A 66,246-nucleotide genomic window follows, 5' to 3' on the forward strand; every position below is an offset into this window, starting at 1 on the left:
GGCTGTTTTGGGTTGGATAATTAAAAACCATCTTAAACTTTGAATTGGAGGTTTATATTCTGGAAAAATGATATTTCTTATGAATATGTTAACACATAAAAATTTCATGATTTAATTCAAAGTATAAGTATTTTTAGAAAAATGGTCATTAAATGATATTTTTGTAACAAAAATGATTAACTTCATAAGTTTCACTAAAACTTGACCTATGACCTGTGATTTCGAATACAAACTAAGGTATTTACAGTTCATAGTCTTATAGAGGAACTCGATCCAAGGAGATGGCAAGTTGAATCAACGTAAACGGAGTTGTAACGAAGAAACTATGACCAAAACGAGATCGGATATCTAAGACTAGTTTAGCTACGAAAATAATTGGAGAAAATTAAATAAATCACATCTTTCTAAAATAACATGATATTTTATATATATGTACTCATAATTTAATTTTATATGGTTCAGGATCACCCGTAAACAATACGAGAAGATTAATCATAAGATCCCATGATTGTACGCAACACGTCATTTGACAACACCGGTACTTTATGTACGCAACACGTCATTTGACAACACCGGTACCGTGGGTCAAGATTAATCTCGACCAATACATATACGATAGGGGTTTTATTTATTTCGTTGGGGGTTTATTAAACACCTAAAAATGAACCATTAAAATTGAATTACTAACATCGGACTGCTAACTACGGACTAAGGAATTATTAAAAGTATTAAAAGTATATATATGTGACGATTGTTTAAAAAGAAAAGGTATTGATATATTATATATGGATAGGTTCGTGATATCAATCGGAGACCAAGTCGAAATTATATATCTTCAAGGCAAAAGTGAGTATATAGTCCCACTTTTAAACTCTAAATATTTTGGGATGAGAATACATGTATTTTATGTTTTACGATATGGACACAAGTAACTGAAAAATATATTCTACGTTGAGTTGTACCACTGGCATACTTCCCTGTAGCTTGGTAACTACTATTTACATCGGTATTGTAAACGCGAATCCTGTTGATAGATCTATCGGGCCTGACAACCCCAACCGGACTGGACGACCAGTATTCAACGGTTGCACAGTACTTCGTTTCGTGACTACACTTGGTACGGTGTAGTAAGATTTCATAATAAAGGGAATATGCGACGTGATTAAATGTTAAGTATGGTTACCAAGTGCTCAACCACTTAGAATATTTTTATTGAAATGTTTACATATGAAATCTTGTGGTCTATATTTATATCGCTGCCGGTATTAAACCTATATCTCACCAACTTTATGTTGACATTTTAAAGCATGTTATTCTCAGGTATGAATTAAGTCTTCCGCTGTGCATTAGCTCATACTAAGGATACTACTCGGGACCATTTAAGCCATGATTCAAAAACGTTGCATTCGAGTCATTGAAGTTCACTAGAGACTATTAATAAGTAAATGGTGGTTTAGGACATTTGGATATTATGAAATATTAGGCGATCATGTCAACAATCGATGTAATATTAGATTGTTTTTTTTAGAATAAATGCAACGTTTGTAAAATGTTTCATATAGAGGTCAAGTACCTCGCGATGTAATCATATGTTATTGTATTCGTCCCTATGGATTGGGTCGGGTCGTCTCATGTGGTATCAGAGCGTTGGTCTTAGCGAACCAGGCCTTGCATTAGTGTGTCTAACTGGTAGTTGTTAGGATGCATTAGTGAGTCTGGACTTTGACCGTATCTACATGTCAAAAGTTTTGCTTATCATTTCTAGTCGGAAATCATCTGTTTATCATCCTTAGGAAACTGCCTGCTTATCATTCTTAAGTCTAGACACGTCTTACTGCATTTAAGTGCATCGATAGTGTATAGACAAAATTCATATCTTAGCGTATCTGTTACTATAGACATTGCTTGACGTATTTCAAAAATTCTCCGTAATTCACGGGATTTTGGTATTATATATACATATGTAAATTATGTATTGAGGAGTACCAAACCCAATTTCTATAATCTATTCCATACCAAAAATTCATTTCTCCGACTATACAAGATGGATTCTTCATCCAGTTCGAATTCCTCCGACTTCGATAGCTACGCCGATATGGATTTCCATTCGAGCCCCGAGAACAGCGTCACCGGAATGGATCAACCAATTTCCCATCATCTATTCTGGATGAATTGGGGATGGGTTCGTAATATACTAAATCTCTGGAGGCAAGAAGAAGGTGATCCATTCCATCCACCAAATTGTCCTCTTAACGATGAACCTGAAGCACTTACCGGCGAACCTATTCGAAACACCATTTTCTCGCTCATTTCTAGAGTATCTCGTCATGACTACATACTATCCCATATTTCGAATCTTGTTCATTCGCTCGTTCCAACCGTCAATCATCCCGGTATAATAGAAGAAGTCAACGAGCTTCGCGCTCGGGTAGTGGCTTTAGAAAATACGGTGCGAAGGTTACAAACACCAGTAAAAGCACCAGCAGCATAATCTGTACCACCATCATCAACGCCGACAGTACTCTTGTCACTCCCAAAATCTCAACCTCACAAACTGTATCTCGGATATCAACATCACATACCTCAAAAACCTCATCGGAACTTCGAGTATGATCTTTGTTCTATATATTGTTCCACATTGATTATCATCGTTCTATGTATTGTTCTACATCATTTGTTTTCGTTCTACATAGCGATTATGTAATCTTTAATCTTTTAAAGATTATGTACTCCAATTCTAACCGAAAAATCAAATGAGTTTAATATCTTATTGACTCATTAAATTCATAATTACATCCGAAGAAAATATATATGCAAGTATATTTTCATAAAGATTGTAATTAAAAATTCTTTCGTACAAACTGTTAATGATGAAAAATATTTTAACGGGTAGGTAGTACCCGTGGAATATTTGGATTTCATATTAATAAGTTACACTGTACATTTTTCGAATCTGATTCAACGGTCATTTGTTATTCTACTTACAACCATGGATATACGTATCCGTTCACCCCAGAATAACCATTTCCATTTAAATTTCATATTTGGATTTTTACCTATCCGAATCCAACAAGTGGCATAAAGAAGAAACATTGGACAAATTAAAAATTGGTTAGAAACTATGATGAACATTGTTAAGATTCCACGCTAACTGTTTTGGCTAACTGTTCCCAGCTAACTGATTAACATTTAATTTATCGCAATTTACATTCTCGCAATTTTATTTATTGTTATTTAATTTCCGCACTTTATGCATTTTAAATAACGGGACGCGTATGCAAGGTTTCGACTTATCATATCGACCCATCTATATATATATTTCGGAACAACTGTAGACACTCTATATGTGAAGATGGGGGTTGGCTATACAGGGTTGGAGTTGATTCCAAAATATATATATGGTTTGAGTTGTGATCGACACTGAGACCGGTACACGGGTCACGATACCTATAAATTAACTCGGATATTATATATTTAATTTATATACGAATTTATTGAACCATTGGACAATCGGACTTTTGGACTGCTAACTTTGGACAATTAAAATGAAATAAAATGTTGATTATAACATATGAAACTAAAAAAAAATCTTCAAGTTTGCCACTTGATTTCATCCTAAACCTCATTTGTACTTCGACAATTATAATCCTCGTTCAAATCTTTTCATGATTCTTGAAAACACCTCGATCGAGAAGTTGAACCAGCCGCACCTCGTCTACGGAAGAAAGATTTATGCATATAGTTATACACCTGAAACTTTTGAAACCGAAGTTATCGTTAAAACTTATCCGCGTCAAATTCCTTATCATTCATTGGCAAAAACAACCTTACATTTCTCTTTTCAATATAAGTCGATTTTGTCAAAGCTCCACTTTGATTTCTCAGTAGGACTACTCTTATTATAACCTCGATATATATACCTTGTCCTTTCACCGTTGTTACCGGAGAACCTTTCATATTCCATGACATCATGTACCAGCAGCTTGTCATCTTTTTGGCGGAATCCGCAATTAGTATTTTAAAAATCTCGCAAAACTTCTCAGTCATACCTATAACGTCTATTCCTAAGGATTTCATACTCCGAAGGTGAAGTTTCTGAAAAACACCCTGAATTATGAAGTAGTTCTTTAAATGCTGATGAAGCAGCGAAAATTGTAAACGATTTTAAACAGTCAAAAGTTTGATGATGAAGCACAGTGGTTGATAAAACTCAGAAAAAGAGAAGAGTTGAAACTGGAAAACGGTTTGAGCAAAGTATGAAAGAGGTTGTGGATAAATCACAAGAACTGAATCTGCTTTCAAAGGATTCAAACGATTCAGTGCCTGCTGAAACCATTAGTAAAAACCCCACCCCTTATTTTAAACCTTTCCCGATGATATTCTTCATCATCATCTTATCTTAGATATTATAAGATATCTTCATATCTTCCGTTATTATATTCTCCATATTTCTGGAGATATTTTCACAACTATTCTTATCTGAGAATATTTATTTCTCCGTAATATCTGCGTTACAACATAAAAGAAACTGTGTTAGTTTCTAAGTTCTAAAACCTTCAAGTTTAAAATAGGAATGTTCTGAAGCAGTGTTGGGAACTGATGCATGAATTAGTATAATATAATGAAACTTGATCAACTTCATTATATTACAGTAAGTCATGTTAAGTTTCTAATGAAATGTGATGATTCACAGTACCATCATCATGTGCCATGTTACACGGCTCTTACATTCTATCCAATTCTCAAACATAATAGGAACATGTCATCCTGACAGTTCTATCTTTTTCGGGGTATTCTGGTAATTTGACAAATCAAAATTGTTCTATTACCATTTCTTTCTTAGAGCATTAGCTATACTCATTTCGAATCTCATATCTACAAATTCCGGACCATTACTCGCTTGACTCGAAGTCGGGAAGAGAAAATGAAAGTATGAAGCTTTGAAAAATAATGAAGAATACAAAGGCCGAAAATCACCCAGGATTTACAAACCGTGTATATCAATACGTATTGCAACGTAAAGACACGGGAGAATTAAAAACATTATAATTCCGAGGAAAGGATAGAAGTAAATAGATTCTTCTGGCGATAAATGAAAGAGAAGAATGAAAGATATGAAAGTTAGAAGTATAACAAGAATTAGAACGGGATGGAGCATTTAAAAGAATACTTTAAGGTATGAGTTGAAGGAGAAAGGATAGAAGATGTGAGTTGTGGAAATAAGGAAGAGAAGGAAGTGGATTTATAGCAAAATATTCGACAAAGAAATCGAAACAGATTGCCGCACTAAATCAAAGAAGATCTTGATCGCCAAAGAACCAAATCTTATTATGTAAGATATTCCATAAATTCCGGAAATCAATTCTAATCACGTTATCGGTTAAAACAATTCCATATTCACCCATTTCATTCTTTTGTGATAGCTTCACTCGTGCGCTTCACATGATCGAACCGTTTTATCCGTATCTTCCAATAATGATAAAACTCTATTATTACCTCATATTCGTCATGAAAACATTCCTATTGTTAATTATGACAACCTCTACCAAATTTCGGGACGAAATTTATTTAACGGGTAGGTAATGTAACGACCCGGATTTTTCCGCTCGTTTTACACTTATAAGATTAATATTTACATAATTTAAACCTTACCAACATGATAAGCAATCCAAATTGTTGAAACTTATGTTTTTGAAAAGAGTTTTACACAACGTTTGACTGTCTAGTTTGACCGATGATATCACGAACTATATAACATATGATAATTATACGTTTGTGTATATATATGTATATATACATATTTAACATGATCTAAGGATGTTTTAATATCTCATTTTGTATTAATAACAATAAGTTATAAGTATATTTTGAAACTACTAACTTAAGTTTTCAAAACGATAACCATACGTAACGTTATTTGACATAAATACTTATGACCTATAATGTTTATACATATATCGTATAAGTAATGTATTTAATCACTTTTTAAGGACTTAAATACATAAAACAATATAAGTGTATTCACAAAAGATAGCTATATTTGAATTCTCATTCCATTTTTCACAAGATTTCTATACGTATATCTAGAGTATATGTACTCGTATCATACCTAGCTTCTATACGTATTTACTATTGGTATATACACATCAAATCACCACCAACCAGCCCTTGTTCATGCCCTATGTATAAGGTAACTACTTTTGTTATCTAGTATGACAATTTCACATGATTAAAAGATCTTTTCACAAAATTACAAACTTATACACCTTTTACACCACCATTTATACTCCATCCATTTTCAATTTTTGATTCATTTTTACCTCAAACCTCTAGCTAAAAACACACACACTTTTAAGAGCCTTAAACTCCATAACCATTCAGCTAATATCCATGAAGATCTAGCCATAAAAACATCACTTAAACACCATAAGAAAAACCTTACAAAAACACTTCAAGAATCCTTCCCAAGAACACAAGTTTACTTCCAATATTTCATCCAATTCCATCACCCTTTTGGTTCTAAGTTTTTACTCCTCTTTTACAGCAACCTTGTCCAAGTAACTTGAGGTAGTAACCTTGTTCATAATTCTATTTGATTCATATATATATAGCTATCTTATTTTGTGGTATAAAATTTTAACAACAAGAACATAGTTTGAATATTTTCAAACTTGTTTGCAAACTAAATAGATCCTTCTAACTTAACTTTTAAAATACTTCAAGACCTGTAATATAACTTAAATATATGCTAATTTAACAAGGTATAACTTGGTTTTTCAAAGAACACCTTAAAAACTATTTTTACGACGTCGGAGTGCAACCGGGGGCTGTTTTGGGTTGGATAATTAAAAACCATCTTAAACTTTGAATTGGAGGTTTATATTCTGGAAAAATGATATTTCTTATGAATATGTTAACACATAAAAATTTCATGATTTAATTCAAAGTATAAGTATTTTTAGAAAAATGGTCATTAAATGATATTTTTGTAACAAAAATGATTAACTTCATAAGTTTCACTAAAATTTGACCTATGACCTGTGATTTTGAATACAAACTAAGGTATTTACAGTTCATAGTCTTATAGAGGAACTCGATCCAAGGAGATGGCAAGTTGAATCAACGTAAACGGAGTTGTAACGAAGAAACTATGACCAAAACGAGATCGGATATCTAAGACTAGTTTAGCTACGAAAATAATTGGAGAAAATTAAATAAATCACATCTTTCTAAAATAACATGATATTTTATATATATGTACTCATAATTTAATTTTATATGGTTCAGGATCACCCGTAAACAATACGAGAAGATTAATCATAAGATCCCATGATTGTACGCAACACGTCATTTGACAACACCGGTACTTTATGTACGCAACACGTCATTTGACAACACCGGTACCGTGGGTCAAGATTAATCTCGACCAATACATATACGATAGGGGTTTTATTTATTTCGTTGGGGGTTTATTAAACACCTAAAAATGAACCATTAAAATTGAATTACTAACATCGGACTGCTAACTACGGACTAAGGAATTATTAAAAGTATTAAAAGTATATATATGTGACGATTGTTTAAAAAGAAAAGGTATTGATATATTATATATGGATAGATTCGTGATATCAATCGGAGACCAAGTCGAAATTATATATCTTCAAGGCAAAAGTGAGTATATAGTCCCACTTTTAAACTCTAAATATTTTGGGATGAGAATACATGTATTTTATGTTTTACGATATGGACACAAGTAACTGAAAAATATATTCTACGTTGAGTTGTACCACTGGCATACTTCCCTGTAGCTTGGTAACTACTATTTACATCGGTATTGTAAACGCGAATCCTGTTGATAGATCTATCGGGCCTGACAACCCCAACCGGACTGGACGACCAGTATTCAACGGTTGCACAGTACTTCGTTTCGTGACTACACTTGGTACGGTGTAGTAAGATTTCATAATAAAGGGAATATGCGACGTGATTAAATGTTAAGTATGGTTACCAAGTGCTCAACCACTTAGAATATTTTTATTGAAATGTTTACATATGAAATCTTGTGGTCTATATTTATATCGCTGCCGGTATTAAACCTATATCTCACCAACTTTATGTTGACATTTTAAAGCATGTTATTCTCAGGTATGAATTAAGTCTTCCGCTGTGCATTAGCTCATACTAAGGATACTACTCGGGACCATTTAAGCCATGATTCAAAAACGTTGCATTCGAGTCATTGAAGTTCACTAGAGACTATTAATAAGTAAATGGTGGTTTAGGACATTTGGATATTATGAAATATTAGGCGATCATGTCAACAATCGATGTAATATTAGATTGTTTTTTTTTAGAATAAATGCAACGTTTGTAAAATGTTTCATATAGAGGTCAAGTAACTCGCGATGTAATCATATGTTATTGTATTCGTCCCTATGGATTGGGTCGGGTCGTCTCATCTTGTAAAATTAGGGAGATGATTTTTGATATGAATTAGATTATAGAATTTAGTTTGGTATTCTTCAATACATAATTTACATATGTATATATATTACCAAATTCCATAAATCACGGAGAAATTTTCGGAAGATGTCAGGAAAAGTTTACAGTAACAGATACGCTACGATATGAATTTTGTCTATACGCTATTCATGCAATCAATGCAGTAAAACGTGTCTAGACTAGGAATGATAAGCAGGTAATTTCTGACAAAAAATGATAAGTAAAACTTTTGACATGCAGACACGATCGAAGTCCAGACTTACTAATGCATCCTAACAACTATCAGTTAGACACACTCATGCAAGACCTGGTTCACTAGGACCAACGCTCTGATACCAACTGTGACGATTGCTTCAAATCCATATGGATGAACACATCATTCATCGATTTCATTGCGAGGTATTTGACCTCTATATGATACGTTTTGTAAACATTGCATTCTTTTAAAAAGGCACACCATAAATGAATATTTAAATCAAAGGTTTTCGACATCTGATGATATCTACATATAGACAATCACCGTAAATAATAGTTTACAATGGTACTTCAGTAGACAATGCAGTCAAAATAAGATACATGGTGATGATTTGGTGAATGCAACGTTTCCTTGAAAAATATGCCATGTAAGACTTCATGCACATAGCTTGTCTAACATATAAGCAAACAGCGGAAGACTTCTAGGGAACCTGAGAATAAACATGCTAACAAGTGTCAACACAAAGGTTGGTGAGTTCATAGTTTTAAAGCTGTGCATATTTTGTACATAAAGGTGGATCACAAGATTTTAGTTGTTTCATCCAGAAACGTTTATCAAAATATTCTACGAAATTGAGCACCCTGGTAACTAAACTTAACGTATATATAATTTATACCCTTTGTATAATCATCTTAATAATACACGCAAACCAATGTGTACGCTTCTCAAATAGCATACGTCCGTTAAAAGGCTAGTGCTCTAGCTCGGACGGGGATATCAAGCCCTATGTATCCATATACAACTATTCGCACCTACCAGTTCTTATAACCGGTAGTTACTAGTTACCAAAGCTAAGGGATTTTCGGTTCAAATTCGGTGTAGAATTTAGTATGTACTTGTATCCATTGCGTTTAAAATAAAGTGCATTTATTCTCAGCTCAAAAATATATATTGCAAAAACATTTAAAAATGGAGCAAATGAAACTCACCTTAGCAGTACATAAAGTTGTTCACCGAAATGTGATCGAAATTCGGAATACCAAATAGCCGTAGATCTCAACCTAGAGAGCATATGTTCGTCAATAAATGTCTACCAAGCTAGGTTTGGTCATAGTATATCATAATCCTAATGCTCGAGATCGACATACAAAAGTTATCCAAAGTCGTTTCAAAAAGTCAATTTTGACAGTTGTTTAACAAAATGAGACGTACCTTATATAAGGATTCATTTACTCGGTTGGTAATATTCAAAAATCCAATTTATCAATCTCGTAAACAAGTTGTTTAAATCTTAATTGCAAATTCAAAAGCAATTTCAATTAACGTCAATCATAATTCAGTTGATCATATCTTTTAATCCGTTCATCGAAACTATTCGATATCTAAATGAAAAGTCATTGATTTTTCGTCAGCTTTCTAAAAACATGCATATCATATACCTTTTACCAGTAATATATGTATTTAATTCGTGATTCATCATAAACTGTTTAATGACGAAATTTAGCATACAAGCATGTATAAATATATATACTCGAGCACTAGACATGGATACACAATTAATATATAAAAGATAAAATATGAGTGCTTACGTATCAATATTGAGATTCAATATTGTAGGAAAGTACGTAGACGCAACGGAGATGATAGACACTAGGTTTGATTCACAAATATACCCATGAACATTACCTATAACCTCCATAGCTATAACTCATATTTTCCTTAGCTCAATCCGCTTGAAAACCCATTTTAAAAGTGACACGCTCATGACTTCGTCGTAGTATTTTATGTATAATACTACTAATTAAAAATAATAAGATTAATAATAATAATATTAATCTTAATGATAATAATAATAATAATATAAATATAAATATATATACGAGTGTAATATGTATGTGTGCAAAACTGGAACGAATTCGACTGAATTTATAGATGTGGCCTGATTTCCAACCCCATGCGATCGCATGGTTTTTGGGCATCGCATGGCCCTCTGACCCAGCTCACAAACTTTTGTTTTCTTGCTTGTCGACATATTTATTTATTAATATATAATATATATATAATTTATATTAATTAAATATATATGATATTATATTCTCATGCATAGTTGACTTGAAATTTTCGTTCCGATGTCTCGTACATTGTCACTCGACTTATGCCCCGGTTCCGGTTTCTCGAACGCATTTTCGTATGCTTAGAAAACTATCACTTTACGTTTCGTGGCTCGTACCTTTGTCAAAATATAGTCTTAAATTATCAACAAACTATACCACTCAAAGTATATCTTAATCTTTCGATTGTTTTGGTCATTTACTTCTATAAATCATTGTCTCGTTATTTATTAATATAATAGTATTTATCAAACGTTTCATAACCAAGTTAATATCTATTTTCAATATTTATAAACACGTCTTAAAATACATATCGCAATTTAGTCATATATCTAATTCTAACAGTTAATATTCCTTATTATTGTATGTCTCCAAATTAAGTTATTTAAACAAACACTTTACCATTTATTTCGAATATCGTTAAAAATGAACGATTTCCCAAATCAACGTGGACCTCACAACAGAGACTCGTAATAATATCATAATCTTTAAGGGACTCAATAAATATCTTTTAATTCAATCGTTTGGCATAATCTTTTAACTCCGCAGTTAAATATATCAATCAGATAATCAAACCAATAAGGTTAATGCATAGTATCGTTTTCATAACACTTTGTTACGTTTTCAAGTTATAGTATATATATGTATCTATTTACATATATTTGTTCGCGAATCGTTGAGAACAATCGAAGGGTATTTGAATAGTTCAAGAATTTTAGGATTCAACTTCATAGACTTTGCTTATCGTGTCGGAAACGTTAAAGATTAAGTTTAAATTTGGTCAGAAATTTCCGGGTCATCACATTTGGCTCCCACTTGATTCCCGGTTCCTTTGAAGACTTACATTATGGTTCGAGATTTTTTGCTCATTTTATTTGGTACGCTATTCAAAACTATATTTAGCTACTTAGTTCATATTTGACTGCTTGAGGATTGGGAAGTTAATTTCGGGGGAATGCAAGTGGGAGGTATGGGTGATATTTACTCCAAAATCGTGCCCATGCTAGATGATGGTTTGTTGGTTATTCGTTTAGTTCTACATACATGTTTGAAGAAGTTATCATATGGTAGAAGATTATTTTCGAGTTTAATTGCTTGAGGACAAGCAAAACTCTAGTGTGGGGTTGTTTGATATCGCATATTTAATACGCGTTTTCCATAGCGATATCGGACACATTTTGGTCCTTTTAGATACGATTTGGTGTTATTTCAATTAGTGTTATGAAAGTTTGAGTTCTAAGACCAAGGAGATGAAATTTGAAGTTATTTGATGGTTTTAGTGATTTTCTATGAAAACGAGTGAAAGAGATTGGTTCGATTCGAGTTTCGATGAATTTAATGAGTTTTCAGCTCCGGAATCAGCAAAAGGGGCCTGGAGCGCCGCTCAGATATGTGGAGCGCCACTCCAGTAGGCAGGAAATTAAGTTCGAGAGTTTTCAGAAGGCCAGAGATTAGGTGAACAGCAAGTTGAGCGCCTCTCAACTATTGGAGGGCCGCTCCACCTCCAGCCGACTTCAGGATTTTGGTATTTAAAGCCCGAATTTTTATCCTAATGAATCATTATTGCATCCAGATGAATTCCAGCAGCTTTTTGACGAAAAAAGGGTGTTTTTTGGGAAATCCCAAGATCATTCTAACACATCAATCATTCCGGAAACGCGTCTCGATCCGTTTATCATTCAAGAACACAATTTTCATTAGGTTTTATTCTTATCATTATAATGAATACTCTTAATTGTTTATTTGTGATTTTGGTTTTAGCCATGGTTATTGGCTAAGCTCTTTAATGTTTGTCTAGATTGAATATTTGTATGTGTTTGGATGATACTTTAATGTTTATTTGATTAATGCATGATAATTATGAGTTTTGATTAAGAACCATTCTTATGGGATTTGATTATTGTTACTAGGCTTGATTAGTGATCTTGTTTGAACAAAGGGAACCCTGTTTCAATTTAGTGAACTAATTTTCAATTGATTTGTCTTTACCAATTGGGTGCTTACTGGACCAAGGGGATAAACCGGGTAACATAGATTGAACAAAATAGGGGTGAATTGTGTGGAGCGAACGCGTAACCAATTGAATCTTAATCTTATAATTAGCTAATTACTAAGTCACAAACGAAAGAGGCCTTTTGTGAAAGGGAACCATAAGCCAATAAATCCTAGTTTGACGTGTTTGCTAAAAGAGAACTCTGGGTAAACCGACTCTGTAGTTGCATGTATTGATAAATAGAACTAGTGCTTAATAACAAATCATCCGACACTGCGAATAGGAGATCTAGGCGAACATTCTTTTATCTATTGAATTCAAATATCTTACTTTTTGTTGAGTCGGCATTTATTTTCTATAAACTTAAAAACATAAAAATATTGTCTTTTACTTTTAATCTATCCTTGATTTGGCTAATCGTTAAATAGCCACAAAACAAATTATCTCGTACTTTCAATTTTCATAGATTAACTTAGTTTATTTTTATTAGTTACAATCTTAATTCTCACGTGAAACTGTCCTTGGAACGATTTCGAAATTACTAGCTTTATACTATTGCACGATCGGGTACACTGCCCGTTAGTGTGTAGTAATCTTTAAACCAGCATTTTACAGAGATAAATTATATACTAGATTTTACACATTAGATGTCAACAAATGATTGTCGTTTGTGGAGGCTATAACTGTTTTTTGTTGTAGTTTGTATACCCCAAAAAACATGAAGTAAAATGTGCCGTCTAAATCGATAGCTTGCGTTAAAATTGCATAGACCTTAGAGCAGCAACGCGCGAACTCTCAACTCTTGTTAAATATCAAAGATGGAAGAATCTAGTTCTTCATTTATGTCATTTTATATATGTATGTTATTTTTATAAGTGGAAGTAGATGATATTGAAGTATACAAGGTACAAACCGCATAGATGTATTAATTTGTTGTATACAAGGTACAAACCGCATAGGTGTTTCTCACCTTTTCCAGTAAACCACATTGTCTCTGTCTCTATCGCTAGATTCACTATTTCTAAAGACTAACCGAATATCTCCCCGTTTCAACTAAAAATCATGGTGGGAGACATTACTTAGCTACTACTTTAAGCTTATAAAAGGCTCGCAATTAATTCTCAATCCGATGTGGGACCGGGTGTTATAGATTATATATTAAAATTGAACAGGGAGAGTCAGATGAAATTTTATTTAGTGGTTCCGAATGAGGCCATGCTGCTAGAATGTCCACACCTAGTGCAATTATGCCAGGCTTGAGTAAGTAAACCGGTATCACCACTTGGTCCTCTAGATGAAACAGATGTATCTGTAGGTGCAGGTTTTACGTCAGTTTGAGTCCCAGATAGCTATTTTAGTCATAGGATTACTTGAAGAACTCATATAACTCTAAAGTTTTTTAATTACTAATTCAGTTATTAAGTAGGTGGGGAGCCCTCGCCTTGAGGAACCATGTTGGACACTATTACACCTATGCCACCAGCGTTTTTAAATTTACTTTTCTTGACCCTTGCATTGCCATCTCGCTCGTATATGACAATTATCCCCTTTATTAGTTCTTTATCGAGTGATTGTGCTTTACAAGTGGTGTGTTGAAATTAAAGAGCAACACACAGTGTCGGATCTAGGAATGCAAGCTACTGGTGTCACTGGTTAAAGTCCAATTTTTTTTTTTTTTTACTATATGGCTTATATCAAGTGACGGATGCATAATTTTGTTTGTACGGTGACAAAAACTTTACGAAAGGATTTAGACTAAAAAATTACATAGAACAACGTTAAATAATAGTAAAATCATCTATAGTCAATAAGAATAAGAACACAATATGTATTAAAGTATTTTTCTAACGGCTACATTAAGAGATGTCGTAAACACACTAAAATGTATTGTGCATAGCGGTTAATTATTGTGTTTAAATTGACAGTTATTCAATTGTAAAATTGTATGGAGTACAATACTTTTAAGCGTGAATTTTCAGAATGGTTGCACAAATCATATATTAAAAGTTACTTTTAATATGTTTTTTCTAACAAAATATGAAATGTCAAATTTTATAAACTAGACAACAAATGATATTGTCCCAAATTAATTGTCCACATTCTTAAATAGAAAGGAAATATGTGATAAATGTCTTTTGTGTCCTTACTTTATTCATGTATGACAAAATGATAGCTAAAAAGTAAAGGGTAAGACTGGAAAGTAAACAGAAAAATACATGTGACATGTATTTTTTTCTTAAACTATACGTTTTTTGTCTGGAGACAATAGATTTGAGACGGAGAGAGTATTTGTGTACATGTGGTGTATGGGCTAATTCGACCCCTTGTATGTTGTTTCCACCTAAATACTTTATATAAATGTAATACACTTGTTTGTCTTTAAACTATATATAAATGTAATATACTTGTTTTTCTTTAAACTTTTATATTTTTATTTTGTGAACATTAACGTATTTACTCAAAGTTTATTATATCATATTCTTTTATTAAAAACATAAATACTTTAAATAAATGAGTATTAATTCAATTAAGTTAGTTTGAGTTTGATGTAGAGTTAAATAAAATAAAATAACACTATTGGTTTAAAACAAAAATTCAAATGAGGTAGTCAGGTAGTGAGATAATGCATACGGTACAGTTTGTATTGGGATATAGAAGATAAATAAAAAATAAATAAATAAATAAATATAAATAAAAGTAAACAGTTAGGAGAAAAGAAGTGGGGTCTACTATCCCTTCTCTCATCTTCTCTATTATTTCTCACTTTCTCCTCTCCACAACCTGCAACTTTTCTATCAAATTTTTCTTCCATGAAAATGCATAAAAATACTTACGAATTAATATTAAACTAACGTGGCCATCTGACCCTAGTTGCCCAATGGTGTCACTCAAAAAAATCTACACTATCCACTGGTGTCACTAGTTAAAACCCCCAAATTTTTTCTATTAAGTTGCGTATTTCACTGGTAGCACGTGCTACGGGTTCGCACCATATAGATCCGCCCCTGGCAACACAAAGAAAAGAATGTATAGAAATATTGTTATTGTTAGCTAAATGCTTCTATATTATTACTGAAACTTGATTACAAAATATACAATGAAAAAAATGAAGAAATTAAAAACCTAAATGAGCAATGTTGCTCTGATTTTAACAGAATTGACCAACTAGTTTCACCATAGCCCCCTAAAGAATAGAAAGTTACACAACTACCCCTTATAATTTTAAAAATAGACCGAAATGCACCGAACTATAACAAGTGTTTTTGAACTTGTATAATCTGTAACCATCTCCCCACTCCAGTTGAATCCAGACATTTAACAAACTTGTCTCTGGGCAACACTTTAGTCAACATATCTGAAGTATTGTCAATACTATCAACCTTTTTTTACCGATACTTCTTTGAAATTAAGGATGTCTCCAATATAATGAAGCTTAACATTGACATGTTTAGTACGTTCATGATAAACTTGAACTTTTGAATAGATATATTGCAATTTGGTTATCAGATAACACCACAATTTTATCCAATACTACTACTCCCAACTTAAGTAGCAAGCCTTAAAGCCATGGAGCCTCTATAATCGCCTATGTAAATGCAATATACTCTACAGATCCAAATACAGTGAACATAATTTTTTTTTTAACGGCAAACAAAAGCTTTTATTAGAAAACGATCCTTAGCAAGGTGCTAAAGGATATTACAACGGCATAGATAACCATAAGTTCCAATTGGAAACTAAATGACCTCTACTTTTAATCCAACGAAATGACAAAGATCTAATTACATCAAACAAACTACTTCTAGTACAAAAAGAATCATTAAAAACAATTCCGTTCCGAAAGTACCAAAGAACCCAAAAGAACGTAGCAACGATCGCAATCATCCTCTCCTTCTTAACCTTCCCAATCTGAAAGCCTTCTATCCAACTTAAGAATGAGTCCCATGTAGAAAAAGATGGCATGTTGCAGCCTAACCAAATACGAATCTTGGCCCAAATATCCTTCGCAACCGAACACTCGAAGAAGAGATGATCTCTAGTCTCCGTTCCATTAAGACAAACCGGACAGACGATGGAACTAATATCGATTCCTTTCGCGGAAAGATTCCAACGAAGAGGAAGAGTGTCCAACCTAAAACGCCAAAGAAAAATGTTAACCTTTCTCGGGATGAACTTAAACCAAACTGTCTCCACATGTGCCGAATGTAGCAATTTTCTGTCCAAGTACTCGCTTGCCACTTTTACAGAAAATAAACCATCTGAAGCAATACTAAAAACCCAATGATCCTCTCGATCGATGATCTGGCACGAACTTAGAAACTCTTGAAGTTCTTCAAGAAGTTGAATATTTCTGGAACCAATGTCATCTCTAGACCATGTCCAAACCCAACTACCGTCCCTCCATTTATTAGCTACTGGATCGTTCTTATGTAAATCAAGATGAAATAAACGGTTAAAACGGGGAGATAAATGTGAGTTACCGCACCATGTATCGGACCAGAACTTAACCACTCTACCATCTCCCAGCTCCATACGAAAAGCATCATTTGGAAGTAAGGAACTAGCCGCAGAATCAATGCAAGTCGAAACAATAGCAGTCCAAGGACTACTCGAGTAGACCATAGGCTTTTCGAAACAGTTTCCATGAATAGATTTAATTATCGATACCCATAAATCAGTCGGGTTTACTAGATATCTCCATCTCCATTTGTGAATTAACGCAAGATTAAAAGCTCTAAGGCTACCAACATTTAATCCACCCTTGTCAAAGGGAGCTAAAACTAAACTCCACTTTACCCACGCCAATTTCTTAGTAGTCAACTTGCCTCCCCAAAAGAATCTGGACCGAATGGCCTCTAAACGCTTTAAGATAGTTTCAGGACATTTAAACAAGGACATGAAGTAAATTCCTAAACTACCCATTACGGATTTGATGAGAGTTAGCCTCCCACCCGAAGAAATCAAGCTAGCCTTCCATGAAGAAAGTCTAGTTCTATATTTATCAACAAGAGTTTCCCAATTTGCAACGAACTTCATATTTGCACCGATCGGAACTCCAAGATAAGTGGTAGGGAATGATCCTGCACGACAGCCCACATCATTCGCAAAAGAACGCACCTCATACTCGTCCACCCCAATACCGAACACGTGAGATTTGACCATATTGATCTTCAAACCTAAAACTAAATAAAAAACCTCCAAAATTCTAAATAAATACAGTGAATATATAATCACTATTGGACCTTCCTCTATTCATATCTTAGCAAAATCAACATCTGCATACCATACCAACATATGGAGTACCACTCAAATAATTGAGAATCCATTTAACAACCTCCAAATGTAGTTACCAGGACTAGCTAGGTATCTGCCGAGTATACCAGCTACATATCCTAAACAAGGTCTATTGCACGCCATCAAGTACGTGAAACTACCCACTGCATTTGTATATGGAACATTAGGCTTTTTTCTACTACCACATATAAATTAGGAGAATCTCTAGCACTTGCTTCATAAAATGTTGACTTATGGGAGTACTTACATTTCTGATGTGTATCATGAAATAATTCCCTTATATTTTACTGATATAACCAGATTGTGTTAATGTAAGCTCTTTTAAACTTTTGTTCTTGTAATTTTCCATGCCCAAAATCTTCTTACCATCTCCTAGTTTTTCATGTCAAATTCACACTTTAGTAGGTTCTTTATTTCAGTTATCATTTTTTTTTCTTTCTTAACGACTATTTCGACATCGAATACTCTCATTTGTCACCCATACACGTGCTAGGAGGAAACTCTTCACACACCAGCGCCACATTAGGTACGCGGTATGCTTTGGATTAAGCTGAGTGACTTCGGGCATACACCTTTATTCACCACAACGAAATCCTTGAGAAAACCTTCACCTGGATTCGAACATGCGCCAACTAGGACTCGGATCCAACCCAGAGCTTATACCACTCAGGCAATGCCTTGTTGGTTTCAGTTATCATGTTTTATCTTTGCAAGCCAGCAACATATCATATTATATATAACAAGTAGATAAACTGACCTTTACGGCTTTACCATACTTATGATGTAGGACAAGATATTTCGTTTACAAACATGTTATAATCTGAAATTAAATCGCAAATGCTAATCACCAAACCAAACTTCAAATATATTGAATAGTATAAGAAAATAAAAAGTATTATAACTTAAATTGAATTGAATTGAATACCTAATAACATAACCACATGGCTTATCAACTGATACGCAAGTGTTATTCTTATGTAAAGAGTATTTCCTCTCTCATAGCACCATTTATCTCTGTTATCAAATCTCATGACATCTTCAAATGACAATGGTTCACATATACCCCCTATAAAATCAAAGAACCAATCAAAATGCGTTAACTCAACACATGATGTTGTTATTGCCGTTGTTTGAAGCCCAAATCTAGTGCACAACGCTTTGTAACAGGTGTTGTGGAGTGACAACTCTGACGCTCAATGCCTTGCCTTCAGATATCAGCAAAATCCTTTTGTTCCATTTTCACACCCATCCTTTAACATAGGTTTCAGATATGACTAGGTGTTAAATTTATAAATATAAATTTAGCAAGCTTAGTTTCTTAATTTATTTTGTGTTGTCTTCTTATTTGTGGTTTCTAACACTTTTCAGGTGTTGATTTGAATAGATCAAGAAACTCTGAGGACTGCAGCTGTCATTTTGTAAAGATGGAGAGGTTCTGGGCTGATTGCAGATCATAAGTAGCAGGCTTCATCTTGGGCTTAATTTATTTATTTCTGGGCTTAATTTATTTATTGGGCTTAATCAAGTGAGCTGGAAGTTTGGAGTATAAAAGCTCTTTTATATCGTTTTTTATTGATTAAGTTTTCTAGATCTGAAATCGTTTTTTCATCTCTTTCTATCATCTAGGGTTTCAAGTTCATACAGATGATTCATCTTCTTGATGATTTTGTCTATTATTTGTGAGATTTAGTGTTGTGTGATTACAACCTTCTGTATTTGTGTAATAGTTTGAGAGATCTTTCTTTTGTCTTCTGTTGTGTAGAAGTTTACTATTGAAGTTGATTACGTTTAAGAAGTATTGTTGATTCTTTGAATTGAAGATTGTTACAAGTTTCTACATGGTATCAGAGCTGTAAGGCTCGATCGTGGTGGTTGATTTGTTATTTGTTTCAATTTGGGGTTCGAAAGGAATCTAGGGTTTCATCGGTTCTTGCTCTTAGATCGGTGGTGTTTGCTATCTGTTTGGGTTCGATTGTGAACGTGTGGGTGATAGATTGTTGGATCTGTCGATTGTGATTGAAAACCCTAATTTTCTAGGGTTAGGGTTTGTGTTCATCATTCTGAGTTTTCTCATCTGTCTTCCGCTGCATCATCAATCATTCGTGATTGATTGGTTACATCTTAACTCTTTTTTTATTATTATTTGCATATTATTTCTGTTCTTGTTAAGATTTACAACACTGTGCACAATTCTTTGAAATTGGTGAAAACCTGATCAAGCACAGTTTAAGTTGTAAATTTTTAATTCATATTTGCTATATTTGTGTGATTTCTTATTATCTGTTTTCTGTTGATATTATCTGTCTTCTTGGCTGCTATTTGTGCTATTGCTTGTTTTCTGTTTATTTGTTTATCTGATCTGATCTTGTTTGTTATATCTGCTATATCTGTTTGACTTATCTGATCTTGTTTGCTATTTGTTCTTCCTGTTATCATGGGGGATAGTGGGGGTGCTACCACATCTGTAACCTTAATCAATAAACTTGATTTTGGAGACCCTTTATATCTTCATCCAAGTGATACAACTTCTTGTACACCTATAATATCTATAAAACTCAAAGGCACAGAAAATTATAATATTTGGAGTAGATCAATGCTTCTTGCATTGGGTACTAAAAACAAAATTAGTTTTATTAATGGAACTTGTGTCAAAAGTACAACTGATGAAGTGTTAGCTGCCCAATGGGAAAGGTGTAACACATTTGTATTATCATAGATTCTGGGAACATTGACTGAAGAGCTTTATTCAGGTCAAATCTTTAATAGTCTTGCTTTGAATGTTTGGAATGATTTAAAAGAAACTTATGATAAAAAGGATGGATCTGTTATTTTCAATCTACATCATAAAATAAATTCTTTAAAGCAGAATGATACTCCTCTATCATAATACTATCATAATCTTAATAGTTTGTGGAAACAATATGATTCAATGGTGTCCTCACCTCCTTGCACATGTGGTGCAGATGCCTGCACTTGTGCAGCTTCTGTATCTGTTGAAAATAATAACAAAATGATAAAACTTATGCAATTCTTAATGGGATTAAATGATGTTTATATGCCAATAAGAAGTAATATTCTGTTAAGAGATCCATTACCAGATGTAAAAGCTGCATATGCTATAATTTCAAGAGAAGAGTCACACAGAATTAACTCTTCAAAAGATTCTAGTTCTAAACCACACAGTTCTGCTTTTGTGGCTCAAGGCCCCATTAAAACAAATGCTAATAATGCTTCTAATTTTAACAATAACAGAGGTCCTAATCCCAACTTAAAATGTAAGAAATGCAATAAAATTGGCCACACAATTGAAAGATGCTTTGAATTAGTTGGATATCCACCAAATTTTAAGAAAAACTTCAACAATAACAGAAATTTTAATAATTTCAACAACTTCGGAAACACATCTAATAATAATGCAGCTTCAAATGAAGCAAGCATTAGTTCTTCCTCTCCAATTTCTTTTTCTCTGGAGCAGATGCTTAAACTTCTTAATCTCATAAAAGAACCTTCTACCTCTGCTCCTGCAAGTGCTATGTCAAACATGGAAGGTGAAATGTCCCGTTCTTATTGATTAAAAACGTTCCATATTAATTGATTTCGTTGCGAGGTTTTGACCTCTATATGAGACGTTTTTCAAAGACTGCATTCATTTTTAAAACAAACCATAACCTTTATTTCATAGATAAAGGTTTTAAAAAGCTTTACGTAGATTATCAAATAATGATAATCTAAAATATCCTGTTTACACACGACCATTACATAATGGTTTACAATACAAATATGTTACAACAAAATAAGTTTCTTGAATGCAGTTTTTACACAATATCATACAAGCATGGACTCCAAATCTCGTCCTTATTTAAGTATGCGACAGCGGAAGCTCTTAATAATCACCTGAGAATAAACATGCTTAAAACGTCAACAAAAATGTTGGTGAGTTATAGGTTTAACCTATATATATCAAATCATAATAATAGACCACAAGATTTCATATTTCAATATACATCCCATACATAGAGATAAAAATCATTCATATGGTGAACACCTGGTAACCGACATTAACAAGATGCATATATAAGAATATCCCCATCATTCCGGGACACCCTTCGGATATGATATAAATTTCGAAGTACTAAAGCATCCGGTACTTTGGATGGGGTTTGTTAGGCCCAATAGATCTATCTTTAGGATTCGCGTCAATTAGGGTGTCTGTTCCCTAATTCTTAGATTACCAGACTTAATAAAAAGGGGCATATTCGATTTCGATAATTCAACCATAGAATGTAGTTTCACGTACTTGTGTCTATTTTGTAAAACATTTATAAAACCTGCATGTATTCTCATCCCAAAAATATTAGATTTTAAAAGTGGGACTATAACTCACTTTCACAGATTTTTACTTCGTCGGGAAGTAAGACTTGGCCACTGGTTGATTCACGAACCTATAACAATATATACATATATATCAAAGTATGTTCAAAATATATTTACAACACTTTTAATATATTTTGATGTTTTAAGTTTATTAAGTCAGCTGTCCTCGTTAGTAACCTACAACTAGTTGTCCACAGTTAGATGTACAGAAATAAATCGATAAATATTATCTTGAATCAATCCACGACCCAGTGTATACGTATCTCAGTATTGATCACAACTCAAACTATATATATTTTGGAATCAACCTCAACCCTGTATAGCTAACTCCAACATTCACATATAGAGTGTCTATGGTTGTTCCGAAATATATATAGATGTGTCGACATGATAGGTCGAAACATTGTATACGTGTCTATGGTATCTCAATATTACATAATATACAATACAAGTTGATTAAGTTATGGTTGGAATAGATTTGTTACCAATTTTCACGTAGCTAAAATGAGAGAAATTATCCAATCTTGTTTTACCCATAACTTCTTCATTTTAAATCCGTTTTGAGTGAATCAAATTGCTATGGTTTCATATTGAACTATATTTTATGAATCTAAACAGAAAAAGTATAGGTTTATAGTCGGAAAAATAAGTTACAAGTCGTTTTTGTAAAAGGTAGTCATTTCAGTCGAAAGAACGACGTCTAGATGACCATTTTAGAAAACATACTTCCACTTTGAGTTTAACCATAATTTTTGGATATAGTTTCATGTTCATAATAAAAATCATTTTCTCAGAATAACAACTTTTAAATCAAAGTTTATCATAGTTTTTAATTAACTAACCCAAAACAGCCCGCGGTGTTACTACGACGGCGTAAATCCGGTTTTACGGTGTTTTTCGTGTTTCCAGGTTTTAAATCATTAAGTTAGCATATCATATAGATATAGAACATGTGTTTAGTTGATTTTAAAAGTCAAGTTAGAAGGATTAACTTTTGTTTGCGAACAAGTTTAGAATTAACTAAACTATGTTCTAGTGATTACAAGTTTAAACCTTCGAATAAGATAGCTTTATATGTATGAATCGAATGATGTTATGAACATCATTAATACCTTAATTTCCTTGGATAAACCTACTGGAAAAGAGAAAAATGGATCTAGCTTCAATGGATCCTTGGATGGCTCGAAGTTCTTGAAGCAGAATCATGACACGAAAACAAGTTCAAGTAAGATCATCACTTGAAATAAGATTGTTATAGTTATAGAAATTGAACCAAAGTTTGAATATGATTATTACCTTGTATTAGAATGATAACCTACTGTAAGAAACAAAGATTTCTTGAGGTTGGATGATCACCTTACAAGATTGGAAGTGAGCTAGCAAACTTGAAAGTATTCTTGATTTTATGTAACTAGAACTTGTAAAATATATGAAGAACACTTAGAACTTGAAGATAGAACTTGAGAGAGATCAATTAGATGAAGAAAATTGAAGAATGAAAGTGTTTGTAGGTGTTTTTGGTTGTTGGTGTATGGATTAGATATAAAGGATATGTAATTTTGTTTTCATGTAAATAAGTCATGAATGATTACTCATATTTTTGTAATTTTATGAGATATTTCATGCTAGTTGCCAAATGATGGTTCCCACATGTGTTAGGTGACTCACATGGGCTGCTAAGAGCTGATCATTGGAGTGTATATACCAATAGTACATACATCTAAAAGCTGTGTATTGTACGAGTACGAATACGGGTGCATACGAGTAGAATTGTTGATGAAACTGAACGAGGATGTAATTGTAAGCATTTTTGTTAAGTAGAAGTATTTTGATAAGTGTATTGAAGTCTTTCAAAAGTGTATAAATACATATTAAAACACTACATGTATATACATTTTAACTGAGTCGTTAAGTCATCGTTAGTCGTTACATGTAAATGTTGTTTTGAAACCTTTAGGTTAACGATCTTGTTAAATGTTGTTAACCCAATGTTTATAATATCAAAAGAGATTTTAAATTATTATATTATCATGATATTATGATGTACGAATATCTCTTAATATGATATATATACATTAAATGTCGTTACAACGATAATCGTTACATATATGTCTCGTTTCAAAATCATTAAGTTAGTAGTCTTGTTTTTACATATGTAGTTCATTGTTAATATACTTAATGATATGTTTACATATCATAATATCATGTTAACTATATATATAACCATATATATGTCATCATATAGTTTTTACAAGTTTTAACGTTCGTGAATCACCGGTCAACTTGGGTGGTCAATTGTCTATATGAAACCTATTTCAATTAATCAAGTCTTAACAAGTTTGATTGCTTAACATGTTGGAAACATTTAATCATGTAAATATCACTCTCAATTAATATATATAAACATGGAAAAGTTTGGGTCACTACAGTACCTACCCGTTAAATAAATTTCGTCCCGAAATTTTAAGCTGTTGAAGGTGTTGACGAATCTTCTGGAAATAGATGCGGGTATTTCTTCTTCATCTGATCTTCACGCTCCCAGGTGAACTCGGGTCCTCTACGAGCATTCCATCGAACCTTAACAATTGGTATCTTGTTTTGCTTAAGTCTTTTAACCTCACGATCCATTATTTCGACGGGTTCTTCGATGAATTGAAGTTTTTCGTTGATTTGGATTTCATCTAACGGAATAGTGAGATCTTCTTTAGCAAAACATTTCTTCAAATTCGAGACGTGGAAAGTGTTATGTACAGCCGCGAGTTGTTGAGGTAACTCAAGTCGGTAAGCTACTGGTCCGACACGATCAATAATCTTGAATGGTCCAATATACCTTGGATTTAATTTCCCTCGTTTACCAAATCGAACAACGCCTTTCCAAGGTGCAACTTTAAGCATGACCATCTCTCCAATTTCAAATTCTATATCTTTTCTTTTAATGTCAGCGTAGCTCTTTTGTCGACTTTGGGCGGTTTTCAACCGTTGTTGAATTTGGATGATCTTCTCGGTAGTTTCTTGTATAATCTCTGGACCCGTAATCTGTCTATCCCCCACTTCACTCCAACAAATAGGAGACCTGCACTTTCTACCATAAAGTGCTTCAAACGGCGCCATCTCAATGATTGAATGGTAGCTGTTGTTGTAGGAAAATTCTGCTAATGGTAGATGTCGATCCCAACTGTTTCCGAAATCAATAACGCATGCTCGTAGCATGTCTTCAAGCGTTTGTATCGTCCTTTCGCTCTGCCCATCAGTTTGTGGATGATAGGCAGTACTCATGTCTAGACGAGTTCCTAATGCTTGCTGTAATGTCTGCCAGAATCTTGAAATAAATCTGCCATCCCTATCTGAGATAATAGAGATTGGTATTCCATGTCCGGAGATGACTTCCTTCAAATACAGTCGTGCTAACTTCTCCATCTTGTCATCTTCTCTTATTGGCAAGAAGTGTGCTGATTTGGTGAGACGATCAACTATTACCCAAATAGTATCAAAACCACTTGCAGTCCTTGGCAATTTAGTGATGAAATCAATGGTAATGTTTTCCCATTTCCATTCCGGGATTTCAGGTTGTTGAAGTAGACCTGATGGTTTCTGATGCTCAGCTTTGACCTTAGAACACGTCAAACATTCTCCTACGTATTTAGCAACATCGGCTTTCATACCCGGCCACCAAAAATGTTTCTTGAGATCCTTGTACATCTTCCCCGTTCCAGGATGTATTGAGTATCTGGTTTTATGAGCTTCTCTAAGTACCATTTCTCTCATATCTCCAAATTTTGGTACCCAAATCCTTTCAGCCCTATACCGGGTTCCGTCTTCCCGAATATTAAGATGCTTCTCCGATCCTTTGGGTATTTCATCCTTTAAATTTCCCTCTTTTAAAACTCCTTGTTGCGCCTCCTTTATTTGAGTAGTAAGGTTATTATGAATCATTATATTCATAGATTTTACTCGAATGGGTTCTCTGTCCTTCCTGCTCAAGGCATCGGCTACCACATTTGCCTTCCCCGGGTGGTAACGAATCTCAAAGTCGTAATCATTCAACAATTCAATCCACCTACGCTGCCTCATATTCAGTTGTTTCTGATTAAATATGTGTTGAAGACTTTTGTGGTCGGTATATATAATACTTTTGACCCCATATAAGTAGTGCCTCCAAGTCTTTAATGCAAAAACAACCGCGCCTAATTCCAAATCATGCGTCGTATAATTTTGTTCGTGAATCTTCAATTGTCTAGACGCATAAGCAATCACCTTCGTTCGTTGCATTAATACACAACCGAGACCTTGCTTTGATGCGTCACAATAAATCACAAAATCATCATTCCCTTCAGGCAATGACAATATAGGTGCCGTAGTTAGCTTTTTCTTCAATAACTGAAACGCTTTCTCTTGTTCATCATTCCATTCAAATTTCTTCCCTTTATGCGTTAATGCAGTCAAGGGTTTTGCTATTCTGGAAAAGTCTTGGATGAACCTTCTGTAGTAACCAGCTAGTCCTAAAAACTGGCGTATGTGTTTCGGAGTTTTCGGGGTTTCCCACTTTTCAACAGTTTCTATCTTTGCCGGATCCACCTTAATACCTTCTTTGTTCACTATGTGACCGAGGAATTGAACTTCTTCCAACCAAAATGCACACTTTGAAAACTTAGCATACAATTCTTCTTTCCTCAATACTTCTAACACCTTTCTCAAATGTTCACCGTGTTCTTGGTCATTCTTTGAGTAAATAAGTATGTCATCAATGAAAACAATGACAAACTTGTCAAGGTATGGTCCACACACTCGGTTCATAAGGTCCATGAACACAGCTGGTGCATTAGTTAAACCAAACGGCATGACCATAAACTCGTAATGACCGTAACGTGTTCTGAAAGCAGTCTTTGGAATATCATCTTCTTTCACCCGCATTTGATGATACCCGGAACGTAAGTCAATCTTTGAATAAACAGACGAGCCTTGTAGTTGATCAAATAAGTCGTCGATTCTCGGTAGTGGGTAGCGGTTCTTGATGGTAAGTTTGTTCAACTCTCGGTAGTCGATACACAACCTGAATGTACCATCTTTCTTCTTGACAAACAAAACAGGAGCTCCCCACGGTGATGTGCTTGGTCGAATGAAACCACGCTCTAAAAGTTCTTGTAATTGGCTTTGCAGTTCTTTCATCTCGCTGGGTGCGAGTCTGTAAGGAGCACGAGCTATTGGTGCAGCTCCTGGTACAAGATCTATTTGAAATTCTACGGATCGATGTGGGGGTAATCCCGGTAATTCTTTCGGAAATACATCGGGAAATTCTTTTGCAACGGGAACATCATTGATGCTCTTTTCTTCAGTTTGTACTTTCTCGACGTGTGCTAGAACAGCATAGCAACCTTTTCTTATTAGTTTTTGTGCCTTCAAATTACTAATAAGATGTAGCTTCGTGTTGCCCTTTTCTCCGTACACCATTAAGGGTTTTCCTTTTTCTCGTATAATGCGAATTGCATTTTTGTAACAGACGATCTCTGCTTTCACTTCTTTCAACCAGTCCATACCGATTATCACATCAAAACTCCCTAACTCTACTGGTATCAAATCAATCTTAAATGTTTCGCTAACCAGTTTAATTTCTCGATTCCGACATATATTATTTGCTGAAATTAATTTACCATTTGCTAATTCGAGTAAAAATTTACTATCCAAAGGCGTCAATGGACAACTTAATTTAGCACAAAAATCTCTACTCATATAGCTTCTATCCGCACCCGAATCAAATAAAACGTAAGCAGATTTATTGTCAATAAGAAACGTACCCGTAACAAGCTCCGGGTCTTCCTGTGCCTCTGCCGCATTAATATTGAAAACTCTTCCGCGGCCTTGTCCATTCGTGTTCTCCTGGTTCGGGCAATTTCTAATAATGTGGCCCGATTTTCCACATTTATAACAAACTACATTGGCATAACTTGCTCCGACACTACTTGCTCCGCCATTACTCGTTCCGACACCATTTGTTCCTTTCGTTCTATTAACCCCTGGTCCGTAGACCTCACACTTCGCCGTGCTATGACCATTTCTTTTACACTTGTTGCAAAATTTGGTGCAGAACCCCGAGTGATACTTTTCACACCTTTGGCATAGCTGCTTCTGATTGTTGCTGTTGTTGCGGTTATTATTGTTGTTGGGATGATTGTTGTAGTTGCTGTTGTTGTTGTTGTTGTTGTTGTTGTTGGGCCGTTTGTTGTAGTTGCGATTGATGTTGCGATTGTTGGGATAATTATTGCGATTATTGTTGTAATTGCTATTGTTGTTGTATTGGTGATTCTTATCACCGTTTTGCTCCCACTTTCTTTTGACTTGCTTCACATTGGCTTCTTCAGCAGTCTGTTCTTTAATTCTTTCTTCAATCTGGTTCACTAGTTTGTGAGCCATTCTACATGCCTGTTGTATGGAGGCGGGCTCGTGTGAACTTATATCTTCTTGGATTCTTTCCGGTAATCCTTTCACAAACGCGTCGATCTTCTCTTCCTCATCTTCGAATGCTCCCGGACACAATAGGCACAATTATGTGAATCGTCTTTCGTACGTGGTAATATCAAATCCTTGGGTTCGTAACCCTCTAAGTTCTGTCTTAAGCTTATTGACCTCGGTTCTGGGACGGTACTTCTCGTTCATCAAGTGCTTGAATGCTGACCACGGTAGTGCGTACGCATCGTCTTGTCCCACTTGCTCTAGATAGGTATTCCACCATGTTAACGCAGAACCTGTGAAGGTATGCGTAGCATACTTTACTTTGTCCTCTTCAGTACACTTACTTATGGCAAACACTGATTCGACCTTCTCGGTCCACCGTTTCAATCCGATCGGTCCTTCGGTTCCATCAAATTCCAAAGGTTTGCAGGCAGTGAATTCTTTGTAGGTGCATCCTACACGATTTCCTGTACTGCTAGATCCAAGGTTATTGTTGGAATGTAGCGCAGCCTGTACTGCGGCTATGTTTGAAGCTAGAAAAGTACGGAATTCCTCTTCATTCATATTCACGGTGTGTCGAGTAGTCGGTGTCATTTCCTTCAAAATAGTTAAATGGAACAAGTTAATCATACAGAATATTAAGAGTAGTTAATAGTATTTCGTAGGTTAATATGAACTCATTTATAAAAGCTTTTTCTTCATATTAGCGTTTTATAAGTTTAAATTCGGGTAGTACCTACCCGTTAAGTTCATACTTAGTAGCTAATATACAATTCAACTACTACAATTCTATATGAAAAACTGATTATAATAATATTTCGTGTTCAAACTTTTACACAACATTTTACAAACTTACAATACCGCTTATTTTACATATAGCATGAAATATAGTACACAATAAATTTGATACAAGATGGTTGTGAAGATATTTCTAGCTAGTACACAAGTCGTTCAGCAAAGACAATAAAGACACGTAATTCATACGTCCAGAAACAAGTCATGCATTCTGGTTTTACTAGGACTACTTCCCATCCTTGGTCTTGTGCAACATAACCGTTATGGCCGTTGATAAGACAGCGTGTTGTAACGTCGTCAAAGGGACGAGGGTTACGTAATGTCCAACAGTCCCGTAATAATCTAAAAACCTCATTTCTTACCCCAATTACCGACTCCGTCACTTGTGGAAACGTTTCGTTTAATAGTTGTAGCCCGATGTTCTTGTTCTCACTTTGGTGAGAAGCGAACATTACTAATCCGTAAGCATAACATGCTTCTTTATGTTGCATGTTAGCCGCTTTTTCTAAATCACGAAGTCCAATATTCGGATATATTGAGTCAAAATAATTTCTTAACCCGTTGCGTAAAATAGCATTTGGGTTCCCCGCAATATATGCGTCAAAGTAAACACATCGTAACTTATGGGTTTCCCAATGTGATATCTCCCATCTTTCAAACGAAAGTCTCTTATAAACCAAGACATTCTTGGAATGTTCTTCGAATGTCTTACAAACTGATCTCGCCTTAAATAGTTGTGCCGAGGAATTCTGGCCGACTCTAGACAAGATTTCATCAATCATGTCTCCGGGTAGGTCTCTTAAAATATTGGGTTGTCTATCCATTTTGTGTTTTTAAACTGTAAAATAGACAAGAGTTAGATTCATAAAAAAATACTTATTAATACAAGCAATTTTTACATATATCATAAAGCATAAGCACACTATATTACATATATTACACCACACGAATACAACTATCTTATTCCGACTCGCTCGTTTCTTCTTCTTCGGTTTTGGTTCGTTTTGCCAAGTTTCTAGGGATATATGATGTTCCCCTAATACGAGCCGTCGTTATCCACATTGGTTTAGAAAAACCTGGTGGTTTAGAGGTTCCCGGGTCATTGTTACAACTTAAGGACTTCGGGGGTTGACGATACATATAAAGTTCATCGGGGTTGGAATTAGATTTCTCTATTTTTATGCCCTTTCCCTTATTATTTTCTTTTGCCTTTTTAAATTCAGTTGGGGTAATTTCTATAACATCATCGGAATTCTCGTCGGAATCCGATTCATCGTAGAATTGGTAATCCTCCCAATATTTTGCTTCCTTGGCGGAAACACCATTGACCATAATTAACCTTGGTCGGTTGGTTGAGGATTTTCTTTTACTTAACCGTTTTATTATTTCCCCCACCGGTTCTATTTCTTCATCCGGTTCCGATTCTTCTTCCGGTTCCGATTCTTCTTCCGGTTCCGACTCTTCTTCCGGTTCCTCTTCGGGAACTTGTGAATCAGTCCACGAATCATTCCAATTTACATTTGACTCTTCATTATTATTAGGTGAGTCAATGGGACTTGTTCTAGAGGTAGACATCTATCACATAATATCAAACGCATTAAGATATTAATATATCACATAATATTCACATGTTAAAAATATATAGTTTCCAACAAAATTTGTTAAGCAATCATTTTTCAAGTAAACACGGTCGAAGTCCAGACTCACTAATGCATCCTAACAAACTCGATAAGACACACTAATGCAAATTTTCTGGTTCTCTAAGACCAACGCTCTGATACCAACTGAAATGTCCCGTTCTTATTGATAAAAAACGTTCCATATTAATTGATTTCGTTGCGAGGTTTTGACCTCTATATGAGACGTTTTTCAAAGACTGCATTCATTTTTAAAACAAACCATAACCTTTATTTCATAGATAAAGGTTTTAAAAAGCTTTACGTAGATTATCAAATAATGATAATCTAAAATATCCTGTTTACACACGACCATTACATAATGGTTTACAATACAAATATGTTACAACAAAATAAGTTTCTTGAATGCAGTTTTTGCACAATATCATACAAGCATGGACTCCAAATCTCGTCCTTATTTAAGTATGCGACAGCGGAAGTTCTTAATAATCACCTGAGAATAAACATGCTTAAAACGTCAACAAAAATGTTGGTGAGTTATAGGTTTAACCTATATATATCAAATCATAATAATAGACCACAAGATTTCATATTTCAATATACATCCCATACATAGAGATAAAAATCATTCATATGGTGAACACCTGGTAACCGACATTAACAAGATGCATATATAAGAATATCCCCATCATTCCGGGACACCCTTCGGATATGATATAAATTTCGAAGTACTAAAGCATCCGGTACTTTGGATGGGGTTTGTTAGGCCCAATAGATCTATCTTTAGGATTCGCGTCAATTAGGGTGTCTGTTCCCTAATTCTTAGATTACCAGACTTAATAAAAAGGGGCATATTCGATTTCGATAATTCAACCATAGAATGTAGTTTCACGTACTTGTGTCTATTTTGTAAAACATTTATAAAACCTGCATGTATTCTCATCCCAAAAATATTAGATTTTAAAAGTGGGACTATAACTCACTTTCACAGATTTTTACTTCGTCGGGAAGTAAGACTTGGCCACTGGTTGATTCACGAACCTATAACAATATATACATATATATCAAAGTATGTTCAAAATATATTTACAACACTTTTAATATATTTTGATGTTTTAAGTTTATTAAGTCAGCTGTCCTCGTTAGTAACCTACAACTAGTTGTCCACAGTTAGATGTACAGAAATAAATCGATAAATATTATCTTGAATCAATCCACGACCCAGTGTATACGTATCTCAGTATTGATCACAACTCAAACTATATATATTTTGGAATCAACCTCAACCCTGTATAGCTAACTCCAACATTCACATATAGAGTGTCTATGGTTGTTCCGAAATATATATAGATGTGTCGACATGATAGGTCGAAACATTGTATACGTGTCTATGGTATCTCAAGATTACATAATATACAATACAAGTTGATTAAGTTATGGTTGGAATAGATTTGTTACCAATTTTCACGTAGCTAAAATGAGAGAAATTATCCAATCTTGTTTTACCCATAACTTCTTCATTTTAAATCCGTTTTGAGTGAATCAAATTGCTATGGTTTCATATTGAACTATATTTTATGAATCTAAACAGAAAAAGTATAGGTTTATAGTCGGAAAAATAAGTTACAAGTCATTTTTGTAAAAGGTAGTCATTTCAGTCGAAAGAACGACGTCTAGATGACCATTTTAGAAAACATACTTCCACTTTGAGTTTAACCATAATTTTTGGATATAGTTTCATGTTCATAATAAAAATCATTTTCTCAGAATAACAACTTTTAAATCAAAGTTTATCATAGTTTTTAATTAACTAACCCAAAACAGCCCGCGGTGTTACTACGACGGCGTAAATCCGGTTTTACGGTGTTTTTCGTGTTTCCAGGTTTTAAATCATTAAGTTAGCATATCATATAGATATAGAACATGTGTTTAGTTGATTTTAAAAGTCAAGTTAGAAGGATTAACTTTTGTTTGCGAACAAGTTTAGAATTAACTAAACTATGTTCTAGTGATTACAAGTTTAAACCTTCGAATAAGATAGCTTTATATGTATGAATCGAATGATGTTATGAACATAATTACTACCTTAATTTCCTTGGATAAACCTACTGGAAAATAGAAAAATGGATCTAGCTTCAATGGATCCTTGGATGGCTCGAAGTTCTTGAAGCAGAATCATGACACGAAAACAAGTTCAAGTAAGATCATCACTTGAAATAAGATTGTTATAGTTATAGAAATTGAACCAAAGTTTGAATATGATTATTACCTTGTATTAGAATGATAACCTACTGTAAGAAACAAAGATTTCTTGAGGTTGGATGATCACCTTACAAGATTGAAAGTGAGCTAGCAAACTTGAAAGTATTCTTGATTTTATGTAACTAGAACTTGTAAAATATATGAAGAACACTTAGAACTTGAAGATAGAACTTGAGAGAGATCAATTAGATGAAGAAAATTGAAGAATGAAAGTGTTTGTAGGTGTTTTTGGTTGTTGGTGTATGGATTAGATATAAAGGATATGTAATTTTGTTTTCATGTAAATAAGTCATGAATGATTACTCATATTTTTGTAATTTTATGAGATATTTCATGCTAGTTGCCAAATGATGGTTCCCACATGTGTTAGGTGACTCACATGGGCTGCTAAGAGCTGATCATTGGAGTGTATATACCAATAGTACATACATCTAAAAGTTGTGTATTGTACGAGTACGAATACGGGTGCATACGAGTAGAATTGTTGATGAAACTGAACGAGGATGTAATTGTAAGCATTTTTGTTAAGTAGAAGTATTTTGATAAGTGTATTGAAGTCTTTCAAAAGTGTATAAATACATATTAAAACACTACATGTATATACATTTTAACTGAGTCGTTAAGTCATCGTTAGTCGTTACATGTAAATGTTGTTTTGAAACCTTTAGGTTAACGATCTTGTTAAATGTTGTTAACCCAATGTTTATAATATCAAAAGAGATTTTAAATTATTATATTATCATGATATTATGATGTACGAATATCTCTTAATATGATATATATACATTAAATGTCGTTACAACGATAATCGTTACATATATGTCTCGTTTCAAAATCATTAAGTTAGTAGTCTTGTTTTTACATATGTAGTTCATTGTTAATATACTTAATGATATGTTTACATATCATAATATCATGTTAACTATATATATAACCATATATATGTCATCATATAGTTTTTACAAGTTTTAACGTTCGTGAATCACCGGTCAACTTGGGTGGTCAATTGTCTATATGAAACCTATTTCAATTAATCAAGTCTTAACAAGTTTGATTGCTTAACATGTTGGAAACATTTAATCATGTAAATATCACTCTCAATTAATATATATAAACATGGAAAAGTTCGGGTCACTACAGAAGGTATATTCTTTAATTCTAGTGTTAAGTTCAATATGAACTTTAACAAATTCTTCAATTCTAATCTATCTCAATCAAAATCCATCCAAAATAGATAGATTATTGATTCTGGAGCTAATCAACATATGACTACTTCCAGTAATGGTTTAAGTAGTGTTATTGATATTTCTGGCTTAAAACTGACAGTGGGACATCCTAATGGCACTCAGGCTCTAATAAAAGGAATTGGTAATCTTGTTCTAAACAAGTTTATCACCTTAACTGATGTGCTAATTGTTCCTGAATACTGTGTCAGTTTAATGTCTGTTGGAAAACTTTCAAAAGATAATAAATTAATTGTAAGCTTTAATGAATCAAAGTGTTATGTCCAGGATTTGAAGGACAAGATAATAAGAGAGATTGGTAAAGAAGAAGGTGGTTTATATTTTTTTGATAACAAAGTGGATTCCAAAGTGTCTGATATTAAGTGTATTGTAAGTTCCTGTTCTGCCTCATGTAAACTATGGCATTCAAGGCTTGGTCATCCTTCAGATCAAGTTCTTGCAATTCTTAAGAATAAGTTGAACATAACTGATAAAATTAATAATGATCCATGTGAAGTTTGTCATAAAGCCAAACAAAGCAGAATTTTTTTTTCTTTAAGTGAACACAAAACCTCAAATCTTGGTGATTTAATTCATCTGGATTTGTGGGGTCCATTTAGAGTTCAGTCAAGAGAAGGTTATAAATATTTTTTAACTATTGTAGATGATTATTCTAGAGCTGTTTGGCTTTTCTTAGTTAAAAGTAAAGAAGAAGTTTGTGATAATATAATTAGTTTTGTTCAACTGCTGGAAACTCAATTCAATAAAAAAGTTAAAATGTTTAGAAGTGATAATGGAACAGAATTTGTAAATCAAAAAATGAATAATTTTACAAACAACAAAGGCATAATTCATCAAACAACTTGCTCTTATACACCACAACAAAATGGTGTGGTTGAAAGGAAACATAGACACTTGCTAAATGTTGCAAGAGCTCTTATGTTTCAAGGGGGGTTACCTTTAAACTTATGGTCTAAATGTGTTTTAACTGCTTGTTATTTGATTAACAGGACTCCTACATCTGTGTTTAATGGAAAATCTCCTTATGAGTTGGTTTTTAAAACTGAACCTAATCTCTCCCATTTGAAGTGTTTTGGTTGTCTTTGTTTTTCTGTTTCTCTTAATCCTGTTGACAAATTTAGTAGCAGGTCTATAAAGTGTATTTTAATTGGTTTTTCAAATGTCAAAAAGGGTTACAAGCTTTTTAGTCTTGAAGACAAAACTATTTTTTTTCTCTAGAGATGTTAAGTTTTATGAAACTGTGTTTCCTTTAAAAATGAAAAGTTCTTTTTCAAATGATTTTCATAATGATTCTTATTCTTCTTAAAAAGTTCAAACTGAAGTTTCTTCTGAAAATGATTTAAATAGCATAAATTTGTTTGATGATCTTTTTAAAACTACTAATAATACTTCAAGTCCCAATGATGAAGGGAGAGTAACAAATGAGTGTGATGGCAATAGTGATAATGAACAGTCTCCTGTTCATAATCCTGCTGCAACACATAATGAAGGTAATCCTTTATCTCCTGAGGGCACACATTCTTCTGAAAGTCAAAATATAAATGAATTAAGGAGATCTTCCAGAAGCACTGTATTTCCTAAAAAATATGATGATTTTGTTGTTGATGGTAAAGTTAAATATGGTATTGAAAAGGTTGTAAATTACTCCAATTTGTCAAAAGATATTATTGCTTTGTTTCACACTTGAATAAATCTGTGGAACCAAAGTCTTTTAATCAAGCAATAACAGACCCTAATTGGGTTGAAGCAATGAACCTTGAGATAGAGGCTTTAAATAGAAATAACACATGGACTGTTACTGATTTACCTGCTGACAGAGTGCCTGTTGGTAGTAAATGGGTTTACAGAATTAAATATAAAGCCAGTGGTGAAATTGAAAGATTTAAAGCAAGGCTTGTTGCTAAAGGATTTAGTCAAAAAGAAGGAGTTGACTATGATGAAACCTTTAGTCATGTTGTTAAACATGTTACTGTAAGGTGTTTCCTAACACTTGCAGTTCAAAATGATTGGCCTCTATTCCAGTTGGATATAAATAATGCCTTCTTGTATGGAGACTTAAAAGAAGATATTTATATGACTTTACCAGAAGGGTATTATTCTGACTCTGAGAACAAAAATAAAGTGTGCAAACTTAATAAGTCTTTGTATGGCTTGAAACAAGCACCTAGGCAATGGAATGAAAAGCTTAATTCTGCATTACTTGAAAATGGTTTTCATCAAAGTAAATCTGACTATTCCTTGTATGTAAAGAATATAGAAAATGTTTTTATTGCTTTGCTTGTGTATGTTGATGATATTGTTATTACATGTAATGATTTAAGTGAAATTAAAAAGTTCAAAGTTTTTCTTCAAACAAAATTTTTAATCAAAGACTTGGGAAAGTTAAAATATTTCTTGGGTATTGAAGTTTTAAGGTCAAATGAAGGTATTTGTCTTTCTCAAAGAAAGTATTGTCTTGAATTGTTGAGTGATTATGGTCAACTAAGCTGCAAATCTTTTGCTACACCTATTGAGTCAAATCAGTGTATAAATTGTGAACCTAATGAAAAGGATTATTTGATTTCAAATGTAACAGAGTTTCAAAAGCTTGTTGGAAGGTTAATTTACTTAACTTTAACAAGGCCAGATATTTCTTTTGCTGTTCATGTGCTTAGTCAATATATGCATGCTCCACTTAAGTCACATTTAGATTTAGCTTTTAGAACATTGAAATATTTGAAAGCTGCTCCAGGCAGAGGTGTTCATCTTGTTAAAGGTACAAATCTGTCTTTAAGAGCTTATTGTGATTCTGATTGGGGTAAGTGCAGATTAGATAGAAAATCTGTTACTGGGTATCTGGTATTCTTTTGTAATTCTTTAGTTTCATGGAAAAGCAAAAAGCAAACAACAGTTTCTAGGTCATCTGCAGAAGCAGAGTACAGGGCTCTAGCATCTGTTGCTTGTGAAGTTATTTGGGTCAAAAATCTTTTGAATGATTTAAACGTTAAAGTTGATTTACCTGTTGAAATATTTTGTGATAATAGCTCAGCCATTCAGATTTCTGCAAATCCAGTGTTTCATGAAAAAACAAAGCATTTTGACATAGACTTACATTTTGTTAGAGATAAAATCTGTACTGGTGTTATAAGAGTTTCTAAAATTGATTCTTCAAGGAATTTAAGTGACTTATTAACTAAAGGGCTAACAATTAAACAACATAATTTTTTAGTTAATGGTTTAGGTCTAAAAGACCTGTTCCAGACTAAGCTTAAGGGGGGATGTTAAATTTATAAATATAAATTTAGCAAGCTTAGTTTCTTAATTATTTTGTGTTGTCTTCTTATTTGTGGTTTCTAGCACTTTTCAGGTGTTGATTTGAATAGATCAAGAAACTCTGAGGACTGCAGCTGTCATTTTGTAAAGATGGAGAGGTTCTGGGCTGATTACATATCATAAGTAGCAGGCTTCATCTTGGGCTTAATTTATTTATTTCTGGGCTTAATTTATTTATTGGGCTTAATCAAGTGAGCTGGAAGTTTGGAGTATAAAAGCTCTTTTATATCGTTTTTTTATTGATTAAGTTTTCTAGATCTGAAATCGTTTTTCATCTCTTTCTCTCATCTAGGGTTTCAAGTTCATACAGATGATTCATCTTCTTGATGATTTTGTCTATTATTTGTTAGATTTAGTGTTGTGTGATTGCAACCTTCTGTATTTGTGTAATAGTTTGAGAGATCTATCTTTTGTCTTCTGTTGTGTAGAAGTTTACTATTGAAGTTGATTACGTTTAAGAAGTATTCTTGATTCTTTGAATTGAAGATTGTTACAAGTTTCTACACTAGGGTCGTCCAGTTACTTTTATTTTCATGAGCCATGTTAAATAAGTAAAAGTAAACATTTTATATACTAATTTTTTTAATTATAATAATACTCCATAATAAGTTCAATAACACTAAAACCGTTGTAAGTGCTAGTATCAATCAAAATAACAGTTGTAGAAAACATAATATAAAATCAAATGGATCTAGTATGTAACCTATATTTTAAGGCCCTTTTGAATATTGAACCACGTGCGATTGCACACCTTCCACGCTTCAATATTTGACATATGTCTAATTTTCAGATTTATAGTATCATTTTCTATTTTCACTCTTCAAACAAAACAAACGACTTACCTATCATTCCCTGAACTAAAACTCAAATTATTCAACCAAACAATACAGAAGTGTATTATTATAGCTAGTTACTAAATATTTCAATGAACTTTTTGGGTCGTTGAAATTAAAGATTGTTGGATTTAATCGGCTTGTGTGTGTCCCACATCGAAAAATGAGTGAAATAAATGTATCCATATAAGATTAAGGGAATTTTTCTTTATTACCAATTAGTTTTAAAGTACTTTGGGACTAATAAGTTTATATGTTGTACATCAGGGTGGAGAGGTCGCGAGTTTGTAAAAAGCCGAGATGTAATTATATTATAGAATAATAATAATAATAATAATAATAATAATAAGAGTTTTTCTAAAAACAACCTACTTTTAATAATAACCACCTCATTATCTACTTGCTAACAATCCACTAATCTCAATGTACCCTTTTTATGCATAAAATATTTTTTAAAGATAGTTCTTAGAGCCAATGTTAAAAACATTCAATAAGAATAGTATATAAATAATAAATTGAATAAAAGGTTGGTTACATAATCCATATAAACTTTTTTTTTTTTTTGGCAAAAAAAAAAAACATAATCCATATAATACTATTTTTAAGAAAGCGATGATGTAACATTATAATTTTATATTACTTCAATTCTTAGACTGTTAAAATAATATCGTCTATAGTTGTGGTTACTTACCTTTTTAAATTTTAAAAAGCCATTGATTCTGAGATATAGTCACATCATTCCAAATTCTTACTTTTATAATTAGTAAATTATGTAATTTATTTTTGTTTTGGCCAACTATTGTTTTTTATTCGAAATTACAAAGAAATTCAGTTATCTTCTATTGTTTTAACTTCTGATTCTTTGAAAATTTAAAGGAACTCTCACTTGTTTAAATTCTCATAATTAAAATTCTTTGAAAATTTACAGGAGAAAAGAAGCATAAACAAAATTGAAACCTTAGACCACCGTAAGGCTCACTTGACAAAATACAAAGGTTTTAGCCGTCGAAATGTGGGTTAAGTTTAGTGGCCGAAATGTGCTCTGTACGTGTATGCAAATTTTTGGGAAAAATAAATAAACTAAAAAAATAAAGTCAACTAGCTAATATGTTTTGGTAGTATTCCTTTTATATAAAGGATGCAAAAAAGAAAGAAAAAAAAAAAACAACCTAAGGTTGACGAAAGTTTGCCATATTCTTTATATACGACATTTTTCATATATGTTACAAATTATAAAATATGGTATGATTTTTTCTGACAACCCATAATGTTATTCTTAATGTGTACTAATATATTATATGTAACGGTTACTATTGACTTTTTACAGGAGTTACTGAAATACTAATCTTATTTGTATGTTAAAAGTTATCGTTAGAAAAATTCATTAAAATACTCTAATCGTTATTTTTAATACCTATTGAGCCCACTAATATAACTAAAATTGTATCTCCATCATGTTCCAATAATTTGAGATTAATATAAACTATAGACTGAAGTGATGATACTTACACGATCAATTTTAGTCATATATCAGTAATATACTTTAAAGCATTATATTATACAACACCTTAAAATACATTTAGTGGTTTATGACTAAAAATGATAAGGCTCACCTCGCTAAAATATTTATTAATATTAATGTATCGGAGTATAAAATAACCTTGTAAGAATGACAAGATATGCCAAAGAATATCAACGCATATGAAATCCCATGTTACCATGAAAAATGGTTGACTAAGTTTTAGGTCGACATACAAAAGTAAACGTTGATTTTTTTGTTTTTTGGTATCCATTTGCATATAATTTCATCCAATCATACACGACTTAAATAATATATCAACCTTCTATATATACTTACACCATCATTACAAGCTTTCTTCATCCACAAAAACACTCGATAGTACTTTCATACACAACTCATAAATGGAGAGCAAAGTCTTAGGGTACTGCGCAGTTGCTGCGGTCCTTGGAATAATAGCTGCAGCCACTGGTTTTGCAGGGGAGGCTACAAGAGTTAAGGTAATAACATAAATGAACAAATATTCATGTTTCGGAAATAAGTTAAAACGAAAAGTGAACAATTATTCTGTGACGGATAAAGTATATTGTGTTAACAATATTGTTGTACGCATGCAGGCTTCTGAAGTTTATATCGTGTTCGATACGTGTGTCTATCCAAGTAGTCCAGCTCTCGCACTTGGAATTGTATCAGCAGTGTTCACAATCATAACACGAATTTACATAAGTGTTTCGTTTGGTGGAGCTGGTTGTTGTCGAACTGACCCTAACTCAACTCCAATTTCTAAACTCTTATTCGTGTTTTCATGGTACTAGCCAGTCACTAATCTTATCTTGTATTTATCAATTTTTGCTATATATATATATATATATATATATATATATATATATATATATATATATATATATATATATATATATATATATATATATATATATATATATATATATATATAATTAGATTTTGCTAACGACAACCCTTAGAGCTGTCGTTAGTGTGCTAATTTAAGGTATTGTACTGAGCAGTTATTTACTGACGCGAAAGTGACATTTTTAAAATTGTACAATTATTTTATGCACGTTAATGACAACCCTTAAGGGTGTCGTTAGCAATACCTAAGGGCATAGGCGAAACTACATGGGGGCAGAGGGGGGCGCCCGCCCCCAGTAGATTTTTTTTTTTAGTGTAAAAATTTTGGGTTTTTCGACTTTGCCCCCGGTGGATATTTTCAAAACCTACATATTTTGCCCAAAAACGTTCAAATTTTACCCAAAGATCTTCGACTTTTGCCCCAAAACCTTCAAATTGTGCAAAAAAAACCTTCAACTTTTTCCCAAAAATCTTCATAAATTGCCCAAAAACTTCAATTGTTTGCCTCAAAACAGCCATATTTTGTCCAAAAAATTTGCTACGCTTTTAAATTTTTTTTTGCCCGATGAAAAAAAATTCTAGTTCCGCCACTGCCTAAGGGTTATCGTTAAATTAATTAAGGCACTAAAGTTAATTATTCTTGAACATATATGCAGGGTAGCATCGGTTATAGCAGTGGCTCTATTATTGGCTGCTGCAGGTCTAAATAACAGACAAGGTGGACAGGTTGATTCATATGGTTACATTACATGTTATGTTGTGAAGCCTGGAATCTTTGCTGCAGGAGCTATTTTAGCTCTTTTAAGTGCGGCTTTTGGGATTGCGGCTTATCTTACGTTAGCACCACCACAACAAACCACCACAAATGCGGCGGTTGCGTTCCCCATGGGTGCCATGAATATGAATGTTGATCCAGAGAAAAATCCAACTCCAGTGCCCTTCCCTCCTCAACAATACCCTCCTCCACAATATTAAAAAGAAAATAAACGATTATAAAATTTATCTTACGAACATTTTCAAACCCTTATATATAGATTGTTCCTGGATATATAGTAGATTTTACTTTGATGATCTTCACTTAATAAAGTTGTATATTTCCGTTTTTCTCGATTGCATGTATCTTATTTAATGGTATGAACGAATTTGTAATTGATGATTTAAATTTAAGGCCTACATTATTTGGCAAAATATAACAAGTATCTTGTATTCTTACACTATCTTGGCCCAATTCTAATTGTACCGTCATATGACAACAACGGGTAATTAAACAAATAAGATTTTTAATGAATGTTAGTGAGATTTGAACTTGAAACAACTATCTTTGGATGGTTAACAACAATTAACAACTAAAAGTTGGATTAGGCTTAAATAAAATTGTAATTTTATAAACAACTTTAATTATCGTGAGTGTGAGAGCTTGATGACATTCAATATATTATTTGTTATAATTCAGTAGGCTTATAACTACCTTTAGTGGTTTGATTCTTGATGTTATAATTCAGTAGGCTTATAACTACCTTTAGTGGTTTGATTCTTGATTAAGAATGCTAATAATGAAGTGTAAGAGCAAAGATGATAATGGAGAGAAAGAAAGAAACACTTTGTAAGTGTGAGAAAATGGTGCAAGTTTAATGTTTGCATTCATGGCTATTTATAGCAAAAATATCACAAGTTTAGGTAATACAATAATATTACTTTTGTGTATCAATAATTGACTATCCATTTATATATATATTTATATATTATAACACTCCCCCTTGGATAGCAATTTTGTTTGTTGAAGATCAACTGTAAGTTACTGCCTCGTTAAAAACCTTGCTAAAGAAAACCCAGTGGGAAAAAAAACTTTAGCTAAGGGAAAAAGAGTGCAGCATGGAGTTGACTCCCCCTCAAGTAGACATCGCTTCAGTTGTTACATCTTTTGAACATTTCTCATACCAATGTTATGAACGTGTGTTCTGAAAATAGCAGTTGGAAGTGCTTTCGTGAAAAGATCAGCAGAGTTTTTGCTGGATTGAACATATCTCATTTCAATCTCGTTGTCCTTAATGAGATTTTGAGTGTATGAGAAGAATCTAGGAGGTATGTGTTTGGTTCGGTCACTTTTGATATACCCTTCTTTCATCTGTGCTATGCAAGCTGCATTATCTTCATAGATAATTGTTGGACTTTTATCGCGTTCTAGTCCACAAGAATCAGTAATGATTTGTGTCATTGATCTCAACCAAAAACATTCCCGAGTAGCTTCATGTAATGCAATCACTTCGGCATGATTTGATGATGTAGCAACAAGTGTTTGTTTTTGATAACGCCATGATATTGCAGTACCTCCATTTAGGAATACATATCCAGTTTGAGATTTAGCTTTATGTGGATCAGATAAATAACCTGCATCAGCATAACCAACCAAATCTTGTTTTGATTCGTTAGAATAAAATAATCCTAAATCAGTAGTTCCTCGAAGGTATCGAAATATGTGTTTGATCCCATTCCAGTGTCTTTTGGTAGGAGCAGAGCTGAACCTTGCCAACAAATTAACTGCAAAAGAAATGTCAGGTCTTGTACAATTTGTAAGATACATAAGAGCTCCAATTGCACTAAGATATGGTACTTCTGGTCCAAGAATATCTTCATGATCTTCACATGGACGAAATGGATCAGTTTCAACATTGAGTGATCTAACAACCATAGGAGTACTTAATGGTTTTGCCTTGTCCATATTGAAACGTTTCAGAATCTTTTCAGTATATGTTGTTTGATGTACAAGTAAACCATTAGGCATATGCTCAATTTTTAAACCAAGGCAATACTTGGTTTTTCCGAGATATTTCATTTCAAATTCTTTCTTTAGAAGTTGAATGGCTTCATGGATCTCTTTATTTGTACCTATGATGTTAAGATCATCAACATAAACAGCTATGATCACATATCCGGATGTTGTTTTCTTAATGAAAACACAAGGACAAGTAAAGTTATTTGTATACTCTTTGCTTATCAAGTAATCACTTAATCGGTTATACCACATACGTCCCGATTGTTTTAACCCATATAAAGATCTTTGTAATTTAATTGAATACATTTCTTTGGGTTTTGCATTTGATGCTTCTGGTTCCTTAAATCCTTCAGGTATCTTCATATATATATCACTATCAAGTGATCCATATAGATAAGCAGTCACAACATCCATGAGATGCATTTCTAAATTTTTAGAAACTGCCAGGCTGATTAAGTATCTAAAAGTAATTGCATCCATAACAGGGGAATAAGTTTCTTCATAGTCAATTCCCGGTCTTTGAGAAAAACCTTGAGCTACAAGTCTAGCTTTATACCTTGTAACTTCATTTTTCTCATTTCTTTTTCGGACAAAAATCCATCTGTATCCTACAGGTTTCACATCTTTAGGAGTGAGAATGATGGATCCGAAAACTTTTCTTTTATTGAGTGATTCTAATTCAGCTCGTATTGCTTCTTTCCATTGAGCCCAATCATGTCTATTTTGACATTCAACCATAAATGTTGGTTCTGGATCATCATCATTATTCATGATGTCATATGCAACATTAAATGAAAATTTCTCATCAAGATTTTTCATTTCATTTCGGTTCCATAATATTTTTGAATGTGCATAATTGATTGCAATTTCTGTATTAACATCATCAATCTCCTCTGCAGTAGGAGTACTGATTTGTGGTTCTTCTTGAACACTTTCTTTTACCTTATTATCAGCTAATTTTCTTTTTCGATGATTTTTATCTTTGGAACCAACTGGTCTCCCACGTTTCAGACGTGGCATAGATTCATGAGTGACTATATTATCAGTTTTCTGATTTGGAATCTCAACTCGAGCTGGAGTATTAACTGCTGGTATATATGATTTAGTCACCCTTTTTGTATCTGAGAATGCATCAGGCAATTGATTTGCAAGTTCTTGTATATGCATTATCTTTTGAACTTCTATCTCGCATTCTTTTGTGCGAGGATCAAGATACTTTAATTGAGGTTCACACCATGAAACATCATTTTCTTTATTTTTTATTTCTCCCCCTAATCTAGGAAACAATGTTTCATTAAAATGACAATCAGCAAAACGTGCTGTAAAAACATCACCTGTCATAGGTTCAATATACCTTATGATTGAAGATGTTTCATATCCAACATATATTCCCAACCTCCTTTGAGGACCCATTTTTGTACATTGTGGTGGCGCAATTGGAACATATACTGCACAACCAAATGTTCTAAGGTGGGAAATATTTGGCTCTTGACCAAAAGCAAGTTGTAGGGGGAAATATTTATGACTTGCACTTGGTCTGATGCGAATCAATGCAGCAGCATGTAAAATTGCATGACCCCATATAGATACAGGGAGTTTTGTTCTCATTATCAATGGTCTAGCGATTAACTGTAAACGTTTAATCAGTGACTCGGCTAAACCATTTTGTGTATGCACATGAGCAACAGAATGTTCAACAACAATTCCTATAGACATGCAATAGTCATTAAATGCTTGAGATGTAAACTCACCAGCATTATCAAGTCTCACCTTTTTAATGATGTAATCAGGAAAATGTGCTCTCAATTTAATAATTTCGGCAAGAAATTTTGCAAATGCCACATTACGGCTTGATAACAGACAAACATGAGACCATCTACTAGATGCATCTATTAGGACCATGAAATATCTAAATGGTCCACATGGTGGATGAATTGGTCCACAAATATCACCTTGAATTCTTTCAAGAAACATTGGTGATTCTTTCTCAACCTTAAGTGGTGAGGGTCTAGTTATCAATTTTCCAAGAGAGCAAGATATACATGGAACCATTGTATCATGAAGGATTTTTCTATCCTTCAGTGGACGTCCATGTGTACATTCAATAATTCTTTTCATCATTGTTGATCCTAGATGGCCCAATCTGTTATGCCATAAATTAAATACACCAGGATCAATATACTTTTCTTTAATCACCATATGTGCTTCTGGTACATTTATATGTGTATAATGTAATCCAGAATTAAGTCTTGGTAGTTTTTCAATCACGTGATTCTTGTTAGTGATACTTAAATATTTCTCATTTTCTGCCGTTACTGACTGATAATCATATCCATTAAGGTATATGTCAGAAAAACTCAATAAATTTCTGCTTGACTTAGGAGAGAATAAGGCATTATTAATTAAAAATGTTGTACCGTTTGGTAATATGAATTTTGCCTTTCCTATCCCTTCTATCAAGTTAGCAGCACCTGATATTGTATGTATAGTTCCTTCCGTTGGTTTCAAATCAATGAAACATTTTTCAGATTTAAGTATAGTGTGTGTAGTACCACTATCTGCTATACAGAGATCTCCACTACTTGATTGATGTTGTGTTCCAGCAGAATTCATATTAAACTTCATATATAAGAAACAAACAGTAAGTATATAAATGTTACACAAAATGTTTATTACACACAAATAGATAAAACTGAAACATTTGACATACATAGAATTGAAACATCAAACATAGAACTGGAACATTTGATAAAACATATAGAACTGAAACATTTGAGAAAACATGATGACAAAGGTTAAATCGTTTTATTTATAAAAGAAACATATTAATTTAATTCAAGAAATCTTCATATAAATTAGATGGTTGCTCAGTGACTGTTGGATCAATATTATCCACAAAATTTACTTCCTTTTCTTTACCTTTCAGCGAATCCTGATACATCTTAACAAGATGTTTAGATGTTCGGCAAGTATTAGCCCAGTGGTCCATTCTACCACATCTGTAACAAGATTCTTCAGAATTTTTAGAAGAATTTTCTTCAACATCTTGTTTAGTGGGCTTGTTTTGTGGTTGATATTTATATTTTCGTGGATTATTATTTCTTTGACCACCACGGCCACGTCCACGCCCATTCCCATTACCATAAGGATGGTTTCTACCATAGTTATGGCTTTTGGCATAATGATGGCGATGGTTATTATAACCACGACCTTGCCCGCGTCCTTGTCCCTGTTTATAATTATTTGCAGTATTTGCTTCAGGGATTGCAAGTGTACCAGTAGGACGGGATTGCTGATTTTTCATCAATAGCTCATCATTTTGCTCTGCAACCAAGAAATATGAATTAAGTTCAGGATATGTGTTGAACTTTAGCATTCTCAAATTTCTTTGCACTGTGATGTTGGCAGCATTCATTGTGGAGAAAGTTTTCTCCAACATGTCTGCATCACTTATTTCATGTCCACAGAATTTAAGTTGTGAGACTGTATTATACAGAGCTGAGCTGTATTCATTTACTTTCTTAAAGTCTTGGAACCTTAATGTTCTCCATTGATCCATAGCAGCTGGAAGTAAAATTTCTCTTTGATTATTGAATCTGCTTTTGAGACCTTCCCATAAAACATGGGGATCTTCTACAGTCACATAATTATTTTGTAAACATTCATCAATATGTTGATGAATAAAGCAACATGCCGTTGCTTGTTCTTTTTCAGAACAAGTGTTGTTTTCATTTATGGTTTCAAGAATGCCCATTGATTTAAGATGCATTTTTACTTTTATAACCCATGACATGTAGTTATTTCCCGTTGATTCTAAAGGAGTAAATTTAAGCTTTTCCAGATTCGACATTTTCTATTATCAAAAATTAAAACAAACAACAAGATAAATTAGAGTCAATTTATATTCATAAGTATATAAACATTAAACATAAATTTAATATAACATAAATGATAAGTAGGTGACGGTGTCGACCATATGTAATCAATCATTAATAAATGTTATATAACATAAATATAAATATTAGTAAACATAAATGATAATTAGGCGACAGTGTCGGCCATATAAATGTTAGATAATAGAAATATAAATGTTAGTAACATAAATGATAATTAGGCGACAGCGTCGGCCATATAATATTCAGGTGGTATAACCGACCATATATCATTTAGGTGGCAGAGCCAACCATAATTAGTATTAAGATTATCGTGCTGATAACGTGTTATAATTCAGTAGGCTTATAACTATCTTTAGTGATTTGATTCTTGATGTTATAATTCAGTATGCTTATAACTACCTTTAGTGGTTTGATTCTTGATTTAGAATGCTAATAATGAAGTGTAAGAGCAAAGATGATAATGGAGAGAAAGAAAGAAACACTTTGTAAGTGTGAGAAAATGGTGCAAGTTTAATGCTTGCATTCATGGCTATTTATAGCAAAAATATCACAAGTTTAGGTAATACAATAATATTACTTTTGTGTATCAATAATTGACTATCCATTTATATATATATTTATATATTATAACATTATTTTCAAATTGAATCTTTTTTTAAATTAATCCCACCAAAATCATTCCATCATGATTCATGAATCATTAAAATTATATAAAGCTATATAATTTCTTATACATGTTCAAAATTAATATTCAACTAATTATCCGATACATATATATCTTCTTACCAGTAACACATTATTATTATTATTATTATTATTATTATTATTATTATTATTATTATTATAATAATAATAATAATAATAATAATAAACTTAAAAGTTTTAAAACTTACAAAAAATTAGTGGGAAGCCTAGAGACAATCTGGGCCCCCACACCTCTAGCAATAGCAAAACCTATCCTAGTAAAAATATGAGCAGCAGCACCGGCACCAATATCTTGCGCCATCGAACTCTTCTGAACCCGCTTTAGCAAAGAAACAGCCTCCTTCTCTAATTCCCCAAGGGAAGAAAATGAGAAAGGAATGAAACCATAACCAATCGCCAGACAACTAGATTCGTACTTGACCCGCTTCCGACGAGCCGCATCAATCACAGCACGTCCAGGGACAAAGTCAGAAAGCCCAGACTGTGTCAAAGGAGAAGATCCTGTCAAGTCAACACAAACATCGCGACCATAATCCCAGGAATAAAGTAACACATCTGCAGGTCTGAGGGCCCTGTCGTTCCCTCCAGACAACCCAATGTCAACCTCCTTTCTCGCTGAAATCCCAGATCGATAACAAACATCAACAAGGGAATCCCGGACAATATTATGTCGATGCTTAATACCCACCATACCAGCACAAGACACCGCGTGATCCCCGAAAATATCCCCAGTAAAAACCCTTGAACAGGCAGAGCATGCCGTCGAGATAGAGAACAATGGAACACCTAACCGGTAGCACAACACACATCGGTAAGTCTTTGCGTTCATCGTCTAACCCAACCCCAAAATAGGGACTGCCCTTAGCCAAGCAGAGGTGTGATCACTCTGCTGTGATTTCCATAAGGCCGATTGTCGGGGAGATAACGAAAAAGTGGATTCTGCAGAAGCGGTAACCTTTGTGAAATAAACATCTGCCAATTTCTTCATGAGTATTGGGGCAGCGACCTCACTCAGATTACCTAAAATATCAAACCCAACTGTTTTATTAAACAGACCCAATGCATCTTCAAAAGCACGACCAAGACCAACAATACTCGCATGACGTAGTAGCTTGGTCTGCAATCCAGCAGACTGTAATCGAGAAGCCAGAAAAGCATAATGACGAACATCTCCCGCAGAATAAACACCAAGCCCTCCAAATGCAAATGGCAAGGTGGCAAGCCGCCACTGCCAATCACCAAACCCAGGCCCTGAAGCAGTAACAATACGCTCCAAGGAAGATCGAAGGGCTCCATCGAAAGCGCGTTGAGCCGCCTCAAATATACTAGGAGGACAAGTACGCAAGGAAAAGTAGAGTTTAGAAACTCCCGTACATGCCCTAAGCAACAACAACTCACACTGAGGATCATCAAGCTTAGCAACCTTATCCATAAGCGCAATGGACTTGGTCACCCTTTGCATCACCAGTTCACTACTAAAACCAGGATCGAAACTTGCGGGGGCCCCAAGCAACTTAACACCATTTAAAGGCCGAGCAATATTAGGAGGAAAGACACCTACTTGCCTGCTTCGAGGGTCCTCCGTAGGCCAGAAAATTTCTGTTTTTTCAACGTTGAGATGCAGCCCAAAACGAGGCCCATCCTCCATAATCAAATGCAAAACCTTCCCCACCACCAAAGTGTCCCCAATAATAGTACCATCATCCAAATACCACGCCTGAAGACAAACCTCAAAATTATCTCTGATTTTAGAAACCAAGGGTTGTAGGACCAAAGCAAAAAGCAGCGGACCAAGGGGATCACCCTGTTGCACCCCCTGAGAAGACCATAATGTGTGGTTCCCATAATACAATCTGGCTGGATTAGAGTAGCAAAATTCAACCCACCGAGAAAGGCTCGGACAAAGGCGGCGAACTTCACGTAACATGACCGTACGATCAACTGGATTGAAGGCATTTTGAAAATCAACTAATAACATAGAGAGGCCAACATCAGAGCCACGATTCTCAATCAGCCGATTCACAGCATGAAGAATAGCCTCATCACCTGAAGAAACACCAACACCAAACTGAAGACCATCGAAGTAACTTCCCAAAGACTGGCCAACCATAGCAGCGCCAACCTTCGAAACAAGACGTCGCCAAACAGTACCCACAGCTATAGGACGAAGACCACCGCCGGGCTTGACAAGCGGTGTGAGGGGAGCACTAGCAATATACTCTCCTAATTCCATAGGGCACCTTCCAGCTAGAAAGAGATTAACGACTCCGGTAATAGAGCCAACCAACTCATCCGAGACTACCACAGCAGCACCACTCAAGCAATCCATAAGGTGTTGTGCACGTAAACCATCCCTACCACATGAAGTGCCCAGAGGAAAACTTTTAATCTGGCCCAAAACAACAGCAGAAGTCGTAACGAGGTGAAGGTGATCAACCGTCATATCAGGCAAGGATGGAGCGATAGAAGAAGGGTGCTTAGACAGCAAGTCCGCCAGTGTGGCGTCATTATAAGGAGCAACGCCTGATGAAGAAAGAACACGAGCTGCAGCGGTGTAATGGCCATCACAAATCTTCCTACGACACTGCTTAATATTACGCTCTTCCAAATCAAGGACCTCATCATCAACCACTGACAACATAGGAGAATCCTCTGCCAAATACTCCCTCACAAGCTGTAAACTCCCACCCGCTGTCCTCCAAGAGCAAATAGCACGGGAAATATTCTCTTCCTGATGCCGACGCTTTATCGAAGACCTAGACTCACGACTACTCCGTGGCCGAAAGGTTTTAAGGGTACAAAGGGGTAACACCAACAAAGAGACCCAACTATTATTATTATTATTATTATTATTATTATTATTATTATTATATAATATTTCTATAATCATTGAATGAAAAAAGTACTTTGTGTGACCAAGTCTTTGGTTGACAAAAGAAAGTAAACTTCGTTTCCTAGTTGTCTATATCCGTTTACACATTTCAATATAATACTTAAGCTAGTTTGTGTTAAAAAGGAGGAGTTTGAACTTGATAATGTAGAGTTATTCTTGAATTGTGAAAATAGTTTTCAATAAAGACAAGAACTACAAATACAAGACCAACAAGATATACTAATCGGATTAAAACACTAAGGGTCTGTTTACTTAGGCATTATTGAACTTAATTGTCTACATGAATTATTCGGTAAGCATTGCATCGTGTTTACTTTTGGCTTATTTTTTAATTTTATCTTTCCAGATGCATTATTGGGTAATGCCAAAAATGGGTGTTGTCCCCATATGGCTAACTTGATTCCACCTTTACCCTTTACCATCTATTCCTCTTTTTCTTGGTTACTCCGATCTCATCCTTAAAAAAACCTCAGCCACCTTCATCCTCTTTAGTTCTCTTTTTTGTCATCGCCAATTGAGTTATTTATGAACACTTAAATTGTCAGAAATATGAGTAATTTTAAAACTTTAATAATGAAATAAAAACACCTAATTTATTGGGAAATACATGAGATTAATAATATAGAAGTTTGAAAGAATTACGACTACAACTTCCTTGCAGCGAAACGTCATGTCTGTGCCGGTGAAGGAAAAAACAAGATGACGACCGAGAGAATGAGAAAGATATGAATTACAGTAATTTTTTGAATGGAAATGTTTTTTCGTTGATCTGTAAATTGATTCAAAGTAAATGATATATATACAATATTATAGAGTGGAGGCGGAAACTACAGAGTATGACTTACCCATTTTTAATCGTCTTCGATTTTTGGTAATTGTGACGAGAAAGCTTTGTTGTGTCTAATGCTGAGGCTATCCACATGTAAATTTGTTTGTCAATATTTGAATAGTATACTCCGTAATTAGAAATTTATTGTGTTATTGTTTTTTATTTATTAAATATTAAGTAAATAAATATTTAATAAAAGGGTAAAATAGTAATTTTTATCATTCAGACAGTTATTCAACACAAAAAAGTAAACAACATTATTTATTCACCGATTACTGCATTCAGTCATTCTATACCCATTCTGCCATCTATATCCATAAAGAACTTAATCAGAAAAAAGTAAACAGCCCCTTATTTATATTCAACAAGATATGCACATGTGGTGATGACACGTACAAAAATTGTATATATACTAAATGGCGTGGGTGTCGTTTACACAGGAAAAAAGGCATCCCCACACACTTTTCAAAAACACCATCTCATCTATTGTTCACCATGGGACATCTTCACTATTTTTCTAATTAGCATCTGAAATCAATACATTCATATATAAGTATCGAAAATATCATGAATTGATTCGATTAACCCATAAATTTGACTAATATTGCCACCATAACACACACACACACACACACATATATACACCATGGGACATCTTCACTATTTTTCTAATTAGCATCTGAAATCAATACATTCATATATAAGTATCGAAAATATCATGAATTGATTCGATTAACCCATAAATTTGACTAATATTGCCACCATAACACACACACACACACACACATATATACATACACATATATACATATATATATATATATATATATATATATATATATATATATATATAGTGAAATGACCCGTAAAATCACGAGTTTATTTAAACGAAACAATTTAATAATTTATTTTAGGTATTAAGTGAATGTAAATGCTAAATTCATTTGTTTTAATGACCCGTTTAACTAAGAAACTTGTCGTTGTTTTTACAAATATATAGAGACATTTATTTTCGTATACATATATAACGTAATTAATTTCGTAAAAAGAATCCATATTTGAATATTAATAATATAATAGTTATAATTATAATTATTATATTAAAGGTAAATAATAATAATAAAGTTCGCTCAAAGTTGAGTATTTATATTTTAATAATAATAATAAACATTAGTAATAATAAATGTCTTTTAAATTTTTTTAAAAATTAAAGTTACAATTTAGGAGAGATTAGTATTTCCTTTTATAAAAGATTTCGTATTATTTTTTAATTAAATTAATATATAATTATGACATCATCATTATCATTATGAAAATTAAAAGGTAATTAGCTTTAAAATAATATATAATTATGACATCATCAACATGGTCTAAAAATTTTTCTTTTTATTTTTTGATTTTTTTTATAAAGGAAAAAACTTATTTATGATGTCATCATTTTAAGAATATAATAGAATATATATATATATATATATATATATATATATATATATATATATATATATATATATATATATATATATATATATATATATATATATATATAGGGGCAGGATAAATGAGAAAGTAACCAATCGGGGGGAAGCAAATTTTTTTTTTTTCATTTTTTTATTTTTATTTTTTCAGGCATCAAGATCGCACGAAAATATGAACATTTAGAAAAGACACTTTGTGATGAATGTTATTATTTAGGCGGGAAAACGATCGACAAAAATAACATTCAAGATAATATTGTTCGTGAAAAATGTTAACGTTTTTTTTTTTTTTCTTTTCATGTTTTGTGAAGTAAAATTTAGCCCTATTTAGAGTTTAGGGTTTAGAGTTTGGTGTTTTGGGTTTATTCCATAAACCCAAAACACCAAACCCTAAACTCTAAACCATTCGTGTTAAAAATCTCAATCTAAATCCTAAATCTAAACCCTAAATCTAAACCCTAAACCCTAAATTTCTAAACCCTAATATCTAAACCCTATAAACTCTAATATCTAAACCCTAATATCTAAAACCTCAACATACGCTCGAAAAACACGATAATTGTTATATATTAGTTCTTCGAGCGTTTTTCCGCCAAAATAAAAACATTTATCACGAAGTGTCTTTATTAAATGTTCATATTTTCATCCAATCTATAATGTTCGTGAACAAAGTTTTTTCAAAAAACGAAAAAAAAAATGATTTTGCTTCCCCCCGCTTCCCCCGATTGGTTACTTCCCTCTTGATTCTACCAATATATATATATATATATATATATATATATATATATATATATATATATATATATATATATATATATATATATATATATAAAGGGCAATATTATGAGGTAATTAACAACTTAAGTGTTGAAATACAACGTAGATTGGTTAACTTGGTTGAGTAATCCGAGCGTGTATCTTACAATCTAGTCTTCATAAAGATTGGGTTAAGTTGCTCCCTTTGCAACGTGTATGTTACGCTAGCTCGTATCTATTTTTCGTGTATTGGCTTTGTAATATATCTCATGTATTGCTATGTTTTGTGATTAATAAAAAAACGAATGTTTTTTTAAAATAGTAATATTTATAAGCTATATTACAAAAATGGTTTTTCAAAATTAAAATTTACAAAAATAGGGAAACCGGCATGATTCTATTGGCAACTGCAGGACTATTTATAAGCAAGGTGGACAACTGTACGTATATTCGCAAATTATTTTGTATTGGTGGGTGTCAAAGTTCCTTATTCTACCAAACATTCGTTGTATGTATTATCTACTTTTGACTCGGACCAACGAAAATTATTAGTGTATCCATACTGAAATATTTGTTTCATTTTGATGTGGATAACTAATGTGGCTTCAAAATGCTTCTATGTCTCTTCATCTAGATCATTGAAATAAAGTTTCTGCCTATCCCTTGATTTGAAATAGTTAAATACTATCTGTGTTTCTTGTCGTTTAATTACGAAAAGCTTATGGTTAAGCTAACTATGCTAGGGTTCAAACATAAGGTGGTCCTAAACTTTACAGAACATATAAGTAACTATTTCAACTGTTGTAGGATATAAAGCTAATTGGGCTATTTAGTGATGATGGGCTGCTGGGCTAAAACCGTTAAACAAATTATAGTGGTTGATAAAGTAGCCCTTTTTAAGGCTTACAAAAGGTTTAATTAAATTTAGAAATTTTGTTCTAATCAATCCAAACAGCTTTCACATTTTTTTTAATAAATATAACAAGTAATAATATCAATAAAAATAACTTTTTTTAGGCAAAGGGTTACCACTAATTTTATTAAAAAATAAAAGAATAATGACACTATAAAAAACCAAGCGCTACAAAAGAAGCCTAGTAGCCAAATATAACAACCAAGCACAAACTGAATGAAATTTTATACTCCGTAATATTGTCTAGCTCTGGCAAATGAGTATTCGATGCCGATTAATTGCCTTTCAAAAAAAAAAAAAAAAAAAATATTACCTACTCTGGACCTGTGTCTGTAGACAATCTCTCTTTAATTGACATAAGAATATGAACTATGCCGTTTTTAGAGCAATGGGAGTGGGGGATGTCACTTACCCCGTCCCCTCTTCCGTCGCCAGTCGCCCCACTCCCTCCCCACTTCACCGTGTTCCGTCGCGGGTCTGTCAGTCGCCTCAGCGACGCAAAATGAACCCTAAATTAAAAAAAAAATAAAAAAGTACAACCGTTGCATTCTAGCCGTTGGGGTGTTTTCCATTTTTTTTTTAATTTTTTTTCTTTTTTACTTTCTATATATATACAACATATACACAAACACAAACACAAACACAAACACAAACACAAATCTCATTCACAAACACAAATCTCATTCAAAAAAAAAAAATGTCAAATTATTATCATCCACAATGGAGTCCACTCTCACCCTATTCACCCGGATCGGCTCAAGGTTCGGCTAGTGGTGGTGGTGAGGCTAATCTCGGTTTTTCAAATTTTGTCAATTCACAACAATCAATGTCACAAATGTCTCCCGAGCAAATACAAGCGTTTATGTTGTGGCAACAACAACAACAACAACAATCACAAGTTCCACAAACACAACAAACACAAGTTCAACAAACACAACAAACACCACAGGCACCAAAACGCAAGTCGAGAGCAAAGGCTAAAGGAAAAGAAGTTGCGGTCGATTCGTCTCAACCTAGAAGATGAACTGAGTACTTGTGGGAACCCGAAGATGAGCTACGTTTAGCTCAATCGTGGATTGCGGCTTCTGAAGATCCAAACCAAGGCATTGATCAAAAGTCATCTTCGTTTTGTAACGTGGTTATGAATGAGTACCATTCTAGGGGTCCACCTTACAAACGAACAAAGGATATGTTGACCTCCAAATGGACAAAAATGAATGAATGTTGCAGAAAGTATGGTGGAATCGTGAGTCGTCTCAAACGAGTTCCACGTATTGGCGAAGGTGATGTCAATTTCAAAGAACGTTGTGATGCACAATACAAGGTGGAGACGTTTAAGAAGTTTAACAATTACCTAGCTTTGGAATTCCTAAAGGACAAGCAAAAGTAGAACAATCCGACTCCACTTAAAACAAACAAACGTGATTGTATTAGTTTGGATGATTGTGATAAAGATGAGGAACCGGAAGAACCGGAAGAGAATCCAAATGCGGAGCTATATGGGGAGGATGCAACACCACGACCTCCCGGAAAATCAATAAAATCAAAATCACAAAAGACGTCTTCGAGCTCCGCCGCTTCCGCAAGATCCTCGTTTGATGAAAGTGCAAGCGGCACTTTTGAATCAATGACTAGTTACTTTGATTTGAAAATACTACAAATGTATACGGCGGGAATGGATGAAGAAGATGCACAAGTTCTTCAAGCGAAGAAAGCGGCGATTCGGGCCAAGCTTCGAAGTGAAAATTGAAGCGTTTCGTATTTGTCTTTAATAAATAGGAATTGTAATGTTTTTTTATTTATTTATGAATTGTAATGTTTTTTTTTTAGGAATTGTAATTTTTTTTTTTTTAAGAATTGTAATGTTTAATTTTTATTTTAATGGAAGTTATTTCTATTTATGTTAATTTTTATAATTATATTCATTTATGTTATATTTAAAAATCATAAAAAAATAATAAAAATATAAACTGACATGCCTAACTGACAGAGGTCACCACTCCTCACTTTTTCTGACTCAGCAAGTCAGACCTGACATGCCAAGTGACCTCAGTCACCACTCCCAGTGCTCTAATAAAGCCACAACTTTAAAAAACTCATTCACATATTATCAGGGTATTAAATTACTACTAGCTAATGACTGTAATTGGAACGATTGACGTCTAAAGCCGTTGTAACTTTGTTCTTTGTGCTCCTAGGAGCTCGTTAGGTGCCTATAATTTTAATAAAATTCAGCTGTTCCAAAAAGAAAAAAAATTAATAGCTAATGATATCATTTTCAATTTTTTCATGATTTTTATTGTGACTTGTATGTACATAAATTAACTATTTAGTTTCCGCTAAACATGATTCAGGTTATTGTCGGTTGTAGCTGTGGTTCTACTATTAGCAGCTGCAAGGCTAAATGATAAAGAAGGTGGAGAAGTTGACTCATACGGTTATTTTACATGTTTTGTTGTGATGCCACGAAACTTTTTCAGCAGGGTTTATATTAGCACCTTTTCTTTAACAGCGAGATTGAAGTCATTGACGGGGGACCATCAAAGGAGTTCCCACCGTCCGATCATATCCATTTTCGTGCGTTAAGGATGTTCCACCGAACAACTGTCATAGGACATGCTCGGCATATAGTCACCCTTGGGAATCACCCCCTGAACAACTACCATAGGACAGGCTCAGACAGCGATGCTTCTAGAGAACTCAATAACCAACTCCAAAACAAATTACATTATGAAATCTCGAGGTGAGACTCGAACACGAGACTTCATGAAAACCCAGAAAGGCAGTAACCACTAAGCTATTTTATCTTAAAGCTTTGTTTTGTGATTACCGCGTGGGCTACATTAAATTCATCAAAAGAAGTCGCATCAAATTCTGCGGTGGGTATAGATGAAGATTTAGAGAAAAGATTATTACTATTATATTGTAACGTATTTTGCTCCAATAAAGTCACAATTGACGACAAATTACATATCAAAACATGTGTAATAAACGAAAAATAATACATTTACATTTGTTATAATCTATATTTAATTGTCAAATTTGTCGTTATATTAACATTTTGATTAATCTCCAACGGATATATTCATTAACCTGCTTAATCCAATGGATATGGATATGGATATGGATATGGACAGATGAACTTAAATTAAATGGATATAGATATGGATGAATAAAAACTAAATGAATATGGATGTGGATATGACGTCATCCGATCCATATCTGATCCATCGTCATCCCTATACAGACCCGATTCGCAATATGGTACTCTGCAAATGAGGGTGGCTTAACAACCAATTTATGAAGTTCGAATCGATAAGGAACTCGAGTGACTTGATTCTAGATACTGGTTTTGAAAGAAAATGAGTGTGTGTTAAAAAAAAGTAAATGTGTGAGAGAGAATGTGCAAGTACTAGTCTCGATCAATGAGTACCATAGCGTGTGTTGAAATAAACAATGCATGGTGCTACTTATAGACAAATCACTAAGATTTGTACTTCGACATACTCGATTATGCCGACATGTCATACTATGATCGGATGATCAACAATGAAAGTTGCGCATAAGCCTTTTAAGGCGGATATGTGGGGTTGATATGTGGGTCTAAGGCTGAAATGTGGGGCTTACGTGATATGTTTATGACGTGTGTGCACACTGTCATACGTAGGGATACCATGTTACCACTGTCTTAAGGGCGCACATTGTTTACGGCATGATAACATCTTAAGTCTAGCAGTCTCCATTTGGGCTTTCTTGATGGAGTTAAACATGTGAAAATGAGACTTGTGTACGAGGTTTTACACTTTCTGAAAAGATATTCGGAGAGCATATCATTAATAACTAATAGTTAGTTTCATATATAAATAAAGATTTAATTATTATTTATCCTTGATGTTGTCGACGTCCCTAAATATAAAGGATTGAAGTAACAAATACATTAATTATGTTAAAAATCAGGGTATGGTATAATAATTTGGATTGATCTTTAATCGTATGAAACACTTTCGCAATTAAGTATTTTCACCCTATCAAGCATTGGGTTGCATGAAATCCTAATTGGGATAAGATAAGATAGCAATTCGTTTCCAGGCAAGAAGAAATCGAATCAGTGTTTTTAGTTATGTTTATGTATGTACTTAAGTAAAAGTAATTGGAAATTTTCTGGATAGAAAACCTGTTAAAACAGTTAAAACACGAAAGGATGGAATCAAAGGGACCCCAACCACGGGCACTGCCCCTTGGATCCCGCAAGGGGGCGCATCGCCCTTTTGAACCCCACTATTTTTTTTTTTGCGACAGAGTCTAGTCAACTTTTAAGTTTTACGTTTAAGTTTGGCATTTTATTTTTTCGTTTTACGTTTCATGTTTACATTTTGCGTTTACGTTTTGCGTTTACATATTATGTTTACGTTTTAATTTTCGTTTTATGTTTTTCGTTTTGGTTTTTATGTTTATGTATTACGTTTTCGTATTACATTTTCGTATTATGTTTACGTTATACGTTTTATAAATTCCGAGATTTCAAAAAACTCAAACCAAGCACGTGATAGGATTTCAAATCCTGACATTTCAAATTTCCTTGATTTTAAAATTAATAGGATTTGAAATCCTGAGATTTTGAATCCTCGAACCAAACGCCACATAAAAAATTTATATTATTACGATGATCTAGTATTTGTGATATTTAGATTTGATTATGAAAAATACTCTCTTCGCCCCTACTTTAGTGTCTACTTTTTGTTTATGAAATGTACCAATTAATTGTCAACTTTTATAAATAAATAACTAAATATAATGAGGTAAAGTTTTTTATGTTATATAAGCACGTAAGAAAAAAAGGACACGTAAAAATTAAGAAATAAAACTGTAAAAGTGACAAAAAGTACAATGTAATAATGATAGTGATTCTTGTTTTAGAAAAAAAAATCAAAATTACAACTTTTTGAATTTCGCTTCACATATATTCATTTTTCTCCAAAATCTGGATTTATAAGGAGGGGACATAAAACAAATGAGATTTTTCAATATGAAATGAAAGATAGGCATTCACTTTCTTTTCAATATCTCCTTAATTAAGCTTAATAAAACTTTGGAACACAATTGTTTTCTAATTTCTTTCCGCTTAGACCATTCTTAACCATTATGTTATGTCATGGTATCACTGACTGCCACATCAGCGCCACATCAGCACCTTCTTCCCATCACTAACCAACCACTAACTGCTAACAACCATGACGCACCTTCATTAAATAATTATTTTTTAAAACTTAGATTTTTTTTACTAATTAAAAATTACATTATTAAACAAAAATAAAATACAAATAAAAATTCGTAATCTAAAATTACATTGCAAAAAAAAAATAAAAATAAAAAATAAATCAAACCACTCCTCGTCTTCGTCCTCGTCCGCGTCTTCGTCTTCGTCTTTGTCCTCCTCTTCATCTTGGTTGATTCCCGAAGAATCCTGCTTCACGATAGTCGTTGACATGCTCGGGAATTGCCGAAGGTCCTGATTATTAGTTATATCTAATACGTGTATTAGGTGGTAAACTCCAAATGTGTTCGATAAGTATGTCTCGGAGAAAACGATGAATGGTGCCCATTCGCAAATGCGTATCGAACCTTTCTCGTATTGTTAATTGATCGGTGTCGAAGGGCCGGTCAAAAATAGCCTAATTACTCTACTTTAGATAGGATAAGCAGGATTCGTTCCACGGGAAGTTATGATTAACTAGCAGGAAATTTCAAGATTGATTTGTTTGTGATTAACTAAAATTAACTAATGTAAAGACTAGATTAACAATTACGAAGCAAATATAAACTTTGAGTATTTAAGAGCATAAACAGTGAGCTAAATGAAAAGGTTGTAATCAATTGGATGGAAGCCTTTATTCCTTTACAATCCCAATTATGCATGCACTAGTTCAACAAATCCTTATGCTATCAAATTATCAACTAAACCTCATAGACAAGACTTCTTCGGTTTTCCAATTTATGATTATCTTGGACACAAGCAATGCTACTTACACACGTTGTCTTTATCCCTATACTATGTTATAACTAGGTTGGATTAAGCACAAGATGTTAAATATCAATTACTTGTCTTGCAACAATCAATAACTATCAAACTTGCATTAATTGATAATTCAAAAGATTCAATGAAATTATAAACCAAAAGACATAAGGATTACAAAATTAAGAATCACATAAGTAAATGAAGAACTAAACATACAATAATTGTTCATGCAAGGAATAAAGTAAAAAAAATTAGCCAAGCATGTTGGTGATGATGATCATGGTTGTTTCTTGAAGTTACATGATGAACACTCCTTGAATCCTAGCTTGAATCTTTGTTTGATGATGATTGATGGTGTGTTTTTGTGTGTTTGATGCTCTTAAAACTTATGGAAAGGTGTGGAATTCGTAGCCTAGGGTTTACCTTATATAGGGATGAAGTATGGTATTCCCCAAGCATGAAATCTTTCAAATTCGACCTCAAATTCTATCCAAAAATAGCTCCAGCCGCAAATTATGCTCACCGGGCGCAAATTACGCCCCGGCGCCAATTCCAGGCGCCTCCTTATGCCCGAATTCCACCTAAAAAGTTTGTGACCCTATGCCAGGCGCCTACATGCGCCCACCAGCCGCAAATTGCGGCTCGGTTCCATTTTTCGCGTCTTTTTCTCGTTTTAACCCTCGTTTTCGCGTTTCGTCTTGACTTGCTGCCCATAATGAAAACCTTATAAAATGAATTTTTAAACTTCAAATGCACGCGTAAAATTCATCTATTAATATCAAATACGATCGGCATTTATGAACCGATCAACTCCCCCACACTTATCATTGTTTGTCCTCAAACAATCTCAAACTCAAATCTTCGACTCGAACCTTTAATTGAGCTTTTAACAACTGATAAATCTTCGAAAGATTGTATAAAACCGCAACATCTTGAACTCAATGTGAAACATAAATCCTTCAGACATGGCTCTCACTTAACCAACTTTAACTTCCCGATTATATGAACATCTCGTCTCAAGCACATACTTCAAAAATGTAACAAAACTTCAAACTTGGTGATCTTCAAATAACACATACGTCAAGTGAGAGCCATCCGCCATATGAATTAGATGAAAGAACCATATACCGTCAATACCATATTTTGTTTTAAAGGTTGGTGTGCCAGAGTGTCCGAAAACACCCTTTTTGGTTCTCCCGGTGTTTTAGGATCACGGCACTCATCTCATGCCCCAACAACTCCTCCGGTGACTCTCGGAGCAGGGTGGACAATCGACGAAGGGTCGTGAAATTTAAGTCCCACGTGACTTATAATGAGAAATAATTTTTGTGGATTTAGCCCCATCTAGCTCTATTTTTAGCGGTATTATACGCCCTCAACAAGGCTCTCGTGTAGGAATATTTATCCAGCCCCTATACTGGCTATTTTATGGATTTGGCTCCATCGAGCTCTCGTTTTGTGGTTTTAGCCCCAAGCATGGCTCTCGTTTAGGTATATTTATCCAGCCCCTATACTGGCTGTTTTGCAGTAAACTGCGGGTATGGCTAGTGTCATCCACAGCTAATCCTGGTTTTGGATAGCGACACAGAACAAGTCCAAGCACTAGCATTTGTTCCCGGTATCGAAACAAGATGTGAATGAATAGGAAACGACATTTTGTACTTTTCAATTCGTCAATTCATGGGTAAAAAGCTGCACTAAAAATGCTTATGAAACATAAATTGGAAGACTTTGCTTTCTTTTTGAAAACACCTTGATAACACAACTAAGAAGACTTTACTTCTTAACTTGACCACTTTAAAACTTTTTTTTAATTTAGGTGCTAACATCAACTTTTTCTTAATACCCATTAGTACCATGCCACTTCACTTATTCTTTCAACTCTTTTTCACAAGAATCACACTTGGTTTGTTATAAAATTATGATAAAAAAAAATTATTCAATTTAAATAATCATAATGTTTTACTCACTTTTAAGCTTCAAACCAAAGTAATGTATCCCCAAAAAAATATTAATTTCCCCTCTCCCCCACACTTACATCATGCTACGCCCTCGTATGCATGTTTTAAGAATATTACAATGTTTGTGTGAAAATAAAAGAAATTATTACATATTACCGAGATACTTGCACGTTCACCATCCAATAGTAACCAATGCACACCATTTTGATTCATCATCACGCATTTCATTCGATTACATTTATCCTTCCATTACAACTTAAAAAAGAAAAACAAAAGAAAAATGTAAAATCTAACTAGCCCACTTTCGGAGGGATCCGCTTTAAACCACCCGATTTTCTCGGGTGGATGAGTTTTCTCTCGTGAGGGCTTGCAGTAAACATACCCACAAAGTTCATTTATCTAAAAACAAAAATAAAATAGAAATAAACTAAAAATAAAATAAAGACGACTTACAAACTCTACACAAGTTTGTGCAGTTTTTATATCCGAGTCGTGCACACGACTCTTTTGCCACTTCAGCTAATTCCAGGACTGTAGAAGGTTCCTCCTTCCCTCACTTTTTGAGAACCTTCACTATCTCTAACTTTCCTTAACTTAAAATCCAACCACACATCATTCTCCTTAGCCACATGCATTAACTCAAACAATTTAGCTTTTTCTTTAGAAGACAATTTACAAACAAGACGGTTGGTTAAGCTTTCATCCCCCCTACTCCTAGCATCATGGACCCATCTATGTAATTTCCTCATGGAACGATCAAGCACCGAGTCATCCACATATTCCTTACACTCAGTATCATGCCTCAAAGAACTATGTGGCGGGTTTTCACTATCTCCCCCACACTTAGGCCCTTCAAGATCCTCTAAATTGGAAATCACCTCATAATCAACTCGAGAATTCACCTTTTCATTCTTATTCACTTTGATCTTGTAACCTCCAAACCGCTCAACGAGTTTTTCTACGATTTTCCCCATTACTTTGACTACTTTTTCATCAGATTCTTCAGACTTTTCAAGTGTATCAACAGACACATTCCCAACACAATTCTCCATTTTGTTACCACTAGATACCTGCTCATTTATTTTCTCATTGATGGTGGTCGGGAAGGCCTAATCGTCTTCGGGGTTACCAAATGTCCATCATCTTCACATTTAGAAACTTTTTCATCTACCTCAACAAATGTGGATACTGCCATCACGGTTTCTTTCATCGGTAATGAACAAGTGGTTTTAATAGATGAACTCAACTTGGTTTCAAGAACTTGACACAAATTTTTCATTTCCCGCTCAAGATTTTGTATTGACTCTTGTTGACTCATCAAAATTTCTGCATTAGTTCTTACTTGAGATTCCATTAATTCACTCGTCATACCCTCTTCACTAGATTTCATTACCTCCTCTTTCTCTTTCACATTCGGTGCATACTTTTGAATCTGTTCATGGTTAGTATCCAACAAAAAACAATCCTGGACATCCGGTGTATGTAATGAATTAAAAATATTAATCCGTGATCTCTTATTACCAAAATAAATGTCCATAACTCCGGTTCTACAATTGATAAGAGCATCAATTGTGGCCAAAAATGGACGACCAAGAATGATCGTCGGTTGGGTATCCCTAAAGGTGGTCTCCGTGTCCATAACTATAAAATCTACCGGGTAATAAAAGTCTTCCACTTTCACAATTACATTTTTCAACATACCCCTTGGAGTTCTCATTGACTGATCTGCAAGTTGGACGAGAATATCAGTGTGTTTTAAAGTTCCCAACTCGTATCGGTCAACAAGGTTCGATGGAAGTATGTTAATACTAGCCCCCAAGTCCAACAAAGCTTTTTTGACATTAACATTACCTACCGTAACCGAAATTAATGGTGTCCCTGGGTCCTTAAACTTAGGTGGAAGTGAACCCGAAATTACAGCACTCACTTTTTCAGTTGATTTTACCTTTTTGGGCAATGATGCGTTGAGTTTACACTTTTGAACAAACAAATCTTTTAAAAACTTAGCATATGTTGGAATTTGTTTGATTGCATCAATAAGTGGAATATTTATTTTTACTTATTTAAATGTTTCCCACATAGCATCCATTTTCGGTCTCTTTTTCCCATAAGGGAATTGGTTCGGGGACTCTAAGGCCGTGGAAAATGGAACGGTTTATGGTTTCGTACCCGATTTCCCAATTTCCTCAATGATGGGTTCTTTATTTTACACTCCCTTCCCAAGGTCATTATTTTTACTTACCTCATCCTCCTCATCAAGAACGATAGGAGACTTACGTGCATCACGTTAAGCTAACTCTTTCTCACCGACCTTGTTGTCATACTTCTTTCCACTACGCAAGGTGCCTACCATGTTTACACTATGTCCTTTGCCCGAGTCCTTATGATTTGGATTTAACACTGTATAACTCAGAATGGTACCCGGCTCCCGATTTCCCTTACTCTCCGCTACATTACCAATCTCCTTAGCCAATGCACCAATTGACTTATTTTGCACTTCCACTATTTTACGCATTTCGGAGATAAACGCGTCCATCTTGGCATCCGAGCTAGATGGTTGATTGGGTGGGGCATTGTTTTGATTTTGGTTTTGGCCTTAATTTTGGTAATTGTTTTGGTTTTGGTTTCGGTTGTTAGGA

At 33.8% G+C, this 66,246-nt stretch overlaps 2 protein-coding genes across 2 annotated transcripts; both read left to right on the forward strand.

The window, feature by feature from the left end:
- Nucleotides 1–21,026: 21,026 nt before the first annotated feature.
- On the forward strand, nucleotides 21,027–36,543 carry LOC139886989 (uncharacterized). The gene is made up of 3 exons (XM_071870629.1): nucleotides 21,027–21,645; nucleotides 34,939–35,983; nucleotides 36,204–36,543. Exons 1-3 carry the CDS (start codon nucleotides 21,027–21,029, stop codon nucleotides 36,541–36,543), a joined length of 2,004 nt encoding a protein of 667 aa, XP_071726730.1.
- Nucleotides 36,544–40,878: 4,335 nt separating this feature from the next.
- LOC139862959 (protein MODIFYING WALL LIGNIN-1-like) lies at nucleotides 40,879–42,558 on the forward strand. The gene is made up of 3 exons (XM_071851594.1): nucleotides 40,879–41,020; nucleotides 41,138–41,328; nucleotides 42,047–42,558. Exons 1-3 carry the CDS (start codon nucleotides 40,925–40,927, stop codon nucleotides 42,363–42,365), a joined length of 606 nt encoding a protein of 201 aa, XP_071707695.1. The 5' UTR covers nucleotides 40,879–40,924; the 3' UTR covers nucleotides 42,366–42,558.
- The last annotated feature ends 23,688 nt before the right edge of the window (nucleotides 42,559–66,246 follow it).

Source organism: Rutidosis leptorrhynchoides, chromosome 1 (assembly GCF_046630445.1).
Source record: "Rutidosis leptorrhynchoides isolate AG116_Rl617_1_P2 chromosome 1, CSIRO_AGI_Rlap_v1, whole genome shotgun sequence".
Taxonomy (NCBI): domain Eukaryota; kingdom Viridiplantae; phylum Streptophyta; class Magnoliopsida; order Asterales; family Asteraceae; genus Rutidosis; species Rutidosis leptorrhynchoides.

Excerpts from the sequence above, each read along its gene's own strand:
- LOC139862959 (XM_071851594.1), top strand. The coding sequence starts at position 40,925 with ATGGAGAGCAAAGTCTTAGGGTACTGCGCAGTTGCTGCGGTCCTTGGA. Across the intron at positions 41,021-41,137 it reads GGGAGGCTACAAGAGTTAAG|GCTTCTGAAGTTTATATCGT; the intron begins GTAATAACATAA and ends GTACGCATGCAG. Across the intron at positions 41,329-42,046 it reads CTCTTATTCGTGTTTTCATG|GGTAGCATCGGTTATAGCAG; the intron begins GTACTAGCCAGT and ends ACATATATGCAG.
- LOC139886989 (XM_071870629.1), top strand. The coding sequence starts at position 21,027 with ATGGTGTCCTCACCTCCTTGCACATGTGGTGCAGATGCCTGCACTTGT. Across the intron at positions 21,646-34,938 it reads TGCTATGTCAAACATGGAAG|TGGGACATCCTAATGGCACT; the intron begins GTGAAATGTCCC and ends TAAAACTGACAG. Across the intron at positions 35,984-36,203 it reads GTTGACAAATTTAGTAGCAG|CATAAATTTGTTTGATGATC; the intron begins GTCTATAAAGTG and ends TGATTTAAATAG.